This window comes from Glycine max, chromosome 14 (assembly GCF_000004515.6).
Source record: "Glycine max cultivar Williams 82 chromosome 14, Glycine_max_v4.0, whole genome shotgun sequence".
NCBI lineage: Eukaryota > Viridiplantae > Streptophyta > Magnoliopsida > Fabales > Fabaceae > Glycine > Glycine max.
In genome coordinates, this window is record NC_038250.2 from 33,845,883 (window position 1) to 33,917,971 (window position 72,089).

The following is a 72,089-nucleotide window of genomic DNA, read 5'->3' on the forward strand; positions in this document are numbered from 1 at the left end:
GCGCTGTTCATGTGTCCACCACCATCGAGTCTGGAGCCCCGCGAATTGATTTCCTAGCACTGTTCGCCTATCCTCCACCCTTAAATCTTATTCGGAGACCTATGAATTGATTGCCTAGCACTGTTCATGTGTCGACCACCATCGAGTCTGGAGCCCCGTGAATTGATTGCCTAGCGTTGTTCGCCTATCCTCCACCCTCAAATCTTATTCGGAGACCCATGAATTGATTGCCTAGCGCTGTTCATGTGTCCTCCACCATCGAATCTGGAGTCCCGCGAATTAATTGCCTAGCATTGTTTTCCTATCCTCCACCCTCAAATCTTATTCAGAGACCCATGAATTGATTGTCTAGCACTTTTCATGTGTCCTCCACCATCGAGCCTGGAGCCCCGTGCACTGATTGCCTAGCGTTGTTCGCCGATCCTCTACCCTCAAATCTTATTCAGAGACCCATGAATTGATTGCCTAGCGCTGTTCATTTGTCCTCCACCATCGAGTCTGGAGCCCCGCGAATTGATTGCCTAGCGCTGTTCGCCTATCCTCCACCCTCAAATCTTATTCGGAGACCCATGAATTGATTGCCTAGCGCTGTTCATCTATCCTCCACCCTCTAATCTTATTCGGAGACCCATGAATTGATTGCCTAGCGCTGTTCATGCATCCTCCACAATCGAGTCTGGAGCCCCACGAATTGATTGCCTAGCGCTGTTCGTCTATCTTCCACCCTCAAATCTTATCTGGTGTCCCATGAATTGATTTTCATTCATGCATCCTCCACCATTGAGTTCGGAGCCCGACAAATTGATTGCCTAGCGCTGTTCATGTATGCTCCACCATCCTATTCGGAGCCCCATGAATTGATTGCCTAGCGTTGTTCATGTGTCCTCCGTTATCAAGCGTGGAGCCTCCGGTGACTGGGAAATAGGGTTTTTTTTGTTATTTTCCCGATCGGTTCCTTCGCAAAACATGTGTATATGTGTATATTATGTTATTGGTGTTTTTGCTGTTTGTGTTTGTTTTGTGTTGTGCAGAGAAAGAAGAAGGAGAGACGGAAGTCGTCATAGACTAATCACGGAGAGAGCGAAGACGGATGAAATCAGTGTTTTATCTTTGCTTTCCACTTATCTCCGATAAAAGGTAAGTAAAGAGGGGCAACTGTCATACCCTAATTTCGTCCTGGGACCATTGTTTGATGGCATGCAACCTTTGTTGACAGCTTCGAGGTACTTGGCACCCTTTGTTGTACAATATGTGAATTTCCGAGACATGCCGGAAATCAAAAGAAAGCATTGTTACGCAATCCGTGGAATTCCGTAACGTGCCGGAAATCAAAAAAAAAGTATTATTACGCAATCCGTGAGTTTCCGTAACTTTCCGAAAGCTAAAAAAAGGAGTAATTACATGATCCGTAAGGTTCCATAACCTTATGGAAAGAAAACAAGTATCATTACGAAATTCGTAAAGTTTTGTAACATTACGGAAAAAAAATCACAAAAAAAAAGCAAAGGGGTTTATTTAGTAAAAAAGGGGGTGCAAATAGCAACCAGGCCCACTTGGGCCTTCCAGGTTCTTCCTCCAGGAGGCGGTTGCTTCTGGAGGAAGCAACCTGGCTCGCCTGGGTGAGCTGGGTGGCAAGCTCCTCCCCTATGCGAGCTGGGTGGCAAGCTCCTCCCCTATTTTGCTATAAATAGAGGGAGGAGTGAAGAAGGAAGGGGTTCAACCTTCTTGGCACTTCTTATTCACTAGAAATCAGTGGGGAAAATTGTTTCCGTGAAGAAAATCCAGGCCGAGGCGCTTCCGTAATGTTTCCTTGGGTGATTTCGCAAAGATTTTCAACCGTTCTTCGTCATTTATCGTTCGTTCTTCGTCGTTCTTCAGTCTTCAACCGGTAAGTTCCCGAAATCGAACTTTTCAATTCATTCTATGTACCCGTGGTGGTTCTCATTTGTTTCGCGTACTTCTATTATCATTTCATTTACTTTCCGTATCCCCTTTTGATGTGCTTCAGTCATTTACTTAAGTCATTTTCTCGCCTAATAAAAAAATAAAATAAATTTCCACCGATCATTTGATTTGTAATATCCGTTATTTTCTGTTAAAATGAAATCTGATCGTTCGGTCACGCTGTAACCACGTTGGAAACCAAAAAGAGGTAAAATAATAAGATAATAATCAAAAAATAACTTTTAGTAAAATAAAGCAAAAAAAATCAATTGGACGTTTCTCTTTGGGATTTCTCTTTCTTAATTGAATTGACTAATAACTAAAGTGAAACTAAGGCTAAAATCAACTCACAAAGTCAAGCTCGTCCGCGAAAAATCACTAAAAAAGGATTTTAAGGTTCAATATCTCAATTTTTCTCACCAAGTAAAAATGGATCATTTTTAAGGTCCAACGCCTTAAAATGACCACCTTCCAAGTAAAAAGAATTGCTTGATTCACCCTTAAAAAAGAACTACGTAGGTCTGATTGCCTCTTCAATGGAGGGTACGTAGGAGCAAGAGCCCCGCTTTTGTCGACCTCAAAAATAAAAAAGAAATAGAAGTTAGGGTAACACAATTTCACACAATTCTAAAAATAAGGCTGTTGTCCTTTAAGACTAACGTGAGAGGTGCTAATACCTTCCTCAAACGTAAATACAACTCCCGAACTTGGAATATTCTTTATGACCGGTTTCCTTTGGTTTTTCCGACGTTTTCCACAAATAAACGTTGGTGGCGACTCCGCGCATTTTCCTCCTTTGGAAAACGCACTCGTGAGCCTCGCTTCGCTTGCCCGCAAAAGGTTAGGTTGCGACAGTATCCTATTCCAAACAAAAAAATTTTACTCAACAAACTAAATTCTGCAAAAATACTTTCCAAATTTGATATGAAATCTGGATTTTGGCAAATTCAGATCCAAGAATCAGAAAGGTACAAAACAACCTTCACTGTACCTTTCGGGCAATACGAGTAGAATGTAATGGCATTCGGTTTGAAGATTGCCCCTTCATAATTCCAAAAAATCATGAATGACATTTTCAATCCTTATTCAAAGTTCGTCATTGTCTACGTAGGTGATGTTCTAATCTTCTCTCAAAACATTGATCAACATTTCAAACACCTACAAACCTTCATCCATATCATCAAACATAATGGTCTAGCAGTTTCCAAATCAAAAATCAATCTTTTTCAAACTCGAATTAGGTTCCTTGGTCATAATATATATCAAGGCACAATCATTCCAATAGACAGATCAATAGAATTTGCTAGCAAATTCCCCGACCAAATTTTGGACAAAACCCAGTTACAATGATTCCTAGGTTGTCTGAATTATGTAGGATAATTTGCCCCATATTTAAACAACATTGTCAAACCATTGCATGATAGGCTAAAGAAAAATTTGCCTTCCTGGTCTGACCACCATACTCAAATAGTCAAAGATATCAAACTCAAAGTCCAATCCATAAAATGTATGTATCTTTCTATCCCATAGGCATTCAAAATTGTTGAAACTGATGCATCAGACATAGGTTATAGTGGCATCCTCAAACAAAGAGCCCATAGCCAAGAACATGTCATTGCATATACATCAAAGCATTGGAATTTTGCACAACTAAAATATTCAACTATAAAGAAAGAAGTTTTAGCAATTGTTTTGTGCATTTCCAAATTTCAATCAAATTTGTTAAATCAAATTTTTTTAATTCAGGTTGATTGTAAGTTAGCCAAAGATATTCTACAAAAAGATGTTAAAAACCTTGCCTCAAAACAGATTTTTACAAGATGGCAAGCAATTTTAAGTGTTTTTTATTTTGATATAGAATATATCAAGGGCACCTCAAACTCTCTACCTAACTACCTTACCTGTGAATTCTTACAGAAAACCAGTGATGCCTCCTAAGGCAATAGGAACCTCCCTGAGAGGAGGTCGGAGTTCTGGAAAAGGATTCAAATTGGATCTATCAGAGCCAACTACCAAAAAAGGTTCTTCGGCATCTTCTGGGTCACCTACCCAGACTGGGTCATCCACCCAGAAACCAAAGATTGAAGGGTAATTGATCGAGGCCGTACCCGAATCAAATAAACATGAAAATGTAGTAACTAGGAAGTGATCCTAGGTCATTTCCCAACGAGCAGTGACAAACCAAATGTTCATAATATACTTGCAGTAACAGTAACGATGGGGGGGGGGGGGGGGTTGGTTGTTTGGTAATTAAAGAGCAGAACAAATAAAATGGAATACGAAACTACTAATATTAAAAACGGGTTGTTTCCTCTGATTCAGAAGCCACTCTCTTATCCTGGGTTATGGAGAATTTGTCCCTAACAGTCAACCACTTAATCCAACCCTATTTCAATTTACTAAGCGAAAATCAACTTAGGGTTTTCAATACGTGATTAGGCACCACATACACCAGTTAGCCCTTCGTCCATTAAGCATGAACGCAAGTTAGGCTCAGAGGCAATTAATCGAACACGAAGCGTGCACTGATTAATATTCACGAAATTGGGATAACTGGTGAAGGGAAAACTGCCAGGAAACCACATTACAAATGCAACCTCAAAGAGAGTTGGGCTTCGTCCTCAAAAGGAAATAACACCAGAAAATCTAGCCTTCCATGGATTCAAACAGAAAACGCAAATGAAACATGAAGCAGAAACGTAAATGAACAAGAACATAAATGAACAGAAACGTAAATGAACAGAAACGTAAATGAAAGTAGAAGAAGAAGCAAGAATGAACTCGTAATTAGAAGCAGAAAACGGAAATTTGCATTAAGAACGAGAACTGTAGCAAGAGAACAGAAAAATGTGAAAACCTAAAACCAAAGCTCTGAATAATGAATAGCATAACAGAATAGAATGCCTTGCACGAATCCCAAGGCAGCTATTTAAAAAGAGTCACTCAAAGTCACTGGGCCCTATTACAATACTCTGGCCCAAAACGAAATAAACACTGAACAACATAAAATAAAATTGCGAAATTTCCTAATTAGAAATTAACTAAGATAAGCGCTGCTTTATTTGCCCTTTTCAAGTCCACAACCAAAATCCGGATTAAGCCCAATGTTTCATTAATTCCTGAAATTAGATTAAAAACATCAAATTAGCTAAATGAGCCCAAATAATAAAACTGCCTAATTAATTGACAATTAAGACCAATCAATAATTAAAATGGTGCAAAAAGGGTTTAGAAAATAGAAGAAAATGATGGCACATCAAAACCCCCCATACTTAGCCTTTTGCACTCCTGGGCAAAATGAAACAAAGAACAAAATCCAAGGATATGAAAGGGAGACAAACAAAAACATTCACATATTTCTCAATGAACATCAAGGAATGAAAGGAATGGGTAACATCTAACATAAGGAGATCCAAAAAGTCAAGACATTCATGAAAATCATCCAAGCAACCCAATCATGGCAAAATAGTTAATCAGCTCAAGAATGAAAAGTGATAAAGCCTCACAAGATATACACTCTATCTCTCAAGTGTCTAGGCTACTATTTACCCTCAAAGCACCCATGAAAGCAAACACCACATAAACTTGGCAAGATTCTAAAATTGACAATCAACCCATAAACACAAGCACATGAGGATCAAAAGGTCTTTTAAGGTTGTAATGGGGCCAAGGACAAGGTATGGAGAAATATGGAATAAGTGGCTAAATCCCAAAGGAATAGAGGAGCAAATGGGAATAAGTGCATATTAAGAAAATAAAAAGAAGTAAAGATAAAAATTAAACATGAAGAGTAGAACCAAGAGTTTCATCATTCTTGTGCCATTTAAGATCTTATTCACTCAACTTTATTGCTTTTCTTTTTCTTTTTTCGAATTTTTTTTTTTTTTTTTTACTCTTTGGTCTTTGAGAAACAAAATTTCATTCAGCATGTCCAACATTTAACCAATATACAATGTACATCAAGTATGGCCCAAAATACATCATGAAGCCTAGCCAACAAAACAAGTTGTCCAATGAAACAAAAAACCCCCACACTTATTCCCAAAACAATTCCAAAGCTCCAAAATTCCTTAAGGATATGGTAATATCATGGTTTTTCACTTAAGGCTTGTAGTGAGCTTCAAAACAAGGAAAGGGAAACAAGGCTCAAAAGGGTTATCAAAGGAATTAATTCTAGGTAAGTCCATTTGGCTAGAAGCTTATAAGAACAAAATTTCCTTAATCATTTCCAAATATGCATGTGAATTAGGACGCATCAACAAGAATCAAGCCAAGGCTATTGTGCAAGCAATCAATGGGGCAAAACACACCAAATGATTATAATGATGGATGGCTCAAATTCTCACAAAGGTAAAATCATCACTTTCAAATTGAGCTTTCAAAACTATCATGACATGTAGAGAAGAATCAAGGATTTCAAGTCACAAAATGTCAAGAACTTTTATTTTCAAAACAATTACCCATTTCTTGAACATATCCTATAATTCAAAGAAAAACATGCAAAGTCGTACGTGCACATGAAATTGACCCAAAATATTAAACTGAAAATCCGACGAAACTAACAACATTAACAAATTAACACAACTAACAAATTAACAAAACCAACAAAACTAGCAAAACCAAAGAACACTCCCCCCCCCCATACTTAAACAACACATTGTCCTCAATGTAGCACAATTAAAAGATTAAAAACAATTAAATCATCAAAGAGAATCGGACAAGTGTAATAAAAGCAAAGAAAGAGATAGGAAAAGAAAAACTCCCTAAGTCATGGTGGAGGAAGAGTAGGGTGGAGTAAGGAAGTCTCTTCCACCACTACGTCCACTAAAGAAGGGTTCGTGAGGAATGGCTTAAGTCGATGTCCATTGACCTTGAAGCTCTTGTTTGTGGAGTCGCTTTTGATCTCAACTGTACCATAAGGAAAAACATTAGTAACAACAAAAGGACCAATCCAGTTAGACCTCAACTTACCACTCATGAGTCCAAGCCTAGAATTATACAATAACACTTTTTGCCCAACCACGAAGTCTTTTTTAACTATCATGCTATCATGGAACTTCTTGGTCTTTTCTTTGTAGAACTTGGCATTCTCGTAGGCTTCTAGGCAGATTTCATCTAACTCACTCAGTTGCAACTTCCTTTCCTCGCCAGCTTGATCCATAGAGAAGTTGCAAGTCTTCACTGCCCAGTATGCTTTGTGCTCAATTTCCACTGGAAGATGACATGCCTTTCCAAAGACAACCCGATAAGGAGACATTCCTATGGGTGCTTTGTAGGCAGTCCGATGTGCCCAGAGAGCATCATCAAGCCTGGTACTCCAATCTTTCCTGCTTGGCTGCACAATCTTCTCTAGAATTCTCTTGATTTCCCTGTTAGAAATTTCTGCCTGTCCATTAGTCTGGGGGTGGTATGGTGTGGATACCCTATGTACCACCCCGTACTTTTTAAGCAGGGCATGCATTGTCCTGTTGCAAAAATGGGTTCCTTGATCACTAACAATTGCTTTAGGTACTCCAAACCTGCAAAACAGATTAGACCTGACAAAGTCTGCGACAACTTTAGCATCATTAGTTCTAGTGGGCTTGGCTTCCACCCATTTTGAAACATAATCAACTGCAAGGAGAATATAAACATAACCAAAAGAGACAGGAAAAGGACCCATGAAATCTATACCCCAGACATCAAACACCTCACAGAATAGCATAGGTTGCTGAGGCATTTGTTGTCGCCATGTAAGTGTATTTCCTGCTCTCTGACACTGCTCACAAGTGCTGCAAATCTTCCACGCATCTTTGAAGATGGTGGGCCAATAAAAACCACAATCAAGAACTTTGCGAGCTGTCCTTTGAACACCTAGATGACCTCCCGGTGCGGAAGAATGACAGAACTGCAGGATTGAGTCAGTCTCATGATCTGGAATGCACCGTCTAATGACCTGATCACTGCACAATTTCCACAAGTAGGGGTCATCCCAAATAAAATGCTTAGCATCACTTTTAATCTTATCTTTTTGGGCCTTAGATGCTAAGGGAGGAAAAACAGAGGCAACTAAATAATTGACAATGTTAGCAAACCAGGGAGTAGAAAGAGAGTCAGAAATACTATACAATATATACAAATGATCATCCGGGAAATCATCCAGAATAGGTGAATCTGCATCAGAGACACGTTCGATCCGACTCAAATGATCAGCAACTAGATTTTGTGCTCCGCTCCTATCACGGATCTCCAAGTCAAACTCTTGGAGCCAGAGCATCCATCGGATCAACCTAGGCTTAGAATCAGCCTTCTTCAACAAGTACTTTAGAGCTGCATGGTCAGTATAAACAATAATGCGAGTACCAAGCAAATAAGATCGAAATTTTTCAAGAGCAAAAACTATGGCTAGAAGCTCTTTCTCAGTAGTAGTATAATTTGCTTGGGCAGCATCTAAAGTCCTAGAAGCATAATATATCACCCTGGGCAATTTATCAATTTTCTGAGCAAGGACAGCCCCCAATGCATAATTTGATGCATCACACATAAGCTCAAAAGGGGCTGTCCAATCAGGTGCCTGGATGATGGGGGTGGTAGTCAACGCTCTTTTGAGGCAATCAAAAGCCTCTTTGCATCTGTCATTAAAGTCAAACTCCACCTTCTTTTGCAACAAGTTGGACAGTGGAAGGGCTACTTTGCTAAAATCCCTTATAAAGCGCCTGTAGAATCCTGCATGACCAAGAAAAGATCGCACCTCTCGCACACAAGAGGGGTAAGGCAATTGTGAAATAACAGAAATTTTTGCAGGATCTACTTCAATACCCTTATTGGAAATAATGTGGCCTAAAACTATACCTTGCTCAACCATAAAATGACATTTTTCAAAATTTAGAACAAGGTTAGTTTCAATGCATCTATTCAAAACTTTTTCCAAACTATTCAAACAACCATCAAAAGAGGATCCATATACAGTGAAATCATCCATAAACACCTCTATGCAATTTTCTAAAAAATCACTGAAAATACTAATCATGCACCGCTGGAAGGTACCAGGGGCATTGCACAGGCCGAAAGGCATCCTCCTATAAGCAAAAGTGCCGAAGGGGCAGGTGAATGTGGTCTTTTCCTGATCCTCAGGAGCAATAGTAATTTGCATATAACCAGAAAAACCATCAAGGAAACAGTAGTGGGATTTACCTGCCAGGCGTTCAAGCATCTGGTCAATGAATGGCAGGGGAAAATGGTCCTTTTTGGTAAGCTGGTTCAGCCTCCTATAGTCAATGCAGACTCTCCAACTGTTCTGCACCCGAGTAGGAATCAGCTCCTCCTTCTTATTTCTGATCACTGTGAGGCCAGTCTTTTTCGGGACTACCTGGACGGGACTCACCCATTGGATGTCGGAGATAGGATAAATGATTCCAACTTGCAAAAGCTTGGTTATTTCCTTCTTCACTACATCAAGAATCACCGTGTTGAGTCTTCTCTGTGGCTGTCTTACTGGTTTAGCTCCATCCTCTAAATTTATTCGATGCATACATGTGGATGGGCTAATACCAGGAATGTCCGCCAGGGTCCAGCCTATAGCCTTCTTATGCTTCTTGAGAACTGACAACAACTTCTCCTCTTGCTCATCAGCAAGGGAGGCAGATATAATCACTGGAAAACTCTTGCTATCATCCAAGTAAGCGTATTTTAAATTTGATGGCAGAGGCTTCAATTCTGGTGTGGTCGGCTGGACAGTGGTAGAAGGAGATGGTTTCTCAGCCTTTACCTCATAAAGAAAGTCAGAGGTATGTGTACTTCCTGAAACATGGTTAGTCCTATCTGACTCTATAAAATCAATCTCAAGAGGTAAAACACCACCACCAGGCATGCAATCAATATCACTCTCAGATTCACTCTCAGCATCAAATTCAGACATATGATCAAGTACAATTTCAGACTCAATGCATGAAGAGTGAGAGGCATGCATATTAGAATAAAGATCAGTCATGTATTCATCAACAACATGGTCAATTATTTCAGCACGAAATACAGAAAGATCTTCAGATGGGTATTTCATAGCATCCAGAATATTAAAATGAACAGTTATATCACCAAACTCCATGGACAGTGTGCCTGCATAAACATCTATCTTAGTTCTAGCAGTTTTCATAAAGGGTCTGCCTAGAATGATGGGAACTGATCCTTGAGAAAATCCATCTTCCATATTCAAGATATAAAAATCAACAGGGAAAATCAGTTCACCAACTCTAACTAAGACATCTTCTATGAAACCAACAGGATAGGCAACAATTCTATTAGCTAAATGAATTACCACATCAGTTGACTGCAAGGGACCTAGAGATAGAGAATTAAAAATCGACAGAGGCATAACACTAACAGAGGCTCCTAAATCTGGCATGGCATTGTCAAACTTACTATTCCCTATAATACAAGGTATGTTGAATGTACCTGGATCTTTGCATTTTTCAGGAATTTGAGGAACAGATTTACCAATCAATGCGGAGACATTTCTGCCCATGCTAATTCGTTCACTTCCTTTAAGCTTCCGCTTATTAGTGCACAGCTCCTTCAAGAATTTGGCATATCTTGGAATTTGCTTTATTGCATCTAACAGAGGTATGTTTACCTCTACTTTTCTAAATGTTTCCAAGATCTCTTTCTCTGCCTCTTCCATTTTTTTGTTGGAAACTGCTCTTGGAGGGAATGGAAGAGGGGGAATGTGCTGCTTCTGCAAATCAGAATTACCTGTGGAAGAAGATTCACCTGCACAGAAATTGTTAGGTAGATTTTTGTCATCACCTTTTTCTGGAATAGAGTGAAGTTTGGCAGGTTCATTTGCAGATGAGGAAGGTGCTACGGGTTGAGGTCCTTGACACTGCTTTCCCGACCTCAATGAAATGGCACTGACATTTTTGGGATTTTGGACAGCTTGAGAAGGCAGCTTGTCAGAATTCTGGGACTGTTGTTGATTCAATTGAGTAGCCAATTGTCCCATCTGATTGGTTAAGCTCTGAATGGAGGCTCTGGTCTCTTGCTGAAACTGCATGTTCTGCATAGTCATTTGCTTCACAAGTTCTTCGAGGGAAGGTTGTGGAGGGGCCTCAACTGTTGGCTGTTTCTGGGGTTGTTGTTGTTGTTGGATTGGTGGAGGAATGTATGGTCTGCTTGGGCCAGCAGCATTTTGGAAGGAAGGAGCAGGCTGCTGTTGTTGTTGCTGAGGGCTGGACCATCTGAGGTTAGGGTGATTCCTCCATCCAGGGTTGTATCTGTTGCTGGAAAGGTCATAATTGCTCTGCTGTGGTTGATTTTGCTGCTGAGGTTGAGGAGGTCTATTGTAAATATTTGCAGCATAAGCTTCAGGCTGCTCAATTGCTCCAGGTTGCTGCATGGAAGGGCAAAGGTCTGTATGGTGGTCAGCAGAGGAGCACAAACCACAAACCCTTGCGACAGGTACAGATTTCTGATTCAAGGCCAGCTGGGTTACCAAATTAACCAATGCATCCAGTTTGCCTTCAAGCTTCTTAGTTTCAGATGATGCAGATGGGTTTGTAGCTACCTCATGCACTCCTCTAATGACTATGGCATCATTTCTGGCGCTAAACTGCTGGGAGTTGGAGGCCATCTTCTCAATTAAATTTCTGGCTTCAGCAGGAGTCATGTCTCCAAGGGCTCCACCACTGGCAGCATCTATCATACTTCTCTCCATATTACTGAGTCCTTCATAAAAATATTGGAGAAGAAGCTGTTCTGAAATCTGATGGTGGGGGAAACTGGCACATAGTTTCTTAAATCTCTCCCAGTACTCATACAGGCTCTCTCCACTGAGTTGTCTAATACCTGAGATATCCTTCCTGATGGCTGTGGTCCTGGAAGCAGGGAAAATTTTTTCTAAGAATACTCTCTTAAGGTCATCCCAGCTCGTGATGGATCTTGGAGCAAGGTAATACAGCCAGTCCTTTGCCACTCCCTCTAATGAATGAGGAAAAGCCTTCAGAAATATGTGATCCTCTTGGACATCTGGGGGTTTCATGGTGGAGCAGACAATGTGAAATTCTTTCAAATGTTTGTGCGGGTCTTCACCTGCAAGGCCATGAAACTTTGGAAGCAAATGAATCAGTCCAGTCTTAAGAACATATGGGACATCCTCATCAGGGTATTGGATGCACAAGCTTTCATAGGTGAAATCAGGTGCAGCCATTTCCCTTAGAGTCCTCTCACGAGGTGGAGGTTGTGCCATGTTCTCAGAATGTGCAAAATCAGAATGCTCAGAATCAGAATGCTCAAAATTATAATGCTCAAGATCAGGATGTTCAAAATCACCAATAACAGAATGCACAGATTCACCAGTTATGGAATGCTCAGAATGATCAAAAGGTATAAAATGATGCCTAACTAATCTATGAAATGTCCTATCTATCTCAGGATCAAAGGGTTGTAAGTCAGATGGATTGCCTCTAGTCATACACTACATTCAGCATGCACACAACTAGTTGCCTTGTCATGTAAATAAAGGTGTAGGTTTGAACTAAAGCTACCCTCAAATGATATCCAAATGACTTGAAATTTTGTGAGCAACCTTATAAAATGATGAGAAGATAGCACAAAAAATTTCAGACAAAAATTCAAAGTCTAACTATGAAAGCTAAAATTGGTAGGTTAAGAAAAATAAGTGAATAAAACTTGAAAAATAAAAAACTTTTGACAGAATCGCTTTTTTTGGACGATGGAGACCTCAGCTAGCCTACCGCAGGCTGCCACGGCGTAGGAAATTTTTTTCTACCCCAAATGCATATATAATAATTGCGATTCTGATAACCGGAGCAAAAGTTATGGCCGTTTGAAGTTTTGACAAACACAAAATTTGCTAGTTTTTTGGAACTTTCAAATCTGACCAAACTAAAGGCTCTAGCTATTTTTCCCACAAAATATGGATTAAAAGAAGTTACCACAAAAAAATTCAGCCAAAAATAACAACCCTAGCTACTAAAACAAAAAATCCCAATTAATTCAGCATGGGTGGTCGCTAAAATCCGTCTCTAATTGATTTCTACTACTACTCTGTTTTTCCGCAAGCTGATTTCTACTACTACTCTGTTTTCAAGCACAATCTTCACAGCAAAACACCCAAGACTGAAATAGGGGAAACGCTTAATGGTAAAACTGAAACAGAACACACATTAAACAAAATACCAGGACACTAATCAACACTAACACACATACTAACACAATACTAACAATTAAAACACGAAAGGATTAAACACACAACAGTAGCTAGCTATTATGAACCTTTGGACACTGCTCCCCGGCAACGGCGCCAAATTTGATCGAGGCCGTACCCGAATCAAATAAACATGAAAATGCAGTAACTAGGAAGTGATCCTAGGTCGTTTCCCAACGAGCAGTGACAAACCAAATGTTCATAATATACTTGCAGTAACAGTAACGATGGGGGGGGGGGGGGGGGTTGGTTGTTTGGTAATTAAAGAGCAGAACAAATAAAATGGAATACGAAACTACTAATATTAAAAACGGGTTGTTTCCTCTGATTCAGAAGCCACTCTCTTATCCTGGGTTATGGAGAATTCGTCCCTAACAGTCAACCACTTAATCCAACCCTATTTCAATTTACTAAGCGAAAATCAACTTAGGGTTTTCAATACGTGATTAGGCACCCCATACACCAGTTAGCCCTTCGTCCATTAAGCATGAACGCAAGTTAGGCTCAGAGGCAATTAATCGAACACGAAGCGTGCACTGATTAATATTCACGAAATTGGGATAACTGGTGAAGGGAAAACTGCCAGGAAACCACATTACAAATGCAACCTCAAAGAGAGTTGGGCTTCGTCCTCAAAAGGAAACAACACCAGAAAATCTAGCCTTCCATGGATTCAAACAGAAAACACAAATGAAACATGAAGCAGAAACGTAAATGAACAAGAACGTAAATGAACAGAAACGTAAATGAACAGAAACGTAAATGAAAGTAGAAGAAGAAGCAAGAATGAACTCGTAATTAGAAGCAGAAAACGGAAATTTGCATTAAGAACGAGAACTGTAGCAAGAGAACAGAAAAATGTGAAAACCTAAAACCAAAGCTCTGAATAATGAAAATAGCATAACAGAATAGAATGCCCTGCACAAATCCCAAGGCAGCTATTTAAAAAGAGTCACTCAAAGTCACTGGGCCCTATTACAATACTCTGGCCCAAAACGAAATAAACACTGAACAACATAAAATAAAATTGCGAAATTTCCTAATTAGAAATTAACTAAGGTAAGCGCTTCTTTATTTGCCCTTTTCAAGTCCACAACCAAAATCCGGATTAAGCCCAATGTTTCATTAATTCCTGAAATTAGATTAAAAACATCAAATTAGCTAAATGAGCCCAAATAATAAAACTGCCTAATTAATTGACAATTAAGACCAATCAATAATTAAAATGGTGCAAAAAGGGTTTAGAAAATAGAAGAAAATGATGGCACATCAGTCATCATCCCAAATTACCACCATCAAACCTGAGTCATCAACTCAGGATTCCCCCAAACCTACAACAACTAAACAAACTGTAGCAGACTATGCCTGGTCTGTACAAAGACTTCTGGTCCTTGAAGGAATGGGTCTTACCAAAATCCCAAAACTAGCCAAAAAGACTTGGGCAGATATTGCCTCAGAATCTAATGATGATTCTGAAACAGATTTAGAAAAACAAATCCAAATATCCAAACAATCCAAAACAATTATCAATCCAAAAGGAAAACAGACAATATCCCAACAAAACCCTCCTCCAAAATCCACTAACATTTATATTTCAAAAAATAAATTTTTAACTGTTTTGCAGATGGAGCCAGAATTTTGGGACAAAAATCCCTTCAAAGCCACAACTAAGGCATTTCCACAAGGTTTCCATTTCAGACCTACAACCATAAATAAAACAAGAAAATTTTATGAGTTTATATTAATAGACACAGACTCAGTGTCTATTAAACATTTCAAAGATCCCAAAGATCCAAATCTAAATACGCACTCAACTATCCAAATTTTGAAGGTTTTACAGCCTCAACATTTTGGGTCCAATCTGAATCAACCAAAGAAATTTTCTGCTCCATTTGATCCAGCAGGTTACACCTATTAGGACTACATTGATACTTGGACAAATGTATTTTGGCATCAAAACAACAAGTTTAAGCATTCTTGGTTGATTTATTTTAAAACCAATATAATTTATAATTTTCCGAATTGGTTTCTCCAATGGTGGAATTTCTTCGGACCAACATAAAAAATTTACCCAGAATAAGTCCAACAAGGATTTGGACAATTTAAAAAGATCTTTAACATGTAGGAATCAAGAATCCCTACCGACTTGATCTATTTTTCCACTTTTGCCTTGTCATGGATATTCTCATGGCAATACAAATATGAGAAAACCGAAAGCAACAAGCAGTTCCCACCATTAAAGAGACATGCATTCATTAAATGGTGGAATCAATTTGACACCTCTTAAGCAGCGCCAGACCAAGTTAAAATCTAGTTCCAAGCACACCCAAAATTTTTTAAGACTGATGATCCAGAGACGTCGTTGTTCCTTAATCAAAAGTCTCAACTAGCTGCTTTCTTAGTAAGTTCAAAGTCAAAAGAAAGTTTGGCTAACAATTTAAAAGAAGTCCTCCAAATTCTTCAACAAGAAAAAAATGAAGGTTCGTCATCCAAGAAAGAAGAAGAATCATCAGAAGAAAATAGTGATCCATTTTACCAAAACGAGGATGATTGTTTTGGCATATCACTAATTGATGATTAAAATTATGTTCCTGGTTACATGATCGGCCAATTGTATTTCCAAACTGGTCACAGGACTAATCAAATGTAATTATTGCCTGTAATAGTTCTGGTAACACAACTGGTACTGTAGTAAACAGTATTTCCATTCGCTATTTAAGGAGTCCTCAAATTCATTGTGAGGCACCCTTTCAGATAGCCATTTTCCAAGTTTTTAGAGAAAGGTGCTATGCATTAGGAAATCTTTTGTAAGCTCTTATTTCAATTTCAATTCAAATAAATTCAAAGTTTCTTCTATTTCTCTTCTCCCCCCTCACAGATCCTGTGCGGCTCTACCGCCACTTCTATTTCTTTTAATGTTTTAATTTATCTTACTCTTTTATTTCTCTTTTTTTCAAAAACCGGGGATTTGTAAGCCTGCAAAGGTGTGCCCTTGATATCTACTTTTGAAACTGCATAACCTTTCCATTATACTGCATTCTTACTTCCTATATGTTCGTTAGATCCCTTCCGCCTGATCTCTGGTGTATATATATGTGTGTGTGTGTGTGAGGGGCCATTTTAAAGGCCCAATCATGTCTGAAGTGACCTGAAATCAAAGGGTTGTTCTATGATGAGGTTAGAGTGAATGGTGATAAAAAACCCTAATGGATAATATGCAACCATATGTACTAATTAATTATAAGTACTAACCAATAATGAATCACAGTCAGACAAAAAAGTAATATCATCAAGGTAGTAAACAAGGAAAAGGTTGAAAAGAAATAATGTTTATCCTCATCAATGACAATCCTTATGTTATTTTCATTTATTCTCATCATCTCTAGGTGAATTTTTTTTTGAAAGGATGGGAAATAAATATTGTTGAGAATTGAAAAATATATCAATATGGGAATTCTGAGATTACATGAAAACTTAATTAATTTTGAATTTATTATATTTAGCTCTCTCTCTCTCTCTCTCTCTCTCTCTCTCTCTCTCTATATATATATATATATATATATATATATAACGGGTTTGACTTACCTCAATTGCAAGAAGAGAGTTAATTTACTCAGTTTGTGACGATACTGTAAAAGTCACCTTTTTCACAGATTCCAGTAAAAACCTAGACACAACAATCCCAAATTATAATTTGTATACTAAGCAGCAGAGGAAAATTAAACCACAAAAAAAATAAAATACATGCAGAATTTTAACATTGTATAAAACTTTGCATGTTTATTCCTACACCTTATTCCTTGTCACTTATGGCCATTTTGATTGAAAGGCTACCACCATCATTGTTCTACCTACACTCTACAGCCTATGGAGATGTGTACTACAATAAAAATGAATTTCTTTCATAATAGTCGACATATTATGGTTTCTCCATTTAATTCTTAGTGATGCCTACTATTAATATAATTTCTTGCTGTGCTGCATTTACTTTTAGAGGAAACTGTTGAAGAAAAAGAAAAAAGAAGAATAGAATATGTCTTGAATTGTATGCTGCCCATAGCTAACAAATTTAATCTATTTCATTATCATTAGAGTAGAAAAGTAGAATTACTCTCTTTTATTTTTACTTTTTTAAGTAGAGTTAGTTTGTTAGTTAACTCAACTAACCTTAGGTTAGTTGATAGTTGGTTTGTTAGTTATGATAGTTGTGGCAATAGCTAGCAAGTGGAAAATCAGCCAGTGTCTAAATATTTGCTTTAAATTCAGACTTCTGCTGATTCCATTGGTTTGGTTGGAGTGTAAATTTCTTTAGATGAGCATCTTGATGCTATTCTTAAGGGGTTACCTAGGGAATATGAGTCCACCATGTCATTCATATGCAGTAAGTTTGAACCTCTACAGTATGATGGGTTGAAACTTTACTTATAGGTTATGAAGCTAGGCTTGATAAATTTTAAAAATGGGACTCTCTCGTTACTGTTAATCTGACTGAAGGGGCTTCCACTTCTAACAGATCTATTAACTTCACTCAAGGGGATTCAACTTCTAACAATTCTGCTTGTGGTTGGGCTATCTATGATTATGGATGATGTTCATTGTTAAAATGGCATGTTAATTAAATGCAATCAATCACCTAGCACATGGATCAACTCACCTGTGGTTGTTATGATTTAATCATTAGTCTTGAATTTGAGCTTTCAATATGTAACTACATTAAATATTGGAAAATAAATTTTTTACTGCTCATGTGATCTTATTTGGCTAGAGTAGGATTGTTTTGGTCAAGGATACCTGTGATGTTAAACTAACCAAATTAAAGTGAAAAGGCAATTTAGTCCCTGAGATTGTATTCATTTTGCATATTAGTCCCTAACTTAATATTAAATTCAAAATAGTCTTTATCTTTGCATAAGTGTTGCAAAATTGTCCTTTCGTTAAATTTTAAAATAATGCCGTTAGTGAGGTCAATTTTAGTGCCACGTGGACTATCCAACGTGGCACTATAGGATGACATGGCATGACACATGGACGTGCCTCTTAAAAGATGCCACGTCATTTGATGATAGCAAAACGAGTAAATAGACAATTTAGTCCTTGACTTTGTACCCCTGTTGCATATTAGTCCCTAACTTAATGAAAAATTCAAAATAGTCCCTATCTTTTGCATAAGTATTGCAAAATAGTCCTTCCGTTAAATTTTAAAGTAACGCTGTTAGTGAGGTCAATTTTAGTGCCACGTCATTTGATGATGATAGAATGAGTGGCTTCTTCAAATTTGATGGTTCTGAACCAATTGAGGCATATATACGAAAAAGAACCCACACACACTTGCACAAATAAAAAAAACCAAAAATCCACAGCAACAATCTTATCTCTGTAGCCGTCAACACCAATGGGCGAGGTCTACATAACCATTCTCTTTTCCTCTTTTTTTTTTCTTCAATTACCATCAATGTATCATTCTGGGTTCTGATTTTTTTTTTAGTGTTTTGAATAGGAAGATAAAAAATCAGAGGAAAACAAAGTGGAGGAGAAAAAAGAAAATGAATTAGAAAAGAAAGAAGAAGAGAAAAAACCAGAGGAATCAAAAGATGACAAGGAATCCAAGGAAGAATCTGCGCCGCTAGAAATCGTGCCAGGCACAACCTTTGCAATGCATGGACACTTTAAGCATGATTTCTGGCATCTTTTAAGTTAGGGACTATTTTACAACACTTATGCAAAAGATAGGGACTATTTTGAATCTTTCATTAAGTTAGGGACTAATATGCAACAGGGGTACAAAGTCAGGGACTAAATTGTCTATTTACTCATTTTGTTATCATTAAATGATGTGGCATCTTTTAGGAGGCACGTCCACGTGTCATGCCACGTCATCCTTTAGTGCCACATTGGATAGTCCACATGGCACTAAAATTGACCTCACTAACGGCATTACTTTAAAATTTAACGGAAGGACTATTTTGCAACAGTTATGCAAAGATAGGGACTATTTTGAATTTAATATTAAGTTAGGGACTAATATACAAAATAGGTACAATCTCAGGGACTAAATTGCCTATTCACTCAACCAAATTAAATGCAATGTGTTTAGCTTGAGTTATAATCATTAATTTCAGTTTAATGTTGGTTGTTTGTTGCCATGTTGCAGCGTTCTAGCCTTAGCTCACCATCTAAGTTGGTGATGCAATTTTGGGCTTTGAGTTGGGTGGCTATGATTTGATTGATGACTTTCCTTGTCATGTCATGGATGTTGTGGATTTGTAAGAGCAACTGTGATGGGGATGGGATCAGGTGGAAAGTGAATATCATTTGTCAAAGTAAGGAGGATGAAGGGGTTCGTTTCTCTTCTTACATTTGCAGCTTGTGAGTGGCTTTTGATATTTCTGCTGCTACTCGATGCCTTGCTATCATATATGCTCACCAATTTTGCATGCTATTTCCAACTATAAATGCCTTGCTTGTTGTGTTCTAGGCTTAATCATATCTTATGCCGTCAAAGCCCAGAGTTGTATGAGATCCTATTTTGTAGCAATCAGAAATCAGAAATATCATCTATGATTTTGTATCATATTCATGGTAAGCTAGCAGATGGGCATAAGATGTGTGATGATTGTCTTTTTTCAGTCACTACAAAGACCAAGTGCAATGCAGAAACTCAAATATTGTTGGGAAATTTGGCCTGGTTCTTGGTAGTTCTGGTTTCAAAAGTCCATCACTAAGCAAAGATTTGTTGTTTGGATCTAAGGGTGCAAGACTATGTACAAGACAATGTACTTGTTGTGGTAAGCTTTGGAAGTCAGATCAAAACTCCTCAAGATCTATCCATCTAAAATCACATGGCAGAGTTGTTCTTAAGCCATATATTCGTTTTCCATGTGCACTGAAGCAAAGCTATTTAAATCACCATAATAACTTGAAGAAAATGAGGGATAAATTTCCTGGATCAGAGGGAAAAGGAAGTTTTTGGCCACTATCTCATGTTGGGTACACTGAGGTGACACTTAATTCAAATTCTGAGTCCAAATTTCCATTTTGTAATGATGATGATGATGTTAGTAGGGTGCATGATGAGAACATTGAAGTCAGCAATGACCCTATTGCTCAAGTTACATCTGCACCTTCCTCAAAATGTATTCCATGTGATTTGAATCTAAAAGAGCCAATTGAAGGATATGGGTTAAATCTATCCCTTTCCCTTCAGATCAATGTGGGGAGCCTAATGTCAGCAAACATCAAGATATGAATGCCAATTGTGTAGTAGAAAATAATTTGCAGCAAGCAAATCAAGAGTCATTAAATCTGATCCGGTTGAGCTCATTTCAATAGAGGAGGTTTCACCACCACCTATTGTTAAGAAAGTTCCTCATAGAGAATTAGAATCTGAGGATAGTAAGATTACTTCTCATTTTAAGGATTCTCTTCCTAGTCCCCTATCTGAGTTTATGACTTTGAATGGCACATATGCACATGTTGGAGCATCATCAGAAAAATGTAACATTTCTCTCTCGGTTTATTTACACTATTGTTCTTCGATCAAAATATTTGTATAACATTTTGTTTATGAATTATTTCTAGCTGCAAATGTTGCACAACCAAGAGATATTGGAATGGTATCTAAAAAGAATGGGGAAGTTATATAGAAGATTGGTACAAAGGAAACAACATCAACAGACACTCATATGGTTGTATGTGATTCTGCTCCTATAAATCCTAAAGAAGAGAATTCAAGTAACATGAATAAGTCCTCTGTAACCACTGAGGAAAGAGAAGAAACTGGTTTTATCAAAGAGAAGCCAACCATTGAGGAAGTTAACAATGTGAAGGAAGAACATGACCAATCACCATGAGACAAATCTTCTTCTAATGGGTCTAATACATCATCAAATGTTCCCATAAATCATGTTCACTCACCTGAGGCAGTTGTTGAGGCTTCTAGTTTAAATGGAGTTCAGGTATTTTGAAAGTCATCCTCAACGGAATCTGGTCTTCATTCTCTGGATGAAAGCAATATTTCTGAAATTGAAGAAGAGTCTAATGATGATAGACTGAGGAGACAAATTGAGTAGTACAATAATGAAATGCAAGGATTCTTTACAAAAGGAACTGGAGGAAGAAAGAAACGCTTCTCCTATTGCTACAAATGAAGCAATGTCTATGATTACAAGGTTACAACAGGAGAAGGCAACACTGTAGATGGAGGCTCTTCAATATTTAAGAATGATGGAGGAGCAAGCAGAATATGATAATGATGAATTGGAGAAAGTGAATGGTCTACTCAAAGAAAAGGAAAAAGAGATACAAGATTTGGAAGCTGAGGTGTAATTTTATAGATCAAACATGGCAAATGAGGAGCCTATGGTCCATAATATGCATAAGGAAAGTTGGTATTTGAAAGGAGAAAACTTCACAATACAAAACATTGTCGTGCATAACATCATAAATACCATAAGCAGTTCAAAGAATTCAAGTTGTTTACAAAGTTGGTGACGGATATATGACTGGTGAAACCACATATATCATAAATTTGAAGAGGAAAAGGATTACATTTCTCAATTTTTGAAAAACTTGGAAGAGAAGGTTCATCAAATTTATTTGCATGCACCTAATGATAGATCTGAGAAACTTGAAGTCAGTAAATCGAATCAACAAGGAGCTTCTAATGGTGAATGGCCTTAATTAGATGGTCATGAAGAGACTGAATTATCCACACAAAAAAATCATTAATACATTGATTGGAAATCATATTGATAAACATGGCTGAGCTGCTGAAGATGGTGATGCTTGTTCTCTTAGTGCAGAAAACAATCATTCAAAATGTCCTGAACCACAAATCTCCATGCCTAGAAGAGAACTTGAGTTGGTTGCTCTAGAAAATCAAATATTAGACATTAATGACCGCTTGGAAACACTAGAATTTGATCATGATCTTCTGGAGCACCTAACAAATTCTCTTCAAAATGGCAATGATGGAAAACAAATTATTCAAGACATAGCTCACCAATTGTATGAGTTACAGAGAATTGCATTAAGATGAAGATGGTAAGCATATAAACAGAAGTGTTTTTAGTTCTTAGCCACAAATAAACTTTCATAAGGTATATTAGACAACATTGTCTACACTCGTGTCAATAGAGGCGATATGAATCCACACAGAATCTTGTCAATTTTCTTTGACAGTTATACAATTTTGCACTTTCTTTCACAAACATGTGAGGAATGGTTGGCCAGGCCTGGGGTTGTTCAATGACTACGGAAGTTAATGAATTATGAACAAATTTTACTAATTTTAAAGTCTCATTTACATGTTAAAGTCTGCTTCAAATGTTGGTATTGCTTTGAAATCTAATGACAAAATCAACTTTATAATTTCGACATAATTTGTAGAGGGTTGTAACTGTTAAGTTGCCATATGTGGTCATAATTTTACTGATGAACCTATGCAATACACCAACATAAGTCATACAAGTATTAGTTACTAGTACTACCTAATGCTAACATGTAACCAGCAATCATGCTTCTAACAATGTGAGTCATTATTAGAAATGACAATCATAGTGGAAAATGGTAGGGAAGCCCACAAGAAAAGCAACTTCAACAACCACATCAACTTGTCATTGTCTAACTTAAGCCTGTTTGCATAAAAGGCAGATGTTGCCTCTTTGAAATCTAAAACTAAAACTGTTAAAAGAATAGTGAAAAATAAAATCATTGTTCATGACTGAGATAGCAAGGTAGCTCCACAGTCAAAAAGGTTATCTAGTAGTACTATATATTATGTTAATGCCACTTTGGTATTCTACAAGCTGATCCAATTGGAAAGTCTAAGCTGTAGGCATCCCTTTTGGTTTAATTAAACTTCACCTTAAGGACTCATTCATTCTTGTGCTGGTAAAAAGACACAATAAAAAACAAAAAATGGACCCAAAAGTTATGGGCCCAACAAAGCGATGGGTGTTGAAGGCTCAAGTGTAAGTAAGAGTTATTGCCATATGGAATCCAACCCAAAGTTTTTGCGGGCCAATTGATGTAGCTCCATGTGGAGCTTGTAGGCCTTGGATCTTCTTCATCAATGGAGCTCTTTGCTTCTTGAAGATCAATGACAGAGGAATGGAGAAGGAGGAAAGGTGATTGGAGACGCCACTTTAAGAAAAAGATGAGTCAAGAATAAGCTCACCACCATAGGAAGCCATGGATAAGAGCTTGAAGGTAGGAGAAGATGAGTGGTGGGAGAGTGAGAGAAGGGGCATGGAATTTATGCCTCAACTAAGGTCTGAAATTTCTTTCAAGTGTAATTTCTCAAATGATCAAAGTTGAAAAAATGAACACACAAGGCCTCTATTTATAGCCTAAGTGTCACACAAAATTGGAGGGAAATTTGAATTTCTATTCAAATTTCACTTGAATTTGAATTTGAATTTGTGGAGCCAAAATTTCACTAATTATAATTAGTGAATTTTAGCTATGGCTCAGCCCACTAGTCAAATATCAAGTCCAAGATTCTCCACTTAGTGTGCTTAGGTGTCATGAGGCATGTAAAGCATGAAGGGCATGCACAAAGTGTGACTATATGATGTGGCAATGGGGTGTAGCAAGCAAATGCTCACCTCCCCCTTAGGATGGTCCAAAATTTAATTGGATTGAGCTTCTCCCAATTCAATTAAATTTCTCTCCCAACACACAAACATCAAATAGTGCACTTAATGCATATGAAATTACAAAACTACCCCTAATACAAAAACTAGTCTAGGTGCCCTAAAATACAAGGGCTGAAAAATCCTATATTGCCAGGGTACCTTCCCTAGACTATGGATCCCGAAATAGAAGGCCCGAAAATAATGAAACTCTAATCTAATATCTACAAAGATAAGTGGGTTCATACTTAGCCCATGGGCACAAAATCTACCCTAAGGCTCATGAGAACCTTAGGGCCTTCTCCTGCATTTCTGGCCCAATCTTCTAGGAGTCTCCTAGTCATGGCTCTAGTGATGAGTCCCCTGCTTGGGAGGATTGCATCATCCCCTCCCTCTTGAAGAGGATTTTTCCTTAAATCTGTAGACCCCTTAGTTTATGTATAAAAAAGTGTCAAGTGGAAGGGAAATTAGGTCCAAAGGTGTGAGAGGATTGAAACCATAGACAACCTCAAAAGGTGACTGGTTGGTAGTTCTATGAACCCCCCTATTATAGGCAAACTCCACATGAGCAAAGTACTCATCCCAAGACTTGTGATTGCCTTTTAGGAGAGCCCTTAACAATGTGGATAGAGATCTATTCACTACCTCAGTCTGCCCATCAGTCTGTGGGTGACAAGAGGTGGAGAAAAGGATCTTAGTTCCTAGCTTAGCCCATAAAGCTTTCTAAAAATGGCTAAGGAACTTAACATATCTATTAGACACAATAGTCTTAGGCAAACCATGAAGCCTCACAACTTCTCTAAAAACAAGTCTTGAGATGTGACTAGCATCATCTACCTTGTGGCATGGTATGAAATGTGCCATCTTGATAAACCTATCCACCACCACAAAGATAAAGCCTACCCCCCTCTGGTTCCTAGGAAGCCCAAGGACAAAGTCCATACTCATATCTACCCAGGGTGCAGATGGAATGGGTAAGGGTGTGTATAGCCCATGAGGCATCACCTTAGACTTGGCTTGTAAACAAGCCACACACCTAGTGCAATACCTATGGACATCTTTTTTCATATGGGGCCAAAAGAATTTTTCCTTGAGGAAAACAAGAGTCTTATCAATTCCAAAATGGCCTATTAGCCCACCCTCATGGCTCCCTTTGACCAACAACTTTCTAATGGATCCTTGGGGTATACTGTTAGTCGGTGAATACGACTAACTTTTGTGTATAAAACTTGTGTAAATTGTATCAAACTCTTCCAATTTATGGTTATTTTGTAGTGTTATAAGTATTTTTTGTTAAGTATAGGTAATAAATACTTAGTACTTTAATTTTGTGTGTTTAATAATCATTTTCTCTCAATTTCAGGTTAATTAGGCAAGCTTTGAAAAGTGTTGTTTTTCACCTTCTCGCTAAGCCAATCTGCTGGCTTAGCGACCTTCTGCTAAGCGCAACACTCATGGGCTAAGCGCAAGGAAGACTCTGGAAGAAGATGAGTTGTACAGGCTCGCTAAGCGCACCACTTCATCTCACTAAGCGCACTGCTTCAGTTCATCCGCTAAGCGAGAAAGGCACACGCTAAGCCAAAATTCACTAATGTGCGCTAAGCGGTCCATAATTGCGCTAAGCGCACGAGCACGAACAAGGTCACCTATTTAAGCTTGAAATCAGATTTTAGAAGGAGAGTTTGGACTGCGATTCAGAGCTTTGCATGTCTAGGATTTCTAGAGAGAGAAAGGTCCAAGTTCCAGAGAGTTTTGAGAGATTTTGCTGTGTGAAGATCTGCAGAGACCAGAGCTTGAAGCAAGAGCTGGTTTGAGAGCTTCAGATGAGTTTGTGAGTGATTGTGAGATCCTAGAGGTAAAGGAGACATCCTCACCACTTGTATTTTTGCAATCTTTCATCTTGTTCTTCTCTTTGTTGTAAAGAAGGCTTCCTGGTATGGAAAGCTAAATCCTCTGTTGGATCTTCCCTGTAGGTACCTGATGTAAATATTTTTTTATCTATTTAATGATGTTTTGTGTGTTCTCTGTGCTATCTGTTTTTCATTCCAGTATGCCTTTACCTTGATCACGTAGATGCATGCTTTGTTAGGGTCATTCAATTGTGGAAACTGGTTTAACTCTAAATTCCTTGATAGTGCAGTGCTAAGTTGTCGTACTTTCATGAGGAATCGGGGTGCGATAAGTTAGTTGTGTATGTGTGTCTTAATGTGGTCCTGGTTGAGTTTAGTCTTACAAGAGGAATCTACGGACGATGCTTGATCGGGATTAGGCTAAACTATCATGAGGAATCGGGGTTTAGTATCTCAGGAGACACCATAAGAACACATGAGCATTGTTAGATAGAGAATATCTTTTCAGCATCAGGCACCTATTAGGAAGACCAACGTGTTTCTACTTGTTTTTACACATCATTTCTCTCACATTATTTTCTTTCTTTTTGTATAGATAGTTTATACACCTGTTCATATTCACACTTATCTTTACACACCAAACACTTATTTGCTGAAATAGCTTACCAAATAACACAAGTTCCCCGAGTGTTCAATACTCGGTTCTTACCGTTTTGTACTACTTGTGCGATTCGGTGCACTTGTCGGCTATCGAACATATACAAAGCCTTTCCTCCTTTAAAAAATACCCCTTAGCAATGTAGAATCCATCTTGGGCCTCGTACCCACAACTCATATAAATGAGAGAGAAGTACTCATCAGAAACATACAATTCCCTTATGTTATCAAATCCTAAAATTTAAGCTCTAAGGGAAGAAAGAAATGTGTGTCTCCTAGAAAGAGCATCTGCAACCACATTGGTCTTTCCCTTTTTGTGTTTGATAACATATGGAAATTGCTCTAGGAACTCTACCCATTTTCCATGCCTCTTATTTAACTTGCATTGCCCTCTAATGTACTTAAGTGATTCATGATCACTATGAATAACAAACTCCTTGGAAACAAGGTAATGTTCCCAAGTTTGGAGGGCTCTAACTAAGGCATAAAGCTCTTTATCATATGTGGGGTAGTTGAGAGTGGCACCATGAAGTTTCTCACTAAAGTAAGCAATAGGGTGCCCACCTTGTAACAACACAGCTCCCACACCTATACCAGAGGCATCACAGTCTAGCTAAAAAGTTTTAGAAAAATCAGGGAGAGCTAGAACGGGTGCCTTGATGAGCTTTTCTTTGAGCAAAACAAAGGCTTGCTCTTGTCTCTCTCCTCATGTGAATGTCACATTCTTCTTAACCAACTCATTAAGTGGTGAAGCAAGTGTAGAGAAATTAGGAACAAACCTTCTATAGAAACTTGCCAACCCATGGAAACTCCTAATATCTCCTACACTTTTTAAGGTGGGCCATTCTTGGATGGCCTTGATTTTCTTAGGGTCCACATGGACCCCATTTTTGCTAACCACAAAACCTAAGAAGACTACACTATCGACACAAAAGGTGCATTTATCTATATTAGCAAAGAGAGTGTGTTTCCTAAGAACTAAAAGAACTTGCCTTAGATGTCCTAAGTGATCATCTAGGTCCCTACTATATACTAAGATATCATCGAAATAAAAAACTACAAACTTACCTATAACCTCCCTTAGGACATGATTCATTAGCCTCATGAAAGTGCTTGGTGCATTAGTGAGCCCAAAAGGCATCACTAGCCACTTATACAACGCAAACTTGGTCTTAAAAGTGATTTTCCACTCATCACCTTCTCTCATCCTTATTTGGTGGTAACCACTTTTAAGATCAATTTTGGAAAATATATTTGCACCATGCAACTCATCAAGCATATTATCAAGCCTAGGAATGGGGTGCCTATACTTCATAGTTATGTTGTTGATGGCCCTTCAATCTGTACACATTCTCTACTTACCATCCTTCTTAGGCACCAACAACACACGCACAACACAAGGACTTAGGCTCTCTTGGACCCATCCTTTCCTCAACAATTCTTTAACTTGGGATTCAATCTCCTTGGTCTCTTAAGGATTAGTCTTATAAGTTGGCCTATTAGGAAGGCTTGTTCCTGGGACTAAGTCTATTTGGTGTTCTATTCCCCTAAGAGGAGGTAACCTAGGGGGTATCTCTTTGGGAAATATATCACTAAATTCCTGTAAGAGTTCTTGGACCTTTAGGGGAATGCTCTGAAGTGGGGGAATTGTGGCAGTGCTAAGGGAAGTCTCCCTTGAGAGGAGAAGGTAGAAAGATGGCTTGAGAAGAAGAGCTTTCTTAATATCTCCTTTTGTTGCAAAATGACTCTCCTTCTTTACAACTTTCTTAGAGGAACACCTTCTCCTTGACCTTTGGAGCTAAGGCCTTACTATCCTTTTTTTTTTCTTTTGTTTTTCCAACTTTTCCTCATTCCTCTTGTCCTTCATTGTAAGTTGATCCTTAGCTACCTGTGAAAGTGTTTGAGGATGCAACACAAATTTAGTGCCAAGATGGGTGAGGGTAATCTCATTAGTTAGGCCATTGTAAATGATTTACCTATCAAATTGCCATGACCTTCCTAAAAGAATATGCCCTGCCTCCATGAGAACTATATCACAATTAACTTCATCCTTATATGTCCCAATGGAGAAAGGTAACTTCACTTGTTGGTTAACTATCATTTCCCCTTGCTCATTGAGCCATTAAAGTTTATAAGGTTTTGGGTGGGGAATGATAGTGAGATTCAACTTGGAAACTAATCTTGTGCTACAACAATTGCAACAAGATCCACTATCCACAATTACAGAATAAGTTTTATCTAAAATTTTGCATCTTTTTTGAAAGATGATCTCTCTTTGGGATTGGGATAGATCACAAGATTGATCTCCAAGGAGCCTTCTAACCATTAGGAGGTCACCTTCTTCATGGGGGTAGACTTTCTCACTAGACTCTTCACCCCTTACTTCATCTTCACTAGACTCTTCACCCCAAAAACTCTATTGTCTTGCCCTTATCTTCCTTGGGTTTTGAAGGTGCATCCCCCAAAATTCCTTGGGCTTGGTCTTTCCTTGGATAAGAGTGAAAGCCATAAGATTTTGAAGAAGGCTTTCTTTTAAGTTATTGCTCCACTCTTATACAAATTTGGACTAGCTCATTTAGGTCCCTATATGGAAGGAGTTCAACATTGTCCCTCACTTCCATATTAAGCCCAATAAGGAACCTAGCTATGCTTGTTCTTTCCTTCCCTAAGTCCAGCTCTTAAAAGGAGTAGTTTCATTTGTTGTCTATATTCTTCAACACTCATACTCCCTTGTCTAAGCCTTTGGAGCTTGTCCATAAGCTCCCTTTCATAGTAGGAGGAAATTTGCCTCTTCCCAAGGGCACTCTTAAGATCATTCCAATACTCTACTAGAGGGTCCCCATGAATCCTTCGTTCCCTAACAGGGAAGTCCACCAATAGAGGACATACCCTTGAAAGCTAAAGCTAGCCAATGGAACTTTTCTCTCTTCACTAATATGATGGCAAGCAAAGAGTTGTTCAACCTTCATTTCCCAATCTAGGTAGACCACAACATTATCTTTTCCATGAAAATATGGGAGGCTAATGTTAACCTCTTGATGCCTTCTATCATTTTCTCTTCTTTGGGAGTGATGTTTAGTATGTGACCTATGGCACCCTCTATAATAGTTGCTAAGTTCTTCACTTAAACTCTTGCAAGAGGACTATTGCAAGAGGTATGTTTTTCTCTTTTCATTTCTTTCGTTATTTTTCTTCTTTCTTCCTCTCATATTTTCTCTCTTTCATCTTGACTTATTTCTTCCACTTTTTTTTTCCTTTTTCTTTTCTCTCTTGTTTTTCTTTCCACAATTTAAGGGATCTCAACTCATGTTGGTTCCTAAGTTGTGGTTCTTTCTTGTTGGGGGTTTGAAAACAAAAGGTAAAAAAAATATGGTTGAAACTAGCCAAAATAAACACTAAAAGAGGTGTGAAAGATAAGGTAAAAACTAATTGCTAAAAAAGCAAGCTATCTAGGCGGTTTGATAATGTAAGGTAAAAGAAATTTAAAGCAAGCTAGACAACTTCCTATGTGAAGGCTTGGATGACCCTTTGGAGGTCCTAACTAGTTCTTCACTTAGTCTACACGGTTTACACTAAGCTATTACATAAATAGAGACTCCCAATACACCCCTGAAGAATGTCCAAATTCAAGGAATTGCAATAGAAAAAAAAATCAGCACTCAATTATTCTATTACAACAAATTTAACAAAGCAATTAAGGTATTCAATTTTGTCTTCAATGCTTGTTTGTTTTCTCAAGTGTTTCACTCAGAATTTGGTGAGGATTTGGTTGCTTCAAATCCAATGGTGCTCCTGGGATGGTTAACCTCCAAGACCCAAAAATATTCCTTCAAGAAATGCACCAATTTCGTCTTCCAATCCTTATTGTAGGCAACACCTAAACACAAAAAAAAAGACAAGCAATAAACCAAAAGATGAAATGAAATATACACCAAAAGGAAATTTAATGTGACTTTAATTCAATGAGATTCAAGAAAAAATAAGGCAAAAGGACAACATCACAAGCCAAGGTGGAACATAAAGGAAGTCCTAGAATGGCACTAGATTAGATTGACAAATTAAAAACAAGACTCAAAACAAAATTCTAGTTATGTCAATTTAGCAACACATCTAAAAGATGAAAAAATCCAGGGAGTCAAATATTCTTGTAATACAACTCAAAATGATGAACAATTTTCAAGCAAATCAAGCATACACATTTTTTGTTGTTGTTCTGGACATGTATTTTGATGTTAATCTTTATCACCTTTTCTTGCTCCTTTTTTTTTAGTTTTTGTTCATTCTTTTTCCTTAGTTTTCATATAGATGTCTATTTTATCCAGTTAAAATTTAAGCTAAAAAATCAAAGTATTCAAGCCATGGTGGAGTTAAGAAGACAGTGTGCCAAAACTAATAGCAACCTGAATTTCAACCTAGAAATCAAGAGTAGTGTTTATGTTGCTTAAGGATTGGATAGTTACAATTTGTGTTTGCTTATGTTCAATTGTCTTGAATAACACAATTCAAGAGAGCTTAAGACTTATTTTGATTCACAAATCCAGCCACAACTCAGCACCACAACTCAATTTCTTCATAGGCATCATATAGGAAACTTAGAAAACAAAAAGAAAAGTTCAACAAGACTACTTCTAGGAATTGATTTAGAACATATTATGAACTAAATAATATGAATAAATTAGACTCAAAATTCAAATGATAGGCTAAGAATTGCAATAATACATGAAAATATGTATCTAGAATTCAATCAACAAAATCAAAATTGAACACAAACTTAGAACATAATGTGACAATTATTATGACTAAACATGACTCTAAGACAACATGAATGAAGTGATTTACACTTAAATTTTTGTGTTTTCTTTTCTAATCAATATTTTGCAAGAAAATTGAGATCTAAAGGTTTAGCACAAGAAGATTATGACTGAAAAATGATAGAACTCAAAATCAACACAAACACATGATTCAAGAGTTGATCTATAAATTTGGAACCATATAAATGCAAGAACAAGTGTAGATCTAAGATTTAATCGGTTTGTTTTTTTGAATCTACTCTAAATAGAACCAAAGACAATGGAGGAGATACATGGAGAAGAAGATGAAGAACAAGGAATTAAAGTGAATTGATCGAACAAAAAGATATAGGAAGCAAAAGAACATCACCTAGATGAAGATGCTCTGATACACATGATGTAGCTCCATGTGGAGCTTCTAGGCCTTGGATCTTCTTCATCAATGGAGTTCTTTGCTTCTTGAAGATCAATGGCAGAGGAATGGAGAAGGAGGAAAGGTGATTAGAGACACCACATCAAGGAAAAGATGAGTCAAGAACAAGCTCACCACTACAGTCGTCTACTACTGCTCTGCTTCATGAAAAAAAAATCATTTTTTGTCAAATCATTTTGTCATACCCTAATTTTGCCCGGGGACAATTGTTTGTCAACATGCGGATTTTCGCCGATCAAGTTGAGCTGCTTAACATCAATCGCTGCACAATCCCTAGGGTTTTGCGATGTTACAAAAAGAAATGAGCAGGATACTCAGAATGGGGGCAATTTTTGTCAACATGGGGATTTTTTCCACCCGAGTTGAGTTGCTTAACAGCAATCACAACGCAATTCATAGGGTTTCACGATGTTTCGGAAGGAAATGGGCAAGAAACTCAAGATAGGGGAAAAATGGCCCATTTTTGGACATTTCTCAGCCCCTGGGCCCACTAGGTGACTTAGGGGAGAAGCAACCAGCTCGCCTGGGCAAGAAAGTTGCTTCTGGAGTAAGCCATCAGCTCGCCTGGACGAGTTTGGCGGCAAGCTCCTCCCCCTATTTTGCTATAAATAGGTGTGGGAAGCTGAGGAGAAAGGGTTCAGCACCCTTGGCAAGCATATTTCACTTAAAATTAGTGAGGAGAAGAAGAAAGAAGGAGAAAATCAAGGCCAAGGCACTTTCGTAATGCTTCTGTAACGTTTCCGTGACCAATTCTGTGAATGTTCTTCGTCGTTCTTCATCCGTTCTTCATCGTTCATCATTCTTCAACCGATTAGTTTTCAATTTCGAAGCTTTGAATTCATTCTATGCAGCCTTAGGGGTCCATTCTTGCTTTGTATGTTTTCATCTTCATTCTTCTACTTTTGGTATTCTTTTTCTTTGTTTTAAGCAAGTTTTGACCGATCATTTAAGCCGTAATCTCACTTAATCAATTTTAAAATGAATTTCAACCGATCGTTTGTGTTGTAATCTCTTTTAATCATTGTTAAAATAAAATTCAATTGATCGTTTATGTTGTAACCTTGGTTAATCATCAAAGAATAAATTTCAACCGGTCATTTACATTGAAAGTTCTCTTTTGACGAGTTGAGAAATAACCAAGTGAAACTAAAGCTAAAATCAACTCACAAATTCGAAATTTCTCTTTTAACGAGTTGACGAGTTTTGTTTTTTCTATTAGATATATAATATACGATCTTTTCTTCATTTGTTCTTGCACCTTCATCCATTCTCATTTGTCTGCATGTTTATTTTTTTTGCGATTAAACGGTACAAATCCGACGATGAGTCCTGTGAAGGTACTAATACCGAGGACCCTGACATTGATTTTGATCGAATAGAAAACCCGATCAAGGATGAAGAAGATGATGATACGGGGTTTCCCCTAGAGCTAGAAATGATGGTCGCTCAGGAAGACCAAGAAATGAAGTCACACTAAGAAGAGACAGAAATCATGAACTTAGGTGTTGGCGAGGAAAGGAAAGAGGTAAAAGTTGGTACGGGCATGACCACACTGATCCGAGATGAATTGGTGGTTTTGCTACGGAACTACCATGACATCTTCGCTTGGTCGTACCAAGATATGCCCGGTTTGAACCCCGACATTGTACAACATTGATTACTGTTGAATCCCAATTGTTCCCCAGTAAAGCAAAATTAAGAAGGATGAAGCCGGAAATGTCCTTAAAAATCAAAGAAGAGGTGAAAAAGCAGTTCGATGCTGGTTTTTGGTCGTGGCTCGAGTAGCCAACATCGTGCCAGTTCCTAAGAAAGATGGGAAGGTACGAATGTGCATGGACTATCGGGACCTAAACCGAGCCAATCCAAAGGATAACTTTCCTTTACCACACATTGATGTCCTTGTGGATAACACAACCAATTTCGCTTTATTTTCCTTCATGGACGAATTCTCGGGTTACAATTAGATAAAGATGGCGTCAGAAGACATGGAGAAGACTATGTTCGTTACCCTTTGGGGAACATTCTATTACAAGGTGACGTCCTTTGAGCTCAAAAATGCTGGGGCAACCTATCAGCGGGCTATGGTAGCATATTCCACGATATGATGAACAAAGAGATTGAAGTCTACGTGGATGACATGATTGCCAAGTCTAGAACTGAGGAGGAACATCTCATCAACTTGTGGAAGTTGTTCGAGAGGCTGCGGAAGTACTAATTGAGATTGAATCCCGCCAAGTGCACCTTCGGGGTCAAGTCGAGAAAATTGCTCGGTTTCATCATTGTCGCAACCTACCCTTTCGCGGGCGAGCGAGGCGAGGCTCACGGGTGCGTCTTCCAAAGGAGGAAAATGCGCGGAGTTGCCACCAACGTTTATTTGTGGAAAACGTTAGAAAAATCAAAGGAAACTGGTCATGAAGAATATTCTAGATTCGGGAGTTATCTTTACATTTGAGGAAGGTATTAGCACCTCTCACGTTTGTCCCAAAGGACAACAGCCTTAGATTAGAATTGTGTGAAATTATGTATCTAAACTTTTATTTCTTTTTATTTTTTTGAGGTCGACAAAAGCGAGGCTCTTGCTCCTACGTACCTTCCATTGAAGAGGAAATCAGACCTACATAGTTCTTTTTAAAGGGGGAATCAAGCGATTCTTTTTACTTGGAATGTGGTCTTTTTAAGGCGTTGGACCTTAAAAATGATCCATTTTTACTTGGTAAGGAAAACTGAGGTATCGAACCTTAAAATTCTTTTTAGTGATTTTTTGCGAACGAGCTTGACTTTGCGAGTTGATTTTTTGCCTTAGTTTCACTTTAGTTATTAGTCAATTCAATCAAGAAAGAGAAATCCCAAAGAGAAACGTCCGATTGCTTTTTTGGTTCATTTTACTAAGAGATATTTTTTTAATTATTATATTATTATTTTACCTCTTTTTGGTTTCCAACGTGGTTACGGCATGACCAAACGGTCGGATTTCATTTTAACAGAAATTAACGGATATTACAAATCAAATGATCGGTGGAAATTTATTTTATTTTTTGATTAGGCGAGAAAATGACTTAAGTAAATGACTGAAGCACGTCAAAAGGGGGTATGGAAAGTAAATGAAACGAGAATAAAAGCATGCGAAACAAAAGGGGACCACCAAGGGTACATAGAATGAATTGAAAAGTTCGATTTCGAGAACTTACCGGTTGAAGACCGAAGAACGACGAACGACAAAGAACGGTTGAAAATCTTCACGAAATCACCCACGGAAACATTACGGAAACGTTACGGAAGCGCCTCGGCTTGGATTTTCTTCACGAAAACAATTTTCCTCACTAATTTCAAGTGAATACGAAGCGCCAAGAAGGCTAAACCCTTTCCTTCTTCACTCCTCCCTCTATTTATACGAAAATAGGGGAGGAGCTTGCCACCCAGCTCGCCAAGGCGAGCCAGGTTGCTTCCTCCAGAAGCAACCACCTTCTGGAGGAATATTCTGGAAGGCCCAAGTGGGCCTGGTTGCTATTTGCACCCTTTTTTTACTAAATACACCCCCTTTGCTTTTTTTGGTGATTCTTTTTCCGTAACGTTATGAAACTTTATGAATTTCGTAACGATACTTGTTTTCTTTCCGTAAGGTTACGGAACCTTATGGCTCATGTAATTACTCCTTTTTTAGCTTTCGGAATGTTACGGAAACTCACGGATTGCACAACAACACTTCCTTTTGATTTCCAGCACGTTACGGAATTTCACGGATTGCGTAACAATGCTTTCTTTTGATTTCCGGTATGTCTCGGAACTTCACGTATTGTGCAAGAAAGGGTGCCAAGTACCTCGAAGCGGTCAACCAAAGGTTGCATGCCATCAAACAATAGTCCCTGGACGAAATTAGGGTATGACAATCATAAGCCAGAAAGGGATAGAGGTGGATCCCGACAAGGTGAAGGCCATCCTTGAAATTCTCGAGCCGTGCACCGAAAAGCAGGTTTGAGGTTTCTTGGGGTGCCTAATTATATAGCGAGGTTCATATCGCAGCTCACTGCTACCTATGATCCTCTCTTTAAACTTTTGCGCAAGAATCATTCGGTCCGATGGAACAACGATTGTCAAGCAATGCCTTATGAACCCTCCTATGCTTATGCCGCTAGTGCCTAGGCAACCTCTTATCCTATACATGAAGGTGTTGGATGAGTCGATGGGGTGCATGCTGGGAAAAGAGGGTTCATAAGGCATTGCTTGAGCAAAAAGTTCACCACCTAGAAAGAGGGAACGGACCGTCTACTACTTGAGTAGAAAGTTCACCACCTGCGAGATGAATTACTCTCTACTAGAAAGGACGTGTTGTGCCTTGGTGTGGACATCCCACCATCTACGGCAGTACATGTTAAGCCACACCACTTGGTTGGTATCTAAGACAGACCCAGTCAAGTACATTTTCGAGAAACTCGCTCTCACCGGACGGATCGCTAGGTGGCAGGTTTTGCTATTTGAGTTCGACATTGCTTATGTCACTCAAAAGGCAATAAAGGGAAGTGCCTTGGCAGACTATCTAGCTCAGCAGCCCCTCAATGACTACCAACCCATGCATCCAAAATTCCCAGATGAGGACATCATGGCCTTGTTTGAGGAGGAGGTGGAGGATGAAGATAGGGATAAGTGGATAGTGTGGTTTGACGACATGTCCAACGCCCTAGCCCATGGAGTTGGGGCGTTTTGGGTCACTCCTGACAATCAACACATACCCTTCACAGCAAGGTTGGACTTCGATTGCACGAATAACATGGCGGAATACGAGGCATGCGCCCTTGGGATCCAAGCAACAATTGACTTCAACATCAAATTGCTCAAAGTATACAGAGACTTAGCTTTGGTGATCCATCAATTAAAAGGAGAATGAGAGACCAGGGATCACAAATTGATACCCTATCAGGCTTACATCAAGAAACTAACAGAGTTCTTTGATGATATCTCCATCCACCACATTCCCAGAGAGGAGAATTAGATGACTAATGCGCTTGCTACTGTAGCATCCATGTTTCAGCTAACCCCACATGGAGACTTGTCGTACATCAAGTTCAGATGTCACGGCAAGCCCGCACATTGCTGCTTCATAGAAGAGGAGCAAGACGGTAAATCATGGTACTTTGACATTAAGCGATACGTCGAGGACAAGGAGTACCCACAAGAGGCTTTCGACAACGACAAAAGGATGTGGCGAAGGTTAGCAGCTCTGATGCGTAGACGCCAAAAAGGCCGAACAAATGCTCATAAAGGTGTATGAGAGATCATTTGGGACGCATGCCATGGGCCGAAAGATTCTGAGAGCAGGGTATTACTGGCTCACCATGGAAAATGATTGTTGTGTCTATGTGAGAAAATGCCACAAGTGCCAAGCATTCTTGGATAATGTCAATGCTTTGGCCATGCCTTTGAACATATTGGCAGCGCCATGGCCATTCTCTATGTGGGGAATAGATGTGATTGCAGCTATTGAGCCTAAGGCTTCAAACGAACATCGCTTCATCTTGGTCGCCATTGACTACTTCACCAAATGGGTTGAAGCGGCTTCATACGCCAATGTAACAAGGAGCATGGTGGTTAGGTTCATCAAAAAGGAGATAATTTGTTGGTATGAGTTGCCTAGGAAGATTATCACTGACAATGCCACCAACCTGAACAACAAGATGATGAAAGAAATGTGTGAGGATTTCAAGATCCAACATCACAATTTTACGCCTTATAGGCCCAAGATGAATGGGGCGGTTGAGGCGGCAAACAAAAACATCAAGAAGATCATTCAGAAGATGACCGTGTCATACAAGGATTGGCACGAGATGTTCCCTTTCGCACTGCATGGTTATCAAACCTCAGTACGCACATCAATTGGGGCACCTCCATTTTCGTTGGTATACGAGATGGAAGTCGTGTTGCCATTTGAGGTAGAGGTCCCCTCTTTAAGAATTCTGGCAGAGTTCGAGTTAAAAGAGTCAGAATGGGCCCAAGCACACTTTGATCAGCTAAACCTTATAGAAGTTAAGAGATTGGCAGCCATGAGCCACGGGCGGTTATATCAAAGACGGGTGAAAAATACTTTCGACAAGAAGGTACACCCATGCAAGTTCAACAAAGGGAATCTTGTCTTGAAGAAAGTATCCTAAGCCCAAAAGGACCATAGGGGAAAGTGGGCCCCCGATTATGAGGGAGTGTTCGTCATGAAGAAAGCGTTTTCAGAAGGAGCGTTAGTACTAGCCAACATGGACAATGAAGAGTTGCCTTTGCCCGTGAATTCTGATGTCGTCAAGCGATATTATGCCTAGTGCTTGGGGCGGCCAAAGAGTTCAATATGTGGTTTTGTCCTCTCGAGAGCTCATTGGGATCTCAAGTTTTTCCAATCTTTTGTAAACCATGATCGCAACATTTAATAAACATTGGATTGAGGATTTGCATTTCAACTCCTTGTGTTGTGTCTTTTATTATTTTAGAGTACACACTCTTGTTTTTGAATCCTGAGCCATTTGGCTCAAATCTATGGGGTGCCTAAAGCATTTAAGTAAAATTGAACACAAATAACACCTGTTTAATTGTTGTACTTAATGTTTAGTCATAAACATGCATGCATTCGCATCTACATCTCATCGTCCTGCGAATCGAAGGATAAGTAAAAGTCATTTTTGGGCAATGGTCAATACCACACCAAAATCAAGATAAAAGGTATGTGAAAGTTAATATCGGTATTTTATGATGTTGTTTTGCATTTACCGCATGCGGTCATTTCCTTTATTCAAAAGCTTAGGGGCAGGTACGAGTAGGTGCTAATCTCGTGATCAATAGATCATCATCCCGCGTCTGGCTCAAGACGTTAAAGAAGCGCTACTAGGAGGCAGCCTAGTACCTTTTAATTTCTTCTTCTTATTTATTCATCTATTTTCTAAAGTTATATTCGAACATGCCTAGTTTATTTGTGATCCTAGGAATTAAGAAAATACACAAGCATGACAAGGGGGCATTTAAATTTTTGCAGAAAAAAATGGTCAGGTTAGCTCGCCTAGGAGAGCTGGCAGGCGAGCACCCCTGGACTAGAAAACATAAAAGAGGGGAGGGGTGAAGCTTTCTTCACCCCAAAATTTGCCCCCAACATTCAAAAATGTGGGAGCTCATGGAAGTGCACAAGATAGCAGCCCTAGGTCCTCATTTTTCGTGTTTTGCATCCATTTTTTGCATTCTTGCTCACTCCCCACAAGTAAGTACCATTCTCCTTTGGTCTTGGGCTTGCCATTGTTGTATTTTAGTGCCTTAGTTGCTTAGTTTTTGCCAATTTCGTGAGACAATGTATGCTTGGATTTATGCTTGTTTTGTTTGAATTAGAGGGTTGTGTGGGATGGCCTTAGGCTTAGGTTGAATTCTGAAATGATGGGGCATGATGCATTACCCCCATTCCCCACTTTTTCATCCCTAAATATACGCCCACCAAGTGCTCGGTGAAATGCCTCAATGGCATTTGTGCATGACTTTGAGAAATTCTGCTTGTGGAGAAAATTGATGCATGTATGGGAAGCTTGTAGAGTTTAGGATAAGTGCCAAAACATGGTTTAGGCGTAGGAACTCAAACCATTGTTTTTGAATGCAAGAAAGCATGAAAAATGAGAGCATGTTGGTGAGGCTTCCCCTTTAGGCCAGCACTTGTTTTGGGCTGCACCATGGTGATTTCTTTGCACCTAGATGATGTGAAAGTGTTGTTCACCATGTACATGCATATATAGAATAGGTAGCAAGAGGCAAATGCCTTTCAAATAAAGCATATGTATGTTGGATAGGTAGCCAAGCGCTTTACAAAATGTACATATATGGACATATGGCACGAAACTGCTTCTCAAAATATGAACATATGACATGAAAATTGCCTTTCAAAAATGTGAATAGGTAACATAGAAATCGCTCTTCAAATGAATGTATGTATGAATATGTGACATGAAAATTTCCTTTCAAGAGTGTGAATATAGCATGAAAATTGCTCTTCAAAAGCAAATATGTGTGAATACATAGTATGAAGTTGCTTCTCAAGTGTATGAAGATATATGTGAATAAATATGAACACATAGCAAAAAATGCCATTCAAAATGATATAGATAGGTAGCAAAATGCCTTGCAATATGTATGCATGATAGGATGCAAATGCCTTGCAATATGTATGTATGATAGGTAGCCAAAATGCCTTGCAACATGTATGTTTTAGATGGGTAGCAAAATGCTTTGAAACTGTGCATGTATGTTGGATAGTTTATCATGTGGCATAATTCCTTTACAAGCGGAAGAGGTGTACCTCATGAAATGTTTTTCACCAAAAGGGAAATGTGTGAGTAAATATATGTATTTCTTGAAATAACCCACGCATTGATGTGTAAAGTTTTATCTAAATTCATATTGACATATGTGTTTTGTTGGGAAGAAGTGAACGCCACTTTTGCTCGATTGGTTTTCTTCTTTTTGTGATAAAATATTATTTCTTGTAAAACTGACTTTACGAATGTGTCCTCGCAGGAGATGGCCCCTAGAAAGCTCCCCACGAAGAGGTCCAAGAAAGACACCACTGGAGAGGGTTCTAGTGCGGTCCCGCAGGACGATATGGATTTCGATAGACACCGATTCCAAAGTGCGGAGCACCAACAGTGATTTGAGACCATCAAGGGGTGGTCGTTCCTCAGAGAGAGACGAGTCCAGCTGAGGGACGACAAGTTTCCTGAGTTCTAGGGGGAGATAGCTATTAGTCGATGAATACGACTAACTTTTATGTAAGAAACCTGTGTAAATTGCATCAAACTCCTCCAATTTATGGTTATTTTGTAGTGTTGTAATTACTTTTTGTTAAAGATAGGTAATAAATAATTAGTACTCCCATTTTATGTATTTAATAATCATTTCTTCTCAACTGGATAACCATTGTTTCTGTTAGTGTTTTATATGCATAGATCTCCCACAAGCAATTTAGTTCCTCTGGACTTGGAGATTGAAGCTACATTAAGAAGGAACAGAGCCAAGAGGAGAAGAAAATTACTGCAAGACAAGATAGTAGCATCCATTCTTAAGGAAGAAACTCATTTTTCTGATTCTACATCATCCGACTCACCATCATCAAGGGAATCCATGACCTATTTACCAGAAGTCGTTTCCATGGCTAATGAACACTAGCAAAGAGTTACCCTTGAGGACTATTCAAGCAGTTCAGTGTTGCAATTCTTTACCAGCATTGCATGTCCTGAAGTGCAATCTCACAACATAAACTACCCTCATTCTTTGATTCATTTAATACAGGGGAACATATTCCAAGGATTACCAAATGAGGACCCCTATGCACATTTGGCGACATTCATTGAAATCTATAATACTATAAAGATTGCAGGCGTGCCAGATGAAGCCATTAGACTCAGTCTATTTTCATTTTCCTTGGCAGGAGAAACCAAGAGGTGGCTCCACTCATTTAAGGGTAACAGTCTAAAAACATGGGAAGAAGTTGTTGAAAAGTTTCTGAAGAAATATTTCCTAGAGTCAAAGACTGCGGAAGGGAAAGCTGCAATCTCTTCATTTCATCAGTTCCCTAACGAGTCCTTGAGTGAAGCGTTGAAGGGGTTTAGAGGTTTATTGAGAAAGACTCCTACCCATGGGTTCTCTGAGCCAATTCAATTGAATATGTTTATAGATGGGCTGAGACCATAAACCAAGCAACTACTAGATGCTTCAGCAGGGGGAAAAATAAAGCTAAAGACCCCTGAAAAGGCAACTGGGCTAATTGAGAATATGTCAGCCAATGATCATGCCATTCTGGGCGACAGAGTTCATCAACCCACAAAGAAAAGCTTGTTAGAACTATCATCACATGACACTTTATTGGCACATAATAAGTTTCTTTCTAGGAAACTTGATATTTTAACAGAAACACTTGGTAAGTTGCCAACTAAACTGTCTATTGGTCAACCTACGCATTCTTCTGTTTTGCAGGTTACAAGTTGTACCATCTGTGGTGAGGCTCATCAAATAGGCCAATGTATTCCCATTGAAGAAAGCACTCAAGAAGTTCACTATAAATAGGAGTGGGAGGCTGAGGAGAAAAGGTTCAGCACCCTTGGCAAGCATATTTCACTTAAAATTAGTGAGGAGAAGAAGAAAGAAGGAGAAAATAAAGGCCGAGGCGCTTCCATAACACTTCTGTAATGTTTCCGCGACCAATTCCGTAAACGCTCTTCACCGTTCTTCAATCGTTCTTCATCGTTCATCATTCTTCTACCCGTTAGTTTTCGATTTCAAAGCTTTGAATTCATTCTATGCACCCTTAGGGGCCCATTCTTGCTTTGTATGTTTTCATCTTCATTATTCTACGTTCGGTATTCTTTTTCTTTGTTTTAAGCAAGTTTCGAACGATCGTTTAGGCCGTAATCTCACTTAATCAATGTTAAAATGAATTTCAACCGATCGTTTGTGTTGTAATCTTGTTTAATCATCATTGAAATAAAATTCAACCAATCGTTTATGTTGTAACCTCAATTAATCATCAAAGAATAAGTTTCAACCGGTCCTTTACTTTGAAAGTTCTCTTTTGACAAGTTGAGAAATAACCAAGTGAAACTAAAGCTAAAATCAACTCACAAATCAAGCTTTTGCCCGCAAAAAGGTAATTTGAAACTGTTTCAAGGTCCAACGCCTTAGTAGTCCTTTTTTACTTTTATCAATGGTTAAAATAAACCGTTTAAAAGTCGAAAATCAATACTGGTGCAAGCTCCATTGGAGCTTGTAGGACTAGGATCTTCTTCATCAATGGATTCCTTTGCTTCTTGGAAGATAAATGGCAGTGGAATGGAGAAGGAAGAGAGAGAGGAGACGCCACTTCAAGGAGAAGATGAGTCTAGAAGAAGCTCACCACCATAGGAGGCCATGGATAAGAGCTTGGAGGAAGAAGGAGATGAATGAAGGGAGAGAGAGAGAAGAGCACGAAATTTTGTGCTCAAAAGGAGCTCTGAAATCTGAAGTTAATATTCAAATGATCAAAGTTGAAAAAAATACACACACATGACCTCTATTTATAGCCTAAGTGTCACACAAAATTGGAGGGAAATTCAAATTTCACTTGAATTTGAAATTGAATTTGTGGAGCCAAACTTTGGAGCCAAAATTTCACTAATTATGATTAGTGAATTTTAGTTATGTTTCAGCCCACTAATCCAAGATCAATTACAAGATTCTCCACTAAGTGTGCTTAGGTGTCATGAGGCATGAAAAGCATGAAGGACATGCACAAAGTGTGACTATATGATGTGGCAATGGGGTGTAGTAAGCAAATGCTCACCTCCCCCTCTAAAATTTAATTGGATTTGGCTTCTACCAATTCAATTAAATTTATTTCCAACCACACACATCAAATATCCACTTAGTGCATGTGAAATTACAAAACTACCCCTAATACAAAAACTAGTCTAGGTGCCCAAAAATACAAGGGCTGAAAAATCCTATATTTCTAGGGTACCCTACCTACAATATGGAGCCCTATATACAAGGACCAAATATAATGACATCCTAGTCTAATATGTACAAAGATAATTGGACCCAACCTTGGCCCATGGGCTCAGAAATCTACCCTAAGGTTCATGAGAACCCTAGGGCCTTCTTCAGCAACTCTAGCCCAATCTTCTTGGAGCCTCTTGCTCATGGTTCTAGTGATTGGTCCCTTCCTAGGGAGGATTGCATCATCCCCTTCCCCTTGAAGAGGATTTGACCTCAAATCTGTTAGTTCCTCCTCCTCAATATCAGCTCCACCTGCAAAAGGAGTTAAATCAGAAATGTTAAAAGTGGTGCTGACTCCATACTCTTCTGGGAGGTCCAACCTATAGGCATTGTTATTGATCCTCTCCAAAACCTGAAAAGGTCCATCCCCTCTAGGGCTAAGCTTGGATTTCCTTTTAGTAGGGAATCTATCCTTCCTAAGATGGAGCCAAACCCAGTCACCCTCATTAAGAACTAGCTCTTTTCTTCCTCTATTGCCTTTAGTTGAATACACCTTTGTTTGATTCTCTATTTGGTTCTTAACCTTCTCATGCATCTTCTTTACAAATTCTGACCTAGATTCCCCTTCTTTATGTATAAAAGAAGTGTCCAGTGGGAGGGGAATGAGGTCTAACGGTGTTAGGGGATTGAACCCATAGACAACCTTAAAAGGGGACTGCTTGGTGGTTCTATGAACCCCCCTGTTGTAGGCAAATTCTACATGAGGAAGATACTCATCCCAAGACTTATGGTTGCCTTTCAGAAGAGCCCTTAAAAGGGTGGATAAAGACCTATTCACTACCTCTGTTTGCCCATCAGTTTGTGGATGACAAGTGGTAGAGAAAAGAAGTTTAGTTCCTAACTTAGCCCATAAGGTTTTCCAGAAGTGGCTAAGGAACTTAGCATCTCTATCTGACACAATGGTCCTAGGCAAACCATGGAGTCTCACAACTTCCCTGAAAAAGAGTTTTGAGATGTGGGAAACATCATCCACCTTGTGGCATGGTATAAAGTGTGCCATCTTGCTAAACCTATCCACCACCACAAAGATAGAGTCTACACCTCTTTGGGTTCTAGGAAGCCCAAGGACAAAGTCCATACTAATGTCTACCCAAGGTGCAGATGGGATGGGTAAGGGTGTGTATAGCCCATGAGGCATCACCCTAGACTTGGCTTGTAAACAAGCCACACACCTAGTGCAATGCTTATGGACATCTTTCTTCATATGGGGCCAATAAAACTTTTCTTTGAGTAAGACAAGGGTCTTGTCTATCCCAAAGTGGCCCATGAGCCCACCCTCATGGCTCTCTTTCACAAGTAATTTCCTAATGGATCCTTGGGGTATGCAAAGCTTTCCCTCTTTGAACAAATACCCCTCAGCCAAATAGAATCCATCTTGGGCCTTTTTCTCACAACTCTCATAAATGGGAGAGAAATGTTCATCTAAAGCATACAAGTCCCTAATATTATCAAATCCTAAAATTTGAGCTCCTAGGGAGCAAAACAATGTGTGTCTCCTAGAGAGGGCATCAGCTACCACATTTGTTTTTCCCTTTTTGTATTTGATAACATATGGAAATTGCTCTAGGTACTCTACCCATTTTGCATGCCTCTTGTTTAACTTGCTTTGCCCTCTAATGTACTTAAGTGATTGATGATCACTATGAATGACAAATTCCTTGGAAACAAGGTAATGTTCCCAAGTTTGGAGGGCTCTTATTAAGGCATAAAGCTCTTTATCATAGGTGGGGTAGTTGAGGGTGGCACTATGAAGTTTTTCACTAAAATAAGCAATAGGGTGCCCACCTTGTAACAATACAGCTCCAACTCCCACTCCAGAGGCATCACATTCTAGCTCAAAAGTTTTAGAAAAGTCAGGAAGAGCTAGAACAGGTGCCTTAGTAAGCTTTTCTTTGAGCAAAGCAAAGGCTTGCTCTTGTTTTTCACCCCAGGTAAATGCCACATTCTTCTTCACCAGCTGATTGAGAGGTGATGCAATTGTAGAGAAATTAGGAACGAACCTTCTATAGAAGCTTGCTAACCCATGGAAGCTCCTAATATCTCCCACACTTTTTGGGGTGGGCCATTCTTGGATGGCCTTGATTTTCTCAGGGTTCACTTGGACCCCATTTCTACCAACTACAAAACCTAAGAAAACTATATTATCTACACAAAAGGTACACTTCTCTATATTTGCATAGAGGGTGTTTTTCCTAAGGACTGAAAGAACTTGTCTGAGATGTCCTAAGTGAAAATCTAGGCTCCTACTATACACTAAAATATCATCAAAATAAACAACTACAAATCTACCTATGAAATCCCTTAAGACATGATGCATAAGCCTCATAAAGGTGCTTGGTGCATTAGTGAGCCCAAAAGGCATCACTAGCCATTCATACAAACCAAACTTGGTCTTGAAAGCAGTTTTCCACTCATCACCCTTTTTCATCCTGATTTGGTGATAACCACTTTTAAGATCAATTTTTGAAAAGATATTGGCACCATGCAACTCATCAAGCAAATCATCAAGTCTAGGAATGGGGTGCCTATACTTTACAGTGATGTTGTTGATGGCCCTGCAATCTGTACACATCCTCCACGTACCATCCTTTTTGGGCACCAACAACACTGGCACAGCACATGGGCTTAGGCTCTCTTAGACCCAGCCCTTCTCCAACAATTCTTTAACCTGAGACTCTATCTCCTTAGTCTCCTGAGGGTTAGTCCTATAGGCTGGCCTATTAGGAAGGCTTGCTCCTGGGACTAAATCTATTTGGTGTTCTATTCCCCTTAAAGGAGGTAGCCCAGGGGGTATCTCTTTGGGAAATATATCACCAAATTCATGTAAGAGTTCTTGGACCTTTGGGGGTAAGGTCTCAAATGTAGGAATTGTGGCAGTGCTAAGGGATGTTTCCCTTGATAGGAGAAGGTAGAAAGATTGTTTAAGAAGGAGTGCTCTTTTAATATCACCTTTTGTTGCAAAATGATTTTCCTTCTTAACAATCTTCTTGGAGGAATCCTTTCCCTCTTTTTCCTTCCCCCTGGCCTTTGAAGACAAGACCTTACTATCCTTCTTTTTCTTTTGTTTTTCTAATTTTTCTTCCTCATCCCTCTTATCTTTCATAGTTAGTTGATCTTTGGCCACCTGTGAAGGTGTTTGAGGATGCAACACAAATTTAGTGCCAAGATGGGTGAGGCTAATCTCATTAGTTAGGCCATTATAAATGATCTTCCTATCAAATTGCCACGGCCTTCCTAAAAGAATATGTCCTGCCTCCATGGGAACTATATCACAATTAACTTCATCCTTATATGTCCCAATGGAGAAAGGTACCTTCACTTGTTGGTTAACTATCATTTCCCCTTGCTCATTGAGCCATTGAAGTTTATAAGGTTTTGGGTGGGGAATGATAGTGAGGTTCAACTTGGAAACTAATCTTGTGCTACAACAATTGCAACAAGATCCACTATCCACAATGAGAGAACAAGTTTTATCTAAAATTTTGCATCTTGTATGAAAGATGTTCTCTCTTTGGGATTGAGATAGATCACAAGATTGACCTCCAAGGAGCCTTCTAACCATTAAGAGGTCACCTTCTTCATGAGGGTAGACTTCCTCACTAGACTCTTCACCCCTTACTTCATCTTCACTTCCACTAGAGGAAGGGCAAGAAGTAGTCTCCTCTTGACTACTATAAATGTCTTGACCCCTCATGATCATGGTTTTCTTTGTGGGGCATTGAGAGGCAATGTGACCTCTCCCAAGACATTTGAAGCATTTAATGTTGCTAGTCCTTTCTTGGGAACTAGTCTTAGGGGTGTATTTCTCTATGGTCTTACCCTTATCTTCCTTGGGTTTTGAAGGTGCAGCCCCTAAAATTCCATGGGCTTGGTCCTTCCTTGGATAAGAGTGAGAGCCATAAGATTTTGAAGAAGGCTTTCTTTTAAGTTGTTGCTCCACTCTTATACAAAGTTGGACTAGCTCATCTAGGTCCCTATATGGAAGGAGTTCAACCTTGTCCCTCACTTCCATATTGAGCCCACTAAGGAACCTAGCTATGCTTGTTCTTTCCTCCTCCCTAAGTCCAGCTCTTAAAAGGAGTAGTTCCATTTGTTGTCTATATTCTTCAACACTCATACTCCCTTGTCTAAGCCTTTGGAGCTTGTCCATAAGCTCCCTTTCATAGTAGGAGGGAATGTGCCTCTTCCTAAGGGCACTCTTAAGATCATTCCAATACTCTACTGGAGGATCCTCATGAATCCTTCGTTCTTTAACAAGGGAAGTCCACCAATAGAGGGCATACCCTTGAAAGCTAAGGGTAGCCAATGGAACTTTTCTCTCTTCACTATTATGATGGCAAGCAAAGAGTTGTTCAACCTTCATTTCCCAATCTAAGTAGGCCTCAACATTATCTTTTCCGTGGAAATATGGGAGGCTAATGTTAACCTCTTGAGGCCTTCTATCCTTTTCTCTTCTTTGGGAGTGATGTTTAGTATGTGAACTATGACGCCCTCTATAATAGTCGCTAAGTTCTTCACTTAAACTCTTGCAAGAGTCATGACTACTATAGGAGGCATGTTTTTCTCTTTTCATTTCTTTCATTATTTTTCTTCTTTCTTCCTCTCTTATTTTCTCTCTTTCATCTTGACTTATTTCTTCCACTCTTTTTTTACCTTTTTCTTTTCTCTCTTGTTTTTCTTTCCACAACTTAAGGGATCTCAACTCATCTAATATCTTATAAAAGGGGTCCTTAGGAGTAGAACCCTCACCATTAACACTAGATGAAGAATGAAGACTCATGTTGGTTCCTAAGTTATGGTTCTTTCTTGTTGGGGGTTTGAAAAAAAGGTAAAAGAAACTATGGTTGAAACTAGCCAAAATAAACACTAAAAAAAGGTGTGAAAGATAAGGTAAAAACTAATTGGTAAAAGGAAAGCTATCTAGGCGGTTTGACAATGGAGGGTAAAGGAAATAAGCTATGAAAGTAAGCAAGAAATTAAAGTGCAAGAAATGCAAACTAGGCGGATCCTAAGAGTGTTTGGATGACCTCATTTAAGGTTCCCAACAAAACACTCACTATCCTAAGGGAAAATTGCCTAAAATTATTACACACAAATGGAAGTAGGGTGACCTAGCGGAGGCTCCCAACTTACTTCCAATGAAAGGCCTTTTTGTTACAAAATTTGAAAGCAAAGCAAATTGCCAATTACAAAATTACAAAGAAAAAAGTCCTCAATTGTGGTGGCTATTCTCTCTTTAGTGTTTCACTCAATTTGGAGTGCTTCTTAGTCCAATAGCTCTTAAGGTGGTTGGCCCCTTGCTTCTTGACTCAAATTCTTCAAGATATGGCACCAATCCTCCTTTCCAATTCCCTATATGGCAACTCACAAGCAAGGAAACAAAGAGACAAGCAATAACCAAAGACAAAAAAAATGAAATGAAAGCTAAACCAATAGAGTTTTAACAAGACAAATTTCCAAGGATTATTCAACAATTAAAGCAATGGAAAGCACAAAAAAGCAAGCTAGGACTCAAAGAGAAACCTAGAATGGCTCTAGAGTAGAGTAGAAAAACTAAAAAAAAAAAAAGACTCAAGAAACCTCTAGTTTTGGCACTTGTTTTCACAATAATTTTCAATTCAAATTTCAGAACTAGGATTGGTATAAAATAGGCACCAATTATAGAACAAATTTTGAGACAAAACAACAAGCACACTTTCCTTTCACTTTTTTTTTTCCTGGACACTGATTTTTCTGCCAACTTGTGAGATTTTTCTTTATTTTTCCTTTAATCCAAATCGCTTGGTTCTTTTTTTATAATTTTGGTCCAGATGTCTAAAAAATTCAGTAAAAGTTTCAGCTCAAAAAACGTAGTGACCAATTCCCAGTAATTTATACACTTTTGTATGTTCAAGCTGCCTGCACCAGCGATTTCAACCTAGAAATCAAGAGTAGTGTTTATGTTGCTTAAGGCTTGGATAGTTACAATTTGTGTTTGCTTATGCTCAATTATCTTGAATAACACAATTCAAGAGAGCTTAAGACTTATTTGATTCACAAATCCAGCCACAACTCAACACCACATCTCAACTTCATCATAGGCATCATGTAGGAATCTTAGAAAACAAAAAAGAGTTCAACAACAAGACTACTTCTAGGAATTGATTTAGAACATGTTATGAACTAAATAACATGCATGAATTAGACTCAAAATTCAAAAGATAGGCTAAGAATGACAAGAATACATGAAAAAATGTATCTAGAATTCAAAAAACAAAATAAAAATTCAACACAAACTTAGAGCATAATGTGACAATTACTATGACTAAACATGACTCTAAGACAACATGGATTAAGTGATTTACACTTAGATTTTTGTGTTTTTTTTTTCTAATCAATATTTTGGAACAAAATTTAGATCTAAAGGTTCAGCACAAGAATATTATGAATGAAAAATGATAGAACCTAAAATCAACACAAAAACAAGATTCAAGAGTAGATCTACAAAATTTGAACCATAGAAATGCAAGAACAAGTGTAGATCTAAGATTTAATCGGTTTATTTTTTTTTGAATCTACTCTAAACAGCACCAAACCACAAGACAATGGAGGATATACATGGAGAATAAGATGAAGAACAAGGAATTAAAGAGAATTCACCGAATAAAAAGATAGAGGAAGCAAAAGAACATCACCTAGATGAAGATGCTCTGATACCACATGGTGCAAGCTCCATTGGAGCTTGTAGGCCTAGGATCTTCTTCATCAATGGATTCCTTTGCTTCTTGGAAGATAAATGGCAGCGGAATGGAGAAGGAAGAGAGAGAGGAGACGCCACTTCAAGGAGAAGATGAGTCTAGAAGAAGCTCACCACCATAGGAGGCCATGGATAAGAGCTTGGAGGAAGAAGGAGATGAATGAAGGGAGAGAGAGAGAAGAGCACGAAATTTTGTGCTCAAAAGGAGCTCTGAAATCTGAAGTTAATATTCAAATGATCAAAGTTGAAAAAAATACACACACATGACCTCTATTTATAGCCTAAGTGTCACACAAAATTGGAGGGAAATTCAAATTTCACTTGAATTTGAAATTGAATTTGTGGAGCCAAACTTTGGAGCCAAAATTTCACTAATTATGATTAGTGAATTTTAGTTATGGTTCAGCCCACTAATCCAAGATCAATTACAAGATTCTCCACTGAGTGTGCTTAGGTGTCATGAGGCATGAAAAGCATGAAGGACATGCACAAAGTGTGACTATATGATGTGGCAATGAGGTGTAGTAAGCAAATGCTCACCTCCCCCTCTAAAATTTAATTGGATTGGGCTTCTACCAATTCAATTAAATTTATTTCCAACCACACACATCAAATATCCACTTAGTGCATGTGAAATTACAAAACTACCCCTAATACAAAAACTAGTCTAGGTGCCCAAAAATACAAGGGCTGAAAAATCCTATATTTCTAGGGTACCCTACCTACAATATGGAGCCCTATATACAAGGACCAAATATAATGACATCCTAGTCTAATATGTACAAAGATAATTGGACCCAACCTTGGCCCATGGGCACAGAAATCTACCCTAAGGTTCATGAGAACCCTAGGGCCTTCTTCAGCAGCTCTAGCCCAATCTTCTTGGAGCCTCTTGCTCATGGTTCTAGTGATTGGTCCCTTCCTAGGGAGGATTGCATCAAATACCCCACATAACTTTCTTGCTTTCAAAAGAACTACGTAGGTCTAAGTTCCTCATCGCAATCGAGGATAGGTAGGAGTAAAAGTCCCGCTTTTGTCAACCCCCGAAAAGATAAAAACATAAAAAAAGGGAAAATAAAATAAAATTGAAGTCATGATTTTGCACATTTGATTAAAGGTTGTCGTCCCTTGTGACGGACGCGTGGGGTGCTAATACCTTCCCTGTGTGTAAAAACAACTCCCAAATATTTTATTCTTAAAATTCGTAGGCCCACTTTTTGGTTTTTCTAACATTTTCCTCAAATAAACTTTGGTGGCAACTCCGCAAGTTTTCCTTCCTTGGGAGATGCACCCGTGAGCCTCGTGTCGCCCTTCCGCCGAAGGGTAGGTTGTGACACATTTTTCTTCTATTATTTGGCATGTATAACCTTCTAGAGTTTTATTGGATAGTGGCATTTACTAACACGATATGGAGTTAATTTCTTTTAGAGTTTTAATTAGATTAGATTACCTAAGAAATAACTGCTGGCTGGATCAGCACAATCATAGATTCTCCAATTAATTAATGCAACAAGTAACAATATTTACTTGCTATATATAGAACAGTAAAAGTTGATCTAGGCAAACAAAAATTGAAAGGGTCTACTTAGGCTAACTGAATTGATTAATTGGTAAAACATGAATTATAAGTGTACAAGTTTGATCTCTTACATTTCACTCCTCACATTAATTGGTCTACCCACCTTTGTTTTAAGGGCCAATAGGACATTCTCTTCATACAACTTCGTTCCCAAATTAGGAAAAACAAATCTATACCATTGTGTTGTCAATATTCACTTACAAGGAGACAAAAATATGGCACCCATGGTTGGATTGCAAGATAATGATCAAAGATCACATAGCCCCCTTTGCGATAACATTTTCCTTTCATCATGGTGATTCTACAAGTGGGGCTATGAGGATTAGTCTTGTGGTGACTAAGGAAGAATTGAAGAGGATGCTGAGAGATAGGAATGAGAATGATTCTCAGCAGACTTCGTTGGAGCTGTTACCAAGCAATATGGTGTTGAGAGACAAAAGGGTATTTGAGGTTGAAAAAAATGCTAGGGGCATAAATTCTTGGAGGCCAGCTTTAGAAAGCATTCCGGAGGATTGCTCAATGAAGTAGTTTCATTGTTATGATGTTTCCTATCTGTAAATAATCACAATGCTTTCCTTTTCTATTTGATGAAGGAGTTTATATTTGTAATCCATATGAATTTAGTAGTTTTAATTATTTGAGTAGCTAGCTAGTACTAATAGAAATGTGAAATGAAGTTTGAGCTTGAGATTTTGGGTGGATGTTGTAGTATCGAATGGTTCTATGTTTGTCGTGAAAGATCCATTTTGTTTGGGTGAGGCACTGAGAACTATTTAGTATATGGCAATTTTGTAATTTTTGCTCATGATAAATCATTTCCTTTTTATGTATTATTACTCACATACATATCATCCAACAAAAAACATGATCAATAATATTCTAGCCCAATGTTGCATAAACTTGTTTTGAACCTCCCCCTTATAGGTCACCCCCACATAAATCAAACTTTACAATATAAAATCCATGCCTGATATCCACCACATTCATTCCTTCAATAGGTTTTGACGTTGTTTTTAATCAATCACATGCATTGTACAAAGCTAAGATGCCAACAATATATTCAAAAAAGGGATTTCTACTTAAAACTCAGTATATGTAGGGTTTAAACAAACACAAATTCACAATGTCAACAAATTCATAAGCATGTTGCAGACACTGACATGTATGAATGAAAACTATAACAAATGAGGGAGCACGAAAAAAAATTTAGGAGCATCAAGACAATATTGGTACTTAGTGCACGACGGTCGGAGGCAGCTGGAAGCATTAGAGGGGATGCGCTAGTTGTTGATACCGAGTAAGAAAGAGAATGAGAATGACAAACGACAATAGAGCTTGTGGCAGACTATAGAGCTCACGACGGAGTGAAGGGTGAGACTGAGTAAATTAAAGGCACATACAAAGAGTAAAAAGAGAAAATTAATCGAATTTAAATCTGATGACTTCAAAGATGGTTTTTAAAATACCGTAGTAGTCAAGTTAGAAACAAAGACGGTTTTTATAAAACTGCCTTTATAACATTCACATCAAAGGCGGTTTTATAAAAATCATCGTTAACGCCTTAAAATAGTTTGTTTTAATTTCAAAAATGCCACCGCATGTTTTACTACATTGGTTTTCCGATAACAAACATGGATGCAATGATGTTGAATCATCATTTTGTAGTAGTGTTTACGCAGACTCTTGGCAACACTCCCAAGGTCCCCTCCACATTTAGCTGCTCCTTCGAAGGCTATGTCTAGGAGGAGTAAACAATCCACCCAACTGAGACGGTTGACTATCAGAAGCTTAGATCAGCCACAACCAATGGTTAACGTCAATCCTACCACTGGGAGAGGATCAATCCCTTATAAAGAAACGTTCCATAGTTATCTGGGGGTCGTAACATGAGAAAAAATTCCTATTGTCCATTCCAATTGGAAAATTTTCCAGAATCTCTATAGAACCTAATATGGGATGACATTTTGGTAAGTGCAATTAACTAACCATTTGTATTTCATTTTGTTTAATTAAGTTGAAAAGGTCATGATGGAGTAACTGTTATATAACAATTTCTGATTGTAGGGAAATTTTGATATCCCTAAAGGTTCGAATGCCAGGAAGAAGGAGATGTCAACAGTCACCACTAGATGGAGGCAATTTAAGTCTTCCCTCACCACTAAATACGTATATGCTGACAATGAGGGTCAACAAAAGCATGATCTTTTTGTTAAGTATGGTCTGGAACAAGAAACTTGGGATGAATTTGCATAAAGCTACCAAACCCCTAATTGGCACGTTTGATATAAATAGGTTTTTCTTTAAATTTGATTTCAATTATGTTTCTTAAGTTAATTAATTTGTGGAAATTGTTTATAATTTATCACAGGGAATATGAAAAAAGGCTCTAGAAATTAAAAAATACAATGACTGTCCCCACTTACTGTCTCATGGGAGTTAGAATCTTCTCAAGAAAAAAAAAACTCATGGACGAGAAAAGGAAGACACAACAACAACAAGCTGAGTTTACTGAGGATCCAGCAATGATTGTGACCTTCCATCCCTTATTGCAAGGCATGTGAAGTGGAAGATGGCCCACACAAAGTGATAAGGGCATATGACATCTACAGTGGCACAAGAAATATCTGACAAAACTGTGAGTTCATGTTAAGGCTGAATTTGAAGCCTTATTTTTTGTATAATAAGAACCTAAGTTGAAATCTAAATCCATGTTGCTCTTGTTACAAGACTCTTTACAAGAACAGATGATGCATGGCAGCTTTGTTCTCGATGGTCGTGATGATATATTGAATACTGCTATTGGCCGACCGGAGCATCTAGGCCGTGTTCGTGTAGCGGGGACTGGTGTCATAATCAGCCAGTACTTTGAACATGCCTCACGTTGCTCCAACACTTCCCTTACATCAATTAGCCCACAACAATTAGTTAACATCATCGGAAACCTAAAGGAAGAGTGGAGGAGAGAAGTAGAAGAGGAAAACAAAAACCTGAATGAAGCATGGAGGAGAGAAGTAGAAGAGGAAAACAAACTCAGTTTGGAGATAATGAAACAAGGGTTGAAGAAGGCAATAAAAATTAAGTTATCCCAAATGGAATCACAACACCCACCCCACGTTGAGGCGTCGGATATACAAGTATTAGTTGCACGTGTGAGCACCAAGGGGAGCTTTGCTGAAACTTTGCTGAAACTGCTGCAAATCCATTAGGTGAAGAGTCTTCTGGAGTTGATGTGGCTAGTGTGGGCTTGTACATAGTAGGTGATCAATGTACACACCTAGTGGCCTTGGGAAAAGTGTATGATAGTGTGACCACCATACACAATGTCCCTTATTCAAATAATGTGCTTAGGGTGAGTGTTACAACAGTTTACGATGGTGATGCTCGGGTCCCTTTTCCGACATCAGAGATTTAGTATGTCAGGAAGGCCCTTCACACATTCATTGGATGAGTGATACATCTAGTAAAACCTGTATCTGATGAGGTATTTTTTCCCTCTGTATGTATTGAGTGAATGTAACATTGTTAAAAATTGTTTCATAAAATTAGCCTAATTGTTATTTTCATTAACCATATAGGATTCACATAATCGTGTGCCAAAACCGATTGGAGCTTTTGAAAGGTCCAATATAGTTACTAGAGTTGATCCATTGGGAGAATTGATTAAGAACTTGTTTGATGTTTACTAGAAGCTTGTTGAGTTGTCGTGGGATGAGACAAAATTTGGTATTCCTAATGTACAAGCATCCTTCTTCATTATACATGCAGATGTAACTGAAATAATATCAGGTGACAAATGTTTGAACATATCTATACTACAGTTGCGGATGATGTAAGTAAATTGAATTACACAATCTCTTTTTTATTAACTCATAACTAATATTCCTTATGATATATGATTAACAATATTCATGTGAAATGTTCCAAATAAGTTTATGGATGACTGGAGTACAAGCTTAGGTCATGGTTCAATGTATGGTTTCCTTGAGCCTCAGTTTATACACAATGCAAAGGATAGATGTCAAAAATTTCAACATTACATTAAAACATGGGTGAAGGAATCACAACGAGAAGCATACTTAGGAGCTTACTTGAATCAATATGTAAAATATAACTAGTACGTTCAAAAAAATATTTGCATTATACGTACCTAATTATAGTTCTGGACTTTAGGGCACAATGGAAGCTTGTTGTTGTGTGTCCATGGGACAATACTATTGTTTGGTTTTGTTCTTTGCGTAAGAAGCCTGATGTTAACATCAAAGCTACAATTAACAGGTTATGTTTAAAATTATAATTCATTTATTGTATAACAATTGTAGGATATGTAAACAGAATTTTGATGTTATATACGTTTAAGTTTTTTTTTAACTAGTGCAATGAAGACATTAACCACTAGTTTGGAAGGTAAATCGGATCAACCCGTACCTCGTTGGATTGAAACAAAGGTTAGTCTTTATTTAATGAATAGGTGTTTCGAATTAGTGACATTTTGTAACTTTGTAAGTAGAACATGTTAAATATATTTCATATTGAATTTAGAGTCATGTTCAAACTAGAGGCTGAGTGTGGATATTATGTCATGCATTGGATGTGGAACATAATCAGCGGGGGCTTGAAGAATGAATGGAACAAGGTATATTTACTATAACAAGTTTTAATTGTTAGTTTGGTATCAATTTATAATTTAGTGTTTCATGTACGTGACTAATTTGATCATTTTAAAATTTGTAGTGGTTTTCTGATGGAACAGAGTTAGACATTGAGGCCATGACAACACTTTGCAAAAAATGGGCAACATATTTTTTACAAGTTAAAAACATGACATTTAGAAAGATTTAGATGACATAGGACGAAATTGTTTGCAATGTAACATTTTTATCGTTAACATTGTAAACAACTTTGGTAAATAAATGACATTTATTTCAGCAATAATATATATTCTTTTATTACTATTTGTCTACACCAAAGTCCTACCACAATGCTTTGTATTTGCAATGTGTAGTTGTGTCGATAGGATAAGTGTTTTTTGTACTGGCACACTTGGCATTTTGCAGCTTATTGTCAACCTAAGAATTTTGGTAGTCCTGTTGACAGCCTTAATCACAAGAACAAAAATCAAGTTGGAGAAGTACATTCATTCATTTTGATTTGAATATTTAATTTTTTTTATATGTTTTTTTGAAATGTTTAACTAATTAATTCTTTTTATTTATCTTACAATATGGTTGGTGCGTCAAAATATCAAATTTCAATGGGAGTATGGACCCATTTTTCCTCTGAAGTATCAATTACATTGTATTGCTATAGTAGCTTTTGTTGATTGTGCTTGGTAATTTTCTACTGTTTCCTATTTTTTTATTATGTTCATTTAATTTTCTTTAACTTGAACTATATTATGATAAGATAATTCACATGAAGAACTTAAGGAACATTTTGTTAATAACGTTGTAGTAGAGGAAAATAATTTACATTTCTGTAATTACTGTCTGAATAATCAGAGTATTGGTGTTCAGGATTTTGAAGTGTTGAAGGTTGTTGGGCAAGGTGCTTTTGGTAAGGTGTATCGGGTAAGGAGGGCTGGTACTTCTCAAATATATGCTATGAAGGTCATGTGAAAGGATAAGATCATGTAGAGAAACCATGCTGAATATGTAAAATCTAAAACTGATCTATTGGCAAAGCTGGACAATTCATTTGTTGTGTGTATCTAATATGCATTCAAAGTAATGTGCAGATCAGATATGCATTCCTAGTAATGTCCAGACAATACTAGCATATTTGTATAATGACAACTAATGTTGGACTTACAAACCAAATACAGGATTTATCTTGTGCTTGATTTTGTCAATGGTGTCCACCTTTTCTTTCAGCTCTATCACCAAGGCCTATTTAGGTATTATAACCTGCATTTTGTGCCCATGTTATCAAATTCTTAATAGCTAGCAGTCTTATACATTCAACTTTTGTCAGGGCAGATTTGGCTTGCTTCTATGCTGCAGAGATTATTTGTGTTGTTTCTTATCTTCATGCAAATGATATAACCCACAGGGATCTTAAGCCTAAAAATATTCTTCTTGACGAAGATGGTAATGTAAGATAACATAAACCTACATCTGTGTCTGTGACTTTGTCTCTCTGCATTAGACATGCCTGTCGCAACCTACCCTTCGGCAGGAGGGCGACGCGAGACTCGCGGGAGGCGTGTTCCACGAAAGGAATACGCGCGGAGTCGTCACCAACGTTTATTTGAGGAAAACGTCGGAAAAACCGGAAAAGACGCGATCAACGAACTTTTAAGTGAAAAGGTTCGGGAGTTGTATTTACGCACGGGGAAGGTATTAGCACCCCACACGTCCGTCCCAAGGGACGGCAGCCTTTAATCGAATGTGCAAACATGACTTTCATTTTTATGTTCCCTTTTATGTCCTTATATCCTTTATATCCTTTTTATATTTTTTCTCTTTTTGTGGTCGACAAGGGTGTTTCCCTTTGCTCCTACGTATTTCTCAATTTGCGATGAGGAAATCAGACCTACGTAGTTCTTTCTTATCAAGTGATTCTTTTTTACTTAAGTGGTGATCATTTTAAGGCGTTGGACCTTAAAAATGATCCATTTTACTTAGTGAGAAATTGAAATGACAAACTTCAAAAGCCTATTTTTATGGACGAGCTTGACTAGGCGAGTTGATTTTAGCCTTAGTTTCACTTTAGTTATTAATCAATTCGATTAAGAATGAGAAATCCCAAAGAGAAAACGTCCGATTGATTTTCCGCTTTATTTTGCTAAAAGATGTTTTTTTTATTATTATATTATTTTTTACCTCTTTTTTGATTTCCAACGTGGTTACGGCACGACCGAACGGTCGGAATTTATTTTAACCGAAGTTAACGGATAATACAATTCAAACGTTCGGTGGAAATTGATTTTTATTTTTAAGTTAAGCGAGAAATGACTTAAGTAAAATGGCTTAAGCACGTCAACAGGGGATATAAAAAGTAAACAAAACGAGAATAAAAACGCACGAAACACAATGTGGACCACTACGGGTACATAGAATGAATCAAAAAGCTTGGTTTGAGGTACTTACCCATTGAAGATCGAAGAACGATGAAGAACGAATGAAGAACGTCGAAGAACGGTCGAAAACCTTCGCGAAATTCCTCACGGAAAACGTTACGGAAACGTTTCGGAAGCGCCTCGGCTTAGATTTTCTTCACGGAAACAATTTTTCCAAGCAAATTCGAAAGAGAGAGAAGTGCCAAAGGGGCTGAACCCTTTTCTTCTTCACTTCCTCCCCTATTTATAGCAAAATAGGGGAGGTGGTTGCCGCCCAGCTCGCCCAGGCAAGCCAGGTTGCTTCCTCCAGAAGCAACAGCCTTCTGGAGGAATATTCTGGAGGGCCCAAGTGGGCCTGGGTGCTATTTGCACCCCCATTTTTACTAAGTACACCCCCTCTGCTTTTTTTGGTGATTCTTTTTTCGTAAAGTTACGGAAACTTACGAATTTCGTAACGATACTTGTTTTCTTTCCGTAATGTTACGGAACCTTGCGGATTACATAATCATCCCCTTTTTGACTTACGGAATGTTACGGAACCTCACTTAATTATGCAACGATGCTTCCATTTGATTTCCGGTGTGTCATGGAAACTTACGGATTGTGCATCAATATTTTTTTGGTTTTCCGGCATGTCCTGAAATTTCACAAATTGCCCAATGATGGGTGCCAAGCACCTCACAAGGACCAAAGAAAGGTCGCATGTCATCATGCAAAGGTCCCCGGACGAAATTAGGGTATGACAGTTGCCCCTCTTTACTTGTCTTTTATTGGAGATAAAAGGAAAGTAAAGATAAGACACTAATTTCGTTCCTCTCGATTTGACGAGAGTCGCGGGTAACCATAAAATCTCCACATGCAAATGACTTGTTGTTCCCGGAATTTCACAAATTGCCTAATGATGGGTGCCAAGCACCCCACAGGGACCAAAGAAAGGTCGCATGTCATCAAGCAAAGGTCCCCGGACGAAAATTAGTGTATGACACTAATTTCGCTCCTCTCGGTTGACGAGAGTCGCGGGTGACCATAAAATTTCCGCATGTAAATGACTTGTCGTTCCCGGAATTTCACCAATTGCCTAATGATGGGTGCCAAGCACCTCACAAGGACCAAAGAAAGGTCGCATGTCATCAAGCAAAGGTCCCCGGACGAAAATTAGTGTATGACACTAATTTTGCTCCTCTCGGTTGACGAGAGTCGCGGGTGACCATAAAATTTCCGCATGTAAATGACTTGTCATTCCCGGAATTTCACCAATTGCCTAATGATGGGTGCCAAGCACCTCACAAGGACCAAGAAGGTCGCATGTCATCAAGCAAAGGTCCCCGGATGAAAATCAGTGTATGACACTAATTTCGCTCCTCTCGATTGACGAGAGTCGCGGGTGACCATAAAATTTCCGCATGTAAATGACTTGTCGTTCCCGGAATTTCACAAATTGCCTAATGATGGGTGCCAAGCACCTCACAAGGACCAAAGAAAGGTCGCATGTCATCAAGCAAAGGTCCCCGGACGAAAATTAGTGTGTGACACTAATTTCGCTCCTCTCGATTGACGAGAGTCGCGGGTGACCATAAAATTTCCGCATGTAAATGAATTGTCGTTCCCGGAATCTCACAAATTGCCTAATGATGGGTGCCAAGCACCTCACAAGGACCAAAGAAAGGTCGCATGTCATCAAGCAAAGGTCCCCGGACGAAATTAGGGTATGACAGTTGCCCCTCTTTACTTGTCTTTTATTGGAGATAAAAGGAAAGTAAAGATAAGACACTAATTTCGTTCCTCTCGATTTGACGAGAGTCGCGAGTAACCATAAAATCTCCACATGCAAATGACTTGTTGTTCCCGGAATTTCACAAATTGCCTAATGATGGGTGCCAAGCACCCCACAGGGACCAAAGAAAGGTCGCATGTCATCAAGCAAAGGTCCCCGGACGAAAATTAGTGTATGACACTAATTTCGCTCCTCTCGGTTGACGAGAGTCGCGGGTGACCATAAAATTTCCGCATGTAAATGACTTGTCGTTCCCGGAATTTCACCAATTGCCTAATGATGGGTGCCAAGCACCTCACAAGGACCAAAGAAAGGTCGCATGTCATCAAGCAAAGGTCCCCGGACGAAAATTAGTGTATGACACTAATTTTGCTCCTCTCGGTTGACGAGAGTCGCGGGTGACCATAAAATTTCCGCATGTAAATGACTTGTCATTCCCGGAATTTCACCAATTGCCTAATGATGGGTGCCAAGCACCTCACAAGGACCAAAGAAAGGTCGCATGTCATCAAGCAAAGGTCCCCGGACGAAAATTAGTGTATGACACTAATTTCGCTCCTCTCGGTTGACGAGAGTCGCGGGTGACCATAAAATTTCCGCATGTAAATGACTTGTTGTTCCCGGAGGAACAAAAGGTGCAGAAGACTATGTCAGTCTCTGCATGCTATCAAGAGTTCTGTCTTATAGATAGCAAAAGAATGTTTATACGGATAACCACTCGGGTATTTCCGCGTATCATCGGGCCCGCCGCCTCTGGATGACACAAGGGTGCGGATAACCGTAAGGTATCTCCGCGTGTCATCGGGCCCGCCGCCTCTGGATGACAAAAGGGTGCGGATAACCGTAAGGTATCTCCGCGTATCATCGGGCCCGCCGCCTCTGGATGACACAAGGGTGCAGAATGACCAAATTTTGTCTCTGCTTGTCATCGGGCCCACCGCCTCTGGATGACAAAAGGGTGCGGATAACCGTAAGGTATCTCCGCGTATCATCGGGCCCGCCGCCTCTAGATGACACAAGGGTGCAGAATGACCAAATTTTGTCTCTGCTTGTCATCGGGCCCGTCGCCTCTGGATGACAAAAGGGTGCGGATAACCGTAAGGTATCTCCGCGAGCTACCAGCTCTTGGATCATGATAACAAAAGCGGTGCGGTCGACAAAAGCGAGGCTCTTGCTCCTACGTATCCTCCAATGAGGAACTCAGACCTACGTAGTTCTGGACAACTTGTGAGACTTGAAAAAGTCTCGGTGTTTTCTTCGCTAAAATGCCAACATGCTTTAGTAAAGAGATAAATATTCCAACTGATTAGAGCAGCATACGCTTTTTTTTTTGAGTGAAAAACAATGCGTTTACCGGGGAAGGAGAGTCTGCTGATGAAATCCCCCATAACCTTAACTGAGATTTTGGATGTTAGCATTTCGTTTCTAAATGACCATTTAGAGGAAACACTGGGTTCGACAAAAATAGAAGAAAATCACTCAAAGTGTATCAATCTCGCACAGGTAAGTGTTTCATCCTAATTCCGAATCATAGATATGTCATGACTTGACTTTGCAAATTATTTCCTATCAAATAAAAAATTACATGCGTGATCATGAATCAATAGGACTTCCCTTGGGAATGGGTCCTTTTGGTGGTTTTTTTTTTTTTTTTTTTTTGGCTTTTGTGTGTTTTTGGCTTTTGATTTTTGGTTGGCTTTTCCCTTTTCTGTTTTTGTTTAGTGCGGGGCGCACAAGATTTTGGTTGGCAATTAAAGGGGGGAGACCATTTTAGGTCGTGGTTTCCTTTCCTTCTTTTTTATTCATTTGGTGACAATTCTGTATTGTTCAGATATTGTCTGGTCCAAGGACCTCTCGGCACATTTCTTCTGGTTTCTCTGACCAGGAGCTTTCTTCTCTTTTACTTCTCTCTTTTTTTCTTTCTCCCATTCTTTGATTGGGAATTTTCTTTCTTTTATTTTTGCTTTCTCCCACTCTTTGATTGGGAATTTCCTTTCCTTTTTCCTTTGATTGGAAATTTTCCTTCTCTTTTTTCCTTTGATTGGAAATTTTCCTTCTCTTCTCTTTTTTTTTTTGCTTCCGAGGGTAAGGATTGGCATTCTCACCCTGGGTCAAGGTTTATGGTGAGTCAGGATTTTGGCTCAAAGCTTGTAGAATGGGTAGACATGATACATGTCAGGGTTTGGTTTGGTTCAAGGATAAAAGGGATGCCCCACATTATCTCCATGACACAAATGCAAAAATGATGATTTGGAAACTTCACGCAAAACTGGTCATGCATGCACGTATGCGGACACTCAAGCGTCAAATTTTTATGGTCATGTGATGCTAGGGCTCAGGATTCATTTCCTCTATTTTAGTCAACCCAATATTTCCAAAATATGCTCTTTTATCAATTTATGCATTTATCCTAGTCCATTTCGGGCGTCCGGGGAAATTTTACAGCATTCACCCTTTAGGTGTAGACACATTTTTCAAAAATTGGTTATGATCAATGAATTTTTTTCATAGAAAAGTTTGGAAATCATCTCTTTCCAAAAGCATGTCGGTTTTTAGCTAGACAACTTATTTTCTCTTTTTCCACCTTTTTCTTACTTGCTTTCTTTTTCCTTATTTGCTCTCTTTTTCTTTACTTGCTCTTTTCTTTTCTCTTTTGTTCTCTTCTTCATTTCATTTTTTTCTTTTCTATTTTTACTTTTATCATGATTTTTGTTTGTTTTACATATATATTTTTTGGACGATGTTCCTAAACGAAGAACTCTACACGGTTCCAGAATTTCAAACATCATCGATAGTAATGATATATAAACACTAACGCAACAATCTAAACAAAAATGTATGCGCTGTACAAATGACAATCGAAACAACAAAAACAAACATTAGTCTCTCAAGTCAAAACAATAACATAGCATAAAAAATGATAAAAGAAATATGAAAGAAAACATGAATCTGGGGATCTCCCAGTCACGTATCTCCACTCCCTCCCAAGAAGTCAAGCAAATCGGCCATCTCCTCTTCCTCGTGGGCCTCTTCTCTACCGCCGGGAGCTTCTGGGGGTGCCTCTCCTGCTTGGGCCTCGGGCCAATCTCCGGGCCATGCGACCTCTGCCCTGAACTGGTCTGGAGTAGGGCATGAAAAAGAAGCGAAGCCCTGGCTCTGCATGCTGAGGCTCATCTGGTACAGACAATCATGGGTCTGCACATGTGCCCGGTGGTTGGCTGCCTGCTGGCGAACCAAATGCCGTAAATACTGCTCCATGTCAAATGCCCCAGCCTGGCCAGCCTGATGAGGTGGTGGTGGCGCGCCTGCGGCCTGTGGAGCATCACCCTGAGCCTGTCTCTGGGTACAGTACTTCTCGATAAAAGCCCGGGTGATGGGCGGCCGAATTACCTTGGTAGGTGCAACAGGGACTCCGAATGACTGGCAGAGTCCTGTGATCAGCGAGGGAAATCCCAGGGCCCTGTTGGACTTATCTGGATCCAAAGGATGCCTGGTAGGCGCCATACCTGCAAAAATATAAATGGCATCAGCGATTAACTGAGCCACATGGACGCTCATCCGCGTCAGGATGGCGTACACCAGCTGACACTTCGGCAGGGGAAGGTCAGAATTATGATCACTGGGCAGGATGTTGCTGAGGAGCAACGTCATCCATATCTGGGTCAGGGTGGTCATGTTGGTGCGCATGATTCGCACTCGCCTCCCTGCAGCAGTCCGGGCAAAATCTTGCCCCGGTATACATAGCAGCTGGGCGATGGCCTCCTCATCGAACCCATCAGACCGGTTCCTCCTCTGGCCATACTCACATTCCTGGCCCTCTTCCAACACCAACGGATATCCCAGGAGCTGGCCGATAGCGTCGGCATCAAACGGGATCCACTGACCCCTTACCCAGGATCTCATGTCACGCACGCCCTCCTCTGTTGGCCAAGCATTGGCATAAAACTCAAGGACTATTTCTGGATCGAACTTGGCCATGGGAGTAACCAGTGATGCCCATCGTCGGCGCCCTATTTCCTCCTGGAAATCAGTATACTCGTCGTCCCTGAGCTGGACGCGTCGCTCCCGGAGAAACGACCATCCCTTGATGGCCTCGAAGCGCTGCTGGTGTACAGCGCTCCTAAAGCGGTGACTGTCGTACTCCGGAGCGGAACTAGTTCCTTCGGCCGCCTTGTCCTTCCTGGACCTCTTTGAGGCAAGCTTCCTCGGGGCCATTCCTACGAAGGCAAACATTTGGAAAGTTAGTTTTTACCAAGAAATGCTACCCATAAAACAAAAATGGCATACAACCCCCTCCAATAAATACAAACATCAATGTAAATTTAGAGCAAGCTTATGCGCATACTTCTTCACGAACGTTCACTTGCACAAGACATTCTTATAACTAAGAAAAATGCACCCATATACAATCAAGGCACCTTCGTTACCTAGATTATTTACATGTACTTCCAAGGTGTATTTGTTACCTTCATCACACACATTTCCTTTGCTAGATTCACATACATGCATACTCTAAACACTTTGGCTATCAAAAATTGCATACGTGCACATCTTGGTATTTCTAATACCTATACATACACAAACTTCATGATGAATCTTGACTATCTACACAATAAGGTGCTACATTTCATGCTCTCCCCTTTTTTTTTTCAAGTGTTTTTACTACCTAAAGCCGCATGCAAATTCAAGTATATTTTCTTTTGCTCACTAAAATTGTATTCAAATTAAAAGGTATTTTTGTAATGTATTTTCTTTACATAACATGCAACATATTTATAGATTTTTGTGAGACATTTTGACTACCAAAAATTATATGTACATACATCCAAGTATTTTGCTACCATTCCCAAAGTGTAAATTGCCAAAGGTATTTTGCTACCTATTCTAACCTACACATTTATGATGAGCAAAATTCCTAACCATCTAGGCATAGGGAAAATATTGTAGCGTGGCCCATAGCTGACTGCTGGCCAAAAAAAGGGTAACTTTACCCAACATGCATCTCCTCTTGTGTTCTTTTGCATAAAAACTTTGGTTCCTAGGCCTAGGATATATGTGGGGCAATCACTCTAGCCTTTTTCGGGAATGAATGCATGTCCCAAAAAATAGAAAATATTTGCAAACCAAAATGCCCCATGGGTTGTTTCCTTACAAAAGTCACGCGCTAATGCCATTGAGGCATTTCACCGAACACTTGGTGGGCGCGCGTTTAGGCATCAATAGCAAGAGAACGGGGACAATGTGGCATGTCCCATTGTTTCAAAATGCATTATAGGCCTAGGGCCATCCCATACAAACCCCCAATTCAACCTAATCAAGCAAGAAAACAAACCAAAATTGCCCCACATATTTAAGCACATTCCCACAATTTAGAGCACCAAAAGGAGATCAAAATACACTAATGAAAAGCTAGAAAGCTTAGGGATGGAACACTTACTTGTTGGTGATGAACAGAAGCGCAAAACGGAATCAAAAAACGCGAAAAATGATGACCCTAGGGCTGCAAACTCGTCAATCCCGTGGGTATGGCTTTTGAAAGGGGGGAAAAGAAGTTTTTGAATGCAAAAACGTCCCCCCTTTCGTCATTCTTATAATTTGGTGCAGGGGTGGCTCGCCCAGGCGAGCTAACCTGCATTTTTTTTTTTTGAGAGGAATATTGACCATGTCCCCTCCTTCCTTAGGGTTTAGCGTCTTGCTTAACTTGAACTTACTTAAATTAGAGTTAGGCATTGATTACTTATCTTTAAAACAAACAAAAAGTAAAAGAAAACTGCGAATACAAAGGATACGGGGCAGCCTTGCAGCGACGTTCTCCGCTTGCTTAGCGTGGAGAAAGGGGCGACGATCAGTCGGTTGTGACCCCATCCCCACTTACATTCGTTCCTGTGTACCTGCAAGTAAGAAACCTGGCATGGCCAATCTTGACCGCATCGCTGTCTTACCTTGATTGGTTTCTGCTGTTCATGTTTTGTCTCTACCCCAGAAGGTAGCTCAAGATGATCCTGCCCCTGTTTTACCACAACAATATGCATGCGTATGCGTATGCGTATGCATGAATGTTTTTAAACGCGGCAAATTTTAGGGAAAGTTGGTTCAGGTTCAATTCTAATTAAGCGCTTGGGGCATCCCATGAACTGAGCGGAAGGGCTCAGGTGATCACAAATCAACGCAAGGTTTGAAACTAACGTGAGGACTAAAGCCTCGAATCCACATTCATTTCTTTGAAAGATTGTAACGAGAGATACAACAGACAGGAAATCCCTGGGGGAAATCTAGAAAACGCATAAAGATAAAGAACATGCAGCGACATCCCTAATTGCCCCAGCTTCTAAGCATAATATCGTTTGACGACATCAGAATTCACGGGTGAAGATAGCTCTTCGCCATCCATGTTGGTAAGCACCAGGGCTCCTCCGGAGAAAGCCCTCTTCACAACAAAAGGCCCTTCGTAATTCGGGGCCCATTTCCCTCGATTGTCCTTGACAGCATGGGACATTTTCTTTAGCACAAGCTCTCCCTCATGGAACTTGCGCAAGCGTACTTTCTTGTCGAATGCACTCTTCATTCTTTGCTGGTACACGTGCCCATGACTCATGGCCGTTAAGCGCTTACCCTCGATGAGGTTGAGCTGGTCATAGCGCGTTTGAGCCCACTCCGATTCCTTTAATCCGGATTCTGCCAAGATCCTTAATGACGGGACTTCCACCTCAAACGGTAACACAGCCTCCATCCCATATACCAATGAGAACGGCGTTGCCCCAGTTGACGTTCGCACTGAAGTTCGGTAACTGTGTAATGCGAATGGGAGCATTTCGTGCCAATCCTTGTATGACACGGTCATCTTTTGGATAATCTTTTTGATATTCTTATTGGCCGCTTCCACGGCTCCATTCATCTTTGGCCGGTAGGGTGTGGAATTGTGATGCTGGATTTTAAACTCCTCGCACATTTCCCCCATCATCTTGTTATTCAGGTTGGTGCCGTTGTCCGTGATAATCTTCCTTGGCAAACCATATCGGCAGATGATCTCTTTCTTAATGAACCGGACCACCACATTCCTCGTGACATTGGTATATGAAGCCGCCTCGACCCACTTGGTGAAATAATCTATCGCTACGAGGATGAAGCGATGACCATTCGAGGCCTTGGGCTCGATGGCCCCAATGACATCTATTCCCCACATGGAGAAAGGCCAAGGGGCGGACATGACATTCAGAGGATGTGGTGGGGCATTGACATTATCTGCGAATGCTTGACATTTGTGGCATTTCCTCACATGGACACAACAATCATTTTCCATGGTAAGCCAGTAATAACCTGCTCTTAGGATCTTCCTGGCCATAGCATGCCTGTTGGCGTGTGTTCCAAACGAGCCCTCATGGATTTCCTCGATCATGTGATTTGCCTCCCTGGCATCCACGCACCGCAGGAGTGTCATGTCGTGATTTCTCTTGTACAGTATGCTTCCGCTCATGAAGAAACCGGCTGCCAACCTTCTCAATGTCCTCTTATCATTGTCGGCAATCTCTGGCGGGTATTCTTTGCTTACGACATATCGCTTGATGTCGAAATACCAAGGCTTTCCGTCCCGTTCCTCTTCTACTTGGCAACAATGCGCGGGTTTGCCACGACACCAAAATTCAATGTAAGGTAGATCCCCGTGCGGTGTTAGTTGGAACATAGACGCCAAAGTAGCAAGTGCATCCGCCATTTGATTTTCCTCACGGGGAACATGATGGAAGGAGATCTCATCAAAGGTCTTAGCCAATTCCTTGATATAGGCTTTGTAGGGTATCAGCTTGGGATCTCTAGTTTCCCATTCCCCTCTCAGCTGATGGATTACCAATGCCGAGTCACCGTACACCTTGAGTAGTTTGACATTGGAGTCAATCGCTGCCTAGAGGGCACATGCTTCATATTCGGCCATGTTGTTGGTGCAGTCGAATCCTAGCCTGGCTGTGAAAGGTACACATTGATTGTCCGGAGAGACCAACACTGCCCCAACGCCATGACCTAGAATGTTTGACGCTCCGTCAAACCATACGGTCCATTTGTCCCGATCTTCGTCCAATTTTTCCTCAAACAAGGCCATGATGTCCTCATCCGGGAATTCAGGATGCATGGGCTGATAGTCGTTAAGAGGCTGTTGAGCCAAATAATCTGCTAAGGTGCTTCCTTTTATCGCCTTTTGGGTGACGTAGACTATATCAAACTCGGATAGCAGGACTTGCCACCGGGCGATTCGTCCCGTGAGAGCTGGCTTTTCAAAGATGTACTTAACCGGGTCCATCTTGGATATCAACCAGGTAGTATGGCTCAGCATGTACTGCCTTAGGCGATGGGATGCCCATACTAAAGCACAACACGTTCTTTCGAGCAAGGAGTAATTCATCTCACAGGTCGTGAACTTCTTACTTAGGTAGTAAACAGCGCGCTCTTTCTTCCCGGATTCGTCATGCTGCCCCAGCATACACCCCATTGACTCGTCCAAGATTGTCATGTACAAAATGAAAGGCCTTCCAGGTATTGGTGGCATAAGCACGGGAGGATTCATAAGGCACTTTTTGATCCTTCCAAAAGCTTCTTGGCAATCCTTATTCCAGCGATCAGTTTGGTTTTTGCGTAAGAGTTTGAACAACGGCTCACAAATGGCGGTGAGCTGTGATATGAATCTGGCAATATAATTCAAGCGTCCCAGGAAACCTCGGACTTGCCTCTCTGTACGGGGTTATGGCATCTCAAGGATAGCCTTCACCTTTTCGGGGTCTACCTCTATCCCTTTTTGGCTTACAACGAAACCAAGCAATTTCCCTGATTTGACCCCAAAGGTACACTTAGCGGGGTTCAACCTTAATTGATATTTCTTAAGCCTTTCAAACAACTTCCGCAGGTTGACAAGGTGTTCTTCCTCGGATTTAGATTTAGCAATTATGTCGTCCACGTAGACCTCGATCTCTTGATGCATCATATCATGGAACAAAGCCACCATGGCCCGTTGATAAGTTGCCCCGGCATTCTTGAGTCCAAAGGACATCACCTTGTAACAGAACGTCCCCCACAGGGTGACGAAAGTAGTCTTCTCCATATCCTCGGGTGCCATCTTTATCTGATTGTAACCGGAGAAACCGTCCATGAAGGAAAATAAAGCGAAATTGGTCGTGTTATCTACGAGGATATCGATGTGTGGTAAAGGAAAATTGTCCTTGGGACTGGCTCGATTCAGGTCCCGATAATCCACACACATTCGCACCTTCCCATCTTTCTTAAGGACCGGTACGATGTTGGAAACCCATTCTGGATACCGAGCGACGGCCAGAAATCCAGCGTCAAATTGCTTCTTCACTTCTTCTTTTATCTTCAAGGATGTTTCGGGCTTCATCCTTCTCAGTTTCTGTTTTACCGGGGAACACTCGGGATTTAGAGGTAATCGGTGTTGTACAATGTCAGACTCAAACTGGGCATATCTTGGTATGACCAAGCAAAGATGTCTTGGTAGTCTTTTAGCAGGATTATTAATTCTTCACGGATATGTGCGGTAATACCTGTACCTATCTTTACTTCCCTTTTTCCACTGCCAATTCCTAAGTCTACCAGCTCTGTTTCTTCTTGATGAGGCCCCATTTCTTGGTCCTCATGGGCGACCATTCTTTCTAATTCTGGGGGAAGTCCCTCATCCTTGTTTCCTTCATCTTCCGTTTGATTCATTTCTTGCTCGAAGTCGATAGGCGGGTCCCAGGTATTAGTACCTTCGGGGGACTCGTCATCGGATCTGTCGTTTCAGAAAAAGAAGTAAACATGCAAATGAATGAGAATGGGTAGAGACGTAGGAACAGATGAAGAAAGATCTTTGTATTATAAATTCAAAAACAAAAGACACAAAGCCTTAACAAAAGGAAAAAAACTCGAAAGCCTAGGCCCAACTATAGAGCTTTTAAAACCGTAAAGGTTTACATTATGCTCGTTGCGTAAATGCCAGGGCGTTCCTCCACTCGCCAATTCCCCAGCTGGAAATCAGGAGGGCATGGTCGTACCAAATCTAATGTACTTGGAACATCATCTTCATATATCGCGACCACTTGACCTTTGTCTCCCAGACCCGCGCTTATAAAGCTTCTACTTATGTGGCAGGGCGGGCTTCCTTCACTTTCTTGTCTCCAACGCGAGCTTTGACCACTGTTCTTCCTTCCCGTGATGCTTCTTTTCATGTCCGCCTGAGTGGGCTTATAGCCTAAACCATACTTCCCACGATTTCCTTGGGTATTTATCAGGCTAGTTATGTCGCCTTTGTCTTTGCCTAAACCCATCCCGGGTTCATAACCGTTCCCCAACATAACTCAGGCCATCATTACTGCTGCATCGGACAGACAAGGTTGCCCAGAGAGGGAGTCCACGGAGGAAATGCTGACCACCTCAAAAGACTGGAAAGCGGTTTCTAACGATTCTTCTGCGGCTTCCACATAAGGCATAGAGGATGGGCAGCTTACCAAGATGTCTTCCTCGCCTGACACGATGACCAAGTGCCCCTCCACTACGAATTTCAGCTTTTGGTGGAGTGTAGAAGGCACAACTCCCACTGAGTGGATCCACGGGCGCCCCAACAGACAGCTGTAAGGGGGGTTAATATCCATTATTTGGAAGGTGACTTGACAGGTGTGAGGGCCTATTTGTACTGGGAGATCGATCTCTCCCCTAACCTCTCGGCGAGTGCCGTCGAAGGCACGAACCACCATTGAACTCGGTTTTAAGTGGGAAGCATTGAATGGTAACTTCTCCAAAGTGCTTTTAGGCATCACGTTTAAACTAGAACCATTATCGATGAGCACCTTGGCTACGATATGGTCCATACACTTGACTGATACGTGTAAAGCCTTATTATGCCCTCTCCCCTCGGCGGGGATTTCTTCTTCGGCGAAGGCAAGATAGTTGTTGGCAGTGATATTGTTGACCAGCCCTCCGAAACCTTCTACCGAGATATCTTGGGCCACATGGGCCTCGTTCAGAACTTTTACTAGCAGAGCCCGATGAGGCTCGGAGCTCATAAGCAACTCCAACAGCGAGACCCTGGCCGGGGTTTTGTTGAGCTGTTCGATAACCTTGAATTCGCTCTGCTGAATTATCCGGAGGAACTCGCTGGCTTCCTCTAGCGACACCTCTTTTTTACCATCCTTTTTCTCGGGGAGGCCCTTTGCCGGGATATCTTTATTCGAAGCGTGGGGTGCTTCGCCATCTTGTTCTTCCACCACTTTTCCTTTTCCTTTGATGTCCGCGAGTTGGACTGGTAGGTCCGGAGGTGCGAACACACGACCATTACGGGTCACACCACTCAGTCCCGTGATATTTGTTACTTTAGCTGACAATGAGCTGACGTCGGTGGCTTCTTCTTCCTTCTCCCTCGGAGGTGTATACCTCCATGGTACCGCGTGGCTACTTTGGTATGGGAAGGGAACAGGTTTGGCTGCTAAGGGCTGTCCAGGCTTTTGCGAAGCTGCGCTTTTAGTGAAGTATATCACCAAGGGTTTGGGCTTCGCAACACTGCTCCCATCCGTGGACTGCATGCATATATGCTGCTCTTCTTTTCCTTCACTGCCGACTTCCAGTCGACCTTGATCTATCATCCGCTGTAACAACTCCTCTACTTCCAAACATGTCTCCATGTCATGCAGCTCGCCGGAGTGTAGCAGACAGGAATCCTCCTTACACCCACTATGGGGAATCACACCTCCTTATTGTAGGGCCTCAAAGATAAACCTCCTAGGGGTTGCCACATCCCTTAAAGGTTTAGACCTGTGCGGCCTATCGGACTCAACTGCATTAACCGCTCCCCCTCCATGATTGGCGAGCGGGTTGGTTCTCACATTGGGCCGATCCTCTTGGAAAGTCAGCCATCCAGCATCCATTAA

General features: G+C 39.7%; 1 protein-coding gene, 1 non-coding gene and 1 pseudogene across 2 annotated transcripts; all 3 read left to right on the plus strand.

Moving 5' to 3' along the window:
* Positions 1–11,678: 11,678 nt before the first annotated feature.
* LOC112999425 (small nucleolar RNA R71) lies at positions 11,679–11,785 on the plus strand. The gene has a single exon (XR_003264612.1). It is a non-coding gene; the product is annotated as a small nucleolar RNA R71 (small nucleolar RNA).
* A 7,688-nt stretch (positions 11,786–19,473) lies between these two features.
* On the plus strand, positions 19,474–33,613 carry LOC112999335 (probable myosin-binding protein 4; annotated as a pseudogene).
* Positions 33,614–35,805: 2,192 nt separating this feature from the next.
* LOC102667976 (uncharacterized) lies at positions 35,806–36,390 on the plus strand. The gene has a single exon (XM_006596733.1). It carries the CDS (start codon positions 35,806–35,808, stop codon positions 36,388–36,390), a length of 585 nt encoding a protein of 194 aa, XP_006596796.1.
* The last annotated feature ends 35,699 nt before the right edge of the window (positions 36,391–72,089 follow it).

Coding starts and splice junctions, on each gene's coding strand:
- LOC102667976 (XM_006596733.1), top strand. CDS start 35,806: ATGAATTACTCTCTACTAGAAAGGACGTGTTGTGCCTTGGTGTGGACA.